We start from the raw sequence: 56700 nt of genomic DNA on the forward strand, positions 1-56700 counted from the left end.
ACAAATAATTACTTAAATTTATAATTGTCTTATAAAATAAATAAATAATAAATTAAACCACACAAGAACTTGTATATAGAAAAATAATAAATTATGGAAAAAAAAATACAAAGAGTAAATGAATTAAAATACTAACAATTTAGAACTAGAAAAAAAAAGAGAAAAGTTTTTAGAGTTTCAAAAGTATAAAAAACCTGTTAGAATTGTCAACTTAGAAGAATAAAATAAAAGTTATATGCCATGCATTATTTAAAAAAAAAAGCCCAACAAGTTGGTTCTGGGCCACTGAGTCGAGCTAGTCCCGGGTATTGATTCCTAGGACTAGCCCACCCGGTCCCAAATGGGTTTCGGCCAAACCAACTCATTTTTATATTAGTTCAATTCAATCTTAAGTTAGATTAGCCCAATCCTACTCACTGTGTATCTTGAACATCGTTCAAACTCGTGGTTCGTCGAGCGACATCCCACACACATACTTAGCTGAAGACACAATGGCATTGATTGAAACATGAACACTTGACATGGCATTGCTATGGCTGACAATGTTACAAGATTTAGTCACAGACAATGAACAATACAACATGAAAATGGATAGCCCTTGAAAGCTTTCCCGTTGCTACTTCCACTAAATCTCCTTGGCCAAACTCCGGGCGAAGAAACTTTAGTGGAAGCAGCAAAAAGAAGCTTGGGCTATCCAAGTTACATACATTATTTCAACATAAAAACAAAAAAAAATGCAGAATAATTCGATCTGTGGTCCGGTAGGGTCTTTTTTCTTGTTAGGTCCCCAAGCAGCCAAATTTATTTAGCTTTACGGACATAAAAACTATCCCACCTCAACTTCAGGGTTACGGTTTAAGTTTTCCTTTCTGGATAGGTAAGCTTTTGCTTTCTCGGGTGCGACTATCTGAAGAGCATTATGAATGCATTTGTTGTATGAGAAGTCCTCCTCTGTTCCATCTGTTCTTATGAGGACAAAGCAGCTTTCTTTGTGGTCTGGATGACGGCCAACCTGAACGTTGCAAGAGAGCAAGGCAAAGAATTAGAAAATGCAGAGTAAGAGCTAAGAGATCAGACAGTTCCTATAGAACATTTTTTGTAACTTCTATCAAGAATCAAGAATACAACAGAGCAATGATCTAAAATAAGAACGGATAATCTGATACATTGAATATAGTATTCCTAACACAAAAACCCGTGCTTTCATTTTTCCGAGTCAAAGGAGTTTCTGGCCCCAATATAAGACCACTTTGGACCAACGCTTCAAGCAATTTACTTTTATATGACCTGAGAAGTCTGGTTGATTCGTGCAGTATATAGTCTCCCACTAGATAAGTATGTATTTATGATATGCTTATTACTCGTCCAACATTAACATATTGGGTGGTCAAAATCGATGAATGGTTTCCTATGAGTACATATCCCTAGTATACCTTTATATCCATAACACCAGTTCCAATCTTCTCTTCCCAACGAGGATGAAACTGCAGAGCCCTCATTGCAGTAGACTTATCTTCTCCATTCAACTGGCTGTTCATAGGATACCTACATCGTTGTAGAAGCATAATTAAACAAATGACTCCAAAGGAAACAGCATAACAGATGCATATAGTTTCACTTGACAAGAGAATGAATCTTGGTACGGGGAGTGAGAAAAATTGATTTTAGTTCCATGCCTCAGGAGATTACGAAATACTAACACATTTTCAATAAAGTCATTCAACTGGTGAGAACAACAATAAGTACACAATATGGATGTTTAAGAACAGAAAATGAATCGTGCAGGAACAGTCAAACATATTACAGCGAACTTGGATCTGAAACTGGAAAACTGCAAAGATTAACATAAAGAAAGTTTTAACAGTAAAATAATAGGTAGAAAGGATTCACTTACTCTTTTAGCATTCGCTTTAATCTCTGTGAAATTTTTTGTATCCCTACCACCGAGAAATGTTGTGAAACCATTCTTTTAACCAAAGTTTGACGCTGCTTTATGTTGGGAGACAGACCATTCGGTCTTACAGAAAGGTGCTTTGCCACATCATTTGGTTTAGCACACCTAACATGGTTGCTCAGCAGAGTGTAGACATCTGTAGGTTTCTCAGGTTCGTGTCCCTAATGCATGGCAATGTAGAAACAATTAAATCAAGAGAGTGGTGCATCCTTCAACAACAACATGTGATCTGAAATCTATAACACACCCACAAATAGACAAAAATATACAATCACAACTTATCCATAACTGAGGAATAAACTTCGGCCAAATCTGCATACACATTCATCGCAATGGCAGAGAAATTAGCACGGCATTTCATAAGGAAACAATCAGATTTTCTAAAATCCAAATCCCACTCTAATGTAAATTTCATTCCAGTAAAGATGATACAATATAAGATTTGCTATACATAGATGATTAAAGAGATATATCTAATCTTTTCAAATAATTATGAAGTATCCTCACCTTCCCGTTATACATAATATCAAACTGACAACCAGTTCCAATTGATGGAGTTTGGCCCCATGATAAAGCCTCAAGACTGCCTTGAAGAGCATCCAATTGTCCCATCTTGGCTGCTTTTACCAAGCAATCACTAGGATTCTGGTGATTTGCAAAGCATGAGAAATATGTTATTTCACTCAAAGAATAGATACGGTGGCAGTAAAGCAAAAGGAGAAATGATTACAAACCAAAAAGCAGGCTTGGCTGAAGGGAGCTTGGATATTGGCTTCCTTTCTTTGAAGTGAGAGGCCTTTCGCATTTAATGGCAGAAATTCTCCTGTCGTTGACAGGCAATTGGCTGTGACAACTAAATGTTCAGGAAGTATGGTCTTGCCCGTGTCACTGATGGCTGAATGCAGACTCTGCATTTGAAGATCGAATATTAGCTTTTTATAACTGTCAGCCAGAATCACAGAGGGTGGTTCCAAATGTATCTGCCCCCAGTTGCCAGAATCCAGGCTTATAGGGATAATTTATTGCTGAAAAATTTGCTGCAGTTAAAGGTAAAATGTGCAATTATTACAACTTACATTTACAAAACACTGCCAGGCAGTGTCAATTCCATATGCTTCACTATAATCATGGATATCATCTGGATGACTCCGCTCCCAGTCAATTATATTTCTTATTCTGAGGCACTTATCTTTGAGGATGCTCCAGAATTTAGTCCTGTCACAGTATTCCGACATGACAACCCGCAAAAAGAGTTCCCCTGAAGGGCGCTTGGAGAATCTTTTATGATTTGCTTCATCTTTCCACAAGATATCAACCTTCTTAAATTCCGGAAATCCTAAAGAACAAACTATCACTATTAACACAGACGAGAAAACACATTGACATTGCAGAGTTGAAACACAAGGGGGAAGAGGGGGTGTTGTTCCAGCAATACACTGATTGAATATTATATTTCTGTTCATCAAGCATTTTATTCTGCTATTACATCTTTTCTCAAAGGCAAAGAAACAATTAACTGTCACATCAGATACATTTTCTCATTGATATATATTAAAAAAGAATGCAGACCATGTTCAGTCAAGACAGTTGGTTTTATTGGGTGGAAAATGGATGTTTCAGGAAAATATTAGTGTAAGTGGGAGCATAAGGAAGTTTTGTTATTGGTTTAAAGAATCAGTGGAGCAGAAGTAAAATACGAAGTAATTACAACCCCCCAAGAGTGCGCTTTTGTTTCCATCCAAAGTTGGCATAAAGTGGTATAAGGCTCAAAAGATAGAAACAAAATCCTTATATTGATTTACCACATTATACATTAATTATAATTTTTCTCCAACTTCTCATTTTATTTATTACCCACTTTCATATACCCCTTGCCCACTATACTGGTGCCTAAACTATAACATGCTGTCATCCCTGGCCAAAAAGTACGAACATTTCTTTTTTATTCTTACTCTTTGCTTACTATTGTTGAAAATAATTTACAAGTTTAATATAAGTGCTCTAATTCAACTAAAATTTAACCAATATTTAACATAAAATAAGAAAGGGCTGATTGGTGACGCTGCCGAAATTATTGCCAATCCCACTCTATTTTTATTGTATCAAATAATGGGAAGTACTTGAGGTTTCTTCCATTTGAATCATACCAAACATCTTAGGGGAAATGAACTATACTTCTTTATGTAAAATTCCAGTAGTCCTCTCCCTTTCACTTCCCCTTTTCTCCCATCAAACAAATGAAGCATTAGTATGAATTCTATGCCTTTAATACTTGAACAATAATAGAATCCACAACAAACCAGAGATGAAGATCCTATCATGCTCAAGATTGTGTAGTTTTTTATAAAGTGTTTCTCTAGCATCGTGATTTAAAGGGTTTCTCATATCCACGTGACAAACAAGTTCAATCTTGAAGCTCCAGAATGAGCAAAGGGCAACTGAGTTCATTAACAGAAGCAGTCTATGGTGTAACTATGTCAACTATAATCGAAGCTTCTTGATAAAATATCACCCGAACTCCATAACTTTGTGGGATCACGTGTTTCATGCCCTTTTGTTTGTAGTCATCACAAATTTATTCCAACTTTATCCTTAGAATATAAAAAAGACACAACAAGAGATGCCTAAACTCTGTAATACTAGTTTTCTGGTCTTTCCAGTCTGGTAGAATCTAATAACAGAGTTCTCTAAAACGATACCAAAGAATTTACGATGATTCAACAAAAAGGCTACAGAAACACTAAGCTAATTTTAAGTTAGATAATTCAATGCAGGAAACGGTGGAAATTAACTACTCTTAACCTTGTGGCTCCACCCTGCTGATAAAAATTATATTTCTGATTAGTCGAAACACTATAAATATTACATTATCCAATTACGGTACATGATGAATCAGCAGCAAACTGCAAGAAACCAAAATACGCGGTTGGACAAAAAAGTAAATTAGTTTGAATCCCACCATCAAGTCATTAAAATTTAGCGTGTTCTCTTGGAGATACACAAAGATGCTTCAATTTACAGCCGAAGCCAACAGTGGCTAATACCCTTTTGTTTAGTCAGCCAAATGGCAGATAACAATCATGATTATATTAATTGAATTTGAAACAAAAGAAGATTATAGAATGCAGTAGTACAACAGTATATGGTTTAAGCGTCCAAGATTAGGATCCTGTCTTCGCTATAAGTAATAATGATATTTTGGAGTAAACTATTATGCTAAAGAAATTACCTCATGCTCTAAGACTTGCATCAATATAAAACATGCCTTTATCTGTGCTGTTGGGTTTGCTATTCAAAGACAGCAGCATTTCCCAGGGTACGAATAATTTGTCTCATTACATTGATTTTAACATAGATTATGACAATACTGCAGCAAGAGCTTCAGACACAAAAGGACTAGTTCAACAAAAACTGTTAGTATATGATGATGCCTAATCTAAACCTCAGAATGAAGTCACAGATCTTAGGAACAAGAACAAACAAAGCTGCATGCTGTTTCAGATAGTGCGCATGTATAGCATCTCTGAATTCATGTTTCAATTATTTTCCTAAAGCAATGCATACTAGTTATTTTGGTTTGTTCATAGATTATTCTTCAGTTGCTTTTGCCTTTTAGATCGTAAGATATATAAGGTGGGGTCTTCCAAAAGCCCCAGTTCTAGCAAAACCAGGAGATGGTTAGCCAACAGCTACAATGCAAAATAGAAGTCACAATGAGATGGGTACAACAAGAAGGTCAATCTTTTCCGACCCTTATGGAGTATACATATCCACACAATTCAATTACAGATCAACATCACATTAATGTTGTTCAAGAAAAATCTAGAAAGTAATCACATGATAGGAGGAATAAACATATAAGCAAAAGGAAATATAAAGTGCCACACACCTTTTATTACAGTTCGAAGAAGGACCGGTATCACCATATCACGAAGAATATCCAGGTCGGAAAACTCTTTGAGGCTTTCAGTTAATGCTGCTGAGATGTAAATTATGTTGTGAGATGTCTTGTTGATGTCTGCTTCAGAACAAACCCTGCCCATCAGAAGCAAGATCAGGAGGATACAAGATTCTTTGAGTTCAGACAGTTCTCTCTCTCTCTTTTTTAAAGTTGACATAGCTAAGGGACTATTTTCTCAAGAGAAGCAGAACTGTTAATGCAAGATTTGACCCTTGGGATTAATGACATTGGACCTGACACTATTATCACTTATTGCTTTTTTCCCCTAAAACAAATTAGAGCCCACCATCAGAGGTCTGCCAGAGATTCTAGCCCATGAGATACTGTGCCCAAGCTTCTGCTGAGACTTAGGACCAATCATGTATTGGTTTCTCCTTCATATCTAAACCACTTTATAGATTAGCAACACCAAGTGTAGCATAAAACTATGGCCAAAAAAATTATGTAAAGGAAGTACGTGTGATGGACTCGAGACCTCCCATGAAGCAGATGAGAACTCCTAAAGAAAACATAGTCCACCAATAAGCAAAGCAAATGACATTGACATAGGTCTTGTAGTAAATGAAGGTATTATTACTAAAATGAATATGCTTCACATCAGCACAGCTCCTTCGGCATTATCCCTACTCTTAATCCTCCCCTAACCAATGGAGCATCTCCAAGATTCATATTGGATATAAACTTGAAACTCCCGCAATTTTCTTAGAGGATTAGCTATGCCCTGTAACTTCTATACTATTGACCTTTCTGAAAATTAGGTGAACTACAACAGTAACTAGACTATTAGAGGTGATGCACACAGATACACGATCAAATAAAGGATTCACTTTTAGCATATATTGTAGACATATGTTCTCCATCTTTCTTTTCATACTCAAATCTTCAGTAATCATGTGAACAGATGGACAGCCTTATCAGAGAAGAGTCTTACTGGCTTGTTATCTGCAACTTGGGAAGAGTTATTTTAAATTTTAGTCCAGTGCATCCATTATTCATGGAAAGAGTTCTGATCACAGATTTCAATTTGATCCTTCGCTTCTTGGCAACTTCCTGAAAGGTCAAAAATAGTCCTAAATCAAAATACTCAGACATTGAGAAAAGCAACATGCAAATTTTAATGTATTACCTTGTTTATATGAAAAATACAGGCCCATGGACTAATGCTGGCGTTGCTCTTTGTCTGCCTGGAGAAACTAATATCGGCAGAAGGTTATATTCAGATATGTAAAAATCAAAATTACTAACAGAAAATAAAAAATAAGGAGGAACCTGTGCGAAAAGGATGTACAAAAGCTTACCATATTCTCACTTCTGAAACTATGTCTGAGAAAAATACGCTTTCCAAATGATCCTTGACTTCTAAAGCTCCGTACTCCAAACCATTTGCCCATCTTCGAAGTCTTGTTGACAAGAATAGTGACGCACTCTTAAAGCCAGTACTCCTTTTCACTCCACATTCCAGGACTTTCTGCATGGTCAAATTGTAAGAGAAGTATCTGTCAGGCACTACTAGTCACTATGAGTTCTATAAGCATTGGATATGATTCAGCAGATAAGCAACACCTTGAACAAACTTACACATGCAAAGGAAATGGGAACACAACATTGAAAGCTTAAGATGCAATATGATGCAAACTGCAGAATACTGTTCTCAGGAGACAGTCAATTAGAAGACTAAATTTCAGGTTCGTGTTAAAGGTGCTGAAGTCACATAGCGGGAAGTAGCATATAGGTCATTCAGCCAAAATCACCATTAGCACTCATAACACGTGAAAATTGTATAGACTGGAAATGCCCCTCGGTATCCTGGCAATATCTATCTATGTCTTCTTTTCTTTGTGATGCATGGATTAGATGGGAGTTGGTGTTGACCTCAAAGTTCATCTGAAGTGATTGGGTTCATATAAGTTCAAAAAGAGATTGGTCTTTCATAGAAGTGAAACAAAATGTCTCAGTTATTTGATACTCCTGCATATATGGTTGGGCTTGATAAGAGTTGAAATTTATGGTAAACAGAGCTTCTCCCATTCCACTGTTATGCTTATGATCTTAACTACATCAAGCAAAATTGAACCCATTTCTTCAATGCATCACATGGTTTCAAATGCAAGAATTAAATTCCTGTTTCTATATTGACTTTCTTTCTAATTGTAATACCATGTCCAACCTCCAGACTTATTCATTTCAGACTTTCAAACACTTTGCTAATAGTCTATCTCATCATACAGATCTTGGTTACATAAGGCAGGAGCAAAGGTGAGAGGAAGGATAGGAGCAGGGCGCAGAGCAGCAAAATTAAAATATTTTGTGGGCAAGAGCAACTTAGAGCACGCTTATTACTATATTTTTAGATATTAGATTTGACAATATATTGTGGCCTGTTGGATTATTGGATTCTGGACAAGTTTTCTATTGGATACAGAGGTTCTAGATCCCAGGAAAAATCGTTTTTGCTTTCATGTTATCGACATTAAAATAAAGGGTAAATTACATAAATTACACAAACACCCCCTGTCTTTTGTAAAATTATACGCCCCCAGGGGGTGTTTCACGGGATGTCTGTAAGCTTTGCCTTTGAATAGGGATGCAATTGTAATTACATTTATAACCTCATGGTGTACCTGATATTACAAAAACAGGGTGTTTGTGTAATTTGACCTAACGTGAGGAGTGTCAATGTAATTTTCCCTAAAATAAAAGAAACAACATAACTGAAACAAAAGAATAAAGTAACAAAAGACCCTTGTACTAGTGCATCAGCTTAACCAAACCCATCCCTACTTTTTCTCACCATGGCCAGCACCTCTCTGTCTTTTTCCTTTTTCTGTTTCTTCTTTTCATTCATTCTCTTGTCAGTTCTTCACAGCTTATCTATTAGCTTTACTCCTCTCCCCACTATCTTTATCCTCTCACCATCCATGTATGACCATTGTCAATGTTGGCATCTAACATCTCCACCATCAGAGCCCATGGTTTCATCCCAATTTTACCTTCAAATTTCAGAGTGCTTGAAGTCATGATTTAAAAGTTTTAAGTGTGCACTTTGGTGTACCTTAGAGTACCATAAGAATCCACTTCACCCCCAAGTCCCCGGAGCATGATTCGGAGTGACCAATGACCTAGGTATAGATATTAGAATGGTACAAAAATGTTTGCTAATAGTGACATCCTCTTGATTAAACATCTATCCCATATACCAAGTAAACCTAGTTTTCAACCATTTGTCGATTTGCTCTAGAAGACAATCTGAGGTGATATTTTTGGTCCTTCAATTAAATCTAATGTTGCTGTGGATAAGAATACTTGAACATATTTAGCCACAAATAATCAGGCAGCAGAGAGCTGAGTCAGAATTACTGCAGCCACCCATACACATGCACCCTGATACACAGAGGGTGGCAGGGGGCGGGGGAACGTACCTTTAGAGCTAACAAAGGTGATGGTTCTAGTGCGCTGACTGGCTGATCCAAAGCACTGTATGCAGCTTCTGAAATCGCACAAGCAGCCAATGAGCCAACAGGGTGTCCAGCCATAAGAGCATCACTATGTGTGGCAGATGTGTCTTCAGTGCAATAATCAAATTGAACAACTTGATTTCCATAACAACTTCTAACTGTTCCATCATATCCAATTATTAGATCTCGCATGAAAAACATTAGCCTTCTGGTTAGAGTCCCAGAAACATCAGCATGGCCACTAAAAGAACTGTCACGGGTTGTCAGCGAAAGCACAAAACTCTCCAGAGGATTTAGACCTGCTAAGTAGGAGTTAGCGACAATTGAACATGGAATGTATGAATCTGTGGTTTCCTGATTATGCAACTTGTGGACAGTGAAATTGTTCTTCTGATTGTTCCACGAAGCACAAGAAAGGTAACGGGGAACTGAAAAAGACAAGGGAGCTAATGAATGCTGCAAGCCCAGACACATGCTATGCTGTACTAACTTTTGCAGGTTTCCTTTGCTCCCAGCCTTTAGCATAGCTATAAATGAATTGTTTTTGTCAGAGTACTTGTAAACAAGATTCTGCATATCCCAGAAAACTGACTTGGAAGCAGAAATGGAAGCTTGAAAAAGTTCTGCTTTAGTCTGTTGGGCAATCGACATGTGTTCCTTCAGAAAATTTTTCATGTTTTCATGCTCTTCAGAGCTTTCTACAAGAAAATCTTGGTTGCAATCTACCATCAATAAGCTGATATCTGATAATTTTTCAGCTTGAAGCAGACCATAGTATATTTCATCCAGAATATTCTTCCGAGACTGTGAATCAGGAGAAAGGTAAAGGTCTGACAATGAAACACTTAGTCCCCTCCTTGACAGCCACTCACAAAGAACTTCCTGAGCAGCATGCAGGAAGTCAAGAACTTTGTCTCGCCAATGTCTGAGCAGACATTGAAAGAGGTTATCGCAGCTATCCCTTAACCATGCTGATCCATGGGAAGATGATACAAGCTCTCCTTGCCTAATACATACATCATTAGATGCATAAGCAAATTCAAAGTCAGGCGGTAAAAGCAGGCCAAATAGTTGTTTTCCTGTCCAAGCAGCCCCTGAAGTAGATTTGATGATAGCAGGCAATATTGGCATAAAGGAACAGAACATCTGCAGCTGCTGCATCTCAGGCTTATTCAGGAGAACACCATCTTCAAGGAACAGATAGGCAGCAGTCAGACTATCTTGACTTAGTGACAAAAGGTTCCGACCATTCTGCCCATTGTGCAACTGTTCGTTTAAAGAAACAAGCTCATTAAGCTCAACCCTAGAGGTTACAGATTGTGGAACATAACCATGGAGACAATCTCCATCAAAGTCCCCTCGGAGTGGGGAACAGACAAGAGGATTAATGGAGACAACAGATTTGATAGGAAGAATTCTGACAGATAAAGCAATGAGTGAATGCTGATGTATGGAGGGAGGCCTATTAATCAAAACAATATCTCCATCAATGAGAGGCCTGCAAATAGAATCTCCTGTCCGCAACATGTCCTTAGACCAAATACAAATCCTCTGACCATTCCTTAGAACAGAAAAGTATCCCCTGCGGTAAAGCATAAAGTCACAGCATGGTTCTAGCCTATCCCAATTCCATAGATTTATATGGTCTGAGATTAGCACATTCTCTGCAATTTGAAATGGCAAGCCAATTTCATCAACCTTTATTCTAGGATCACCAACAACAACCATGCGGAAAGAATGATCTGTCCGCTTTCCAAGTAGCAATTCTTTTATGTTTTTCAGCCCTGATGCACTGGAAGCAGAATCATTCGTTGATTGCTTCTCATATATTTTTTCTAAACTTGACAACTTTTCAGAGCGTATCTGCAACACGAAAGAAGCAAAAAGAAGTAATTTCTCTCAGAAATTATCCACACACATAAGAAAAAGAAATACAAAGGTTGGTTCTTTATGCTTGCCTTGGAAACTTTATATCGATCAAGAACTCGGGCACTCAATTCATTTGGTGTACCTCTAAAATCAATAAGCTTTCTGTACATCTTTGTAGTTTCATCCTAGATGTTAATCAAGTAAAAACAGCATGCAATTGTATGTTCAGGAAGATATGTAAATCCCAAATCATGTATCTCATAAAGTATACAGGCAAATCAAGGGTACAATAGAAGTAAAAATCACTTACAACAGTTATACGCTGCCCAAATTCTCTTACTCGATGACTATTTGGAGTCACGAGCAAAGAGTTTAGAAAGATTGAGTTTTTCCTTTTGAGAAGTGCTTCCAGAACCCTTGGGCATACATGTTTCAAAATGCTATAGACCTGAACAATAAATGATAGCATGAGCATGCACCATCTTGTCTGGAGGAGGGGTAAACAATATAATACAACAATAGAACTCTCAGAAAATATGGACATGCAGGAAGTTGTTCATCAATTAAATAACATGTACGATTGGCTTTTCTTCTTGCACAAAATGCAAAATGTAAGCTCTACTCCCTACTTGTCTTGCAGTAAAAGTTATAGTTCTAAAAGTAAGTTTCATGAGTTAACCATAATTACATCAAAATTAGGCGCAATGTGAATGTAACTTGTTGCTCTAACTATCGGCTTTTCCTACTTCAGTTTTTCCAATCCAAACAAGTTAAGAATGGATAATTTCTTTTTTTGGACAATTGATATGAACAACAGCTCAAAGATCAACCAACCTTGGGGAAAACTCTCCAAGACAAAAGCATGGGACTAGGAGTAAATGGGGATGACTATTATTATTATTTGGATCAATCAACCCATGGACCATTTTCTCTAGAAAAAATTAAAATAATAGAAATAAAAATATTAATAATAAGAAAAAATGCTTTTAAACTTAAACTGCAAAAAGTGTTCAACAATCACCACATTATGATACATCACTTATTCACTTTTCACAAAACAAAATAATGGAATTTGATAACAGACATACTGGACATCACATAATTATCATGTCAATACAGCTCATGCTTGAAGATTGCAAGTGTATCTAAAGAAAATAAAGAACTCCAATTTAGGCTTCAGGCAAGTAAATTCCAGCCAACATTTTCCATTTCAAGCTCATATGATACAGAAAAAGGAAAAGAAGAGGCTGCGGAGGGTGACAAATGAGCCTCAAATGATAATAAATCTCAAAATTGACCAATAGATATGTGGACCTAAGGTCATGGGTGGCAAAAGAAAATAGAAAGCAACACCAGCATGTATCTAATAAAACAGAAATGAAGCATGGGAAATGTTACTTGAGCAGGCAATAGCACTCTTTTGTTTGCCGGCAAGCCACTGAATTCTTGAGCTGAATCTTTCGGGATTACATCCCAATAATCAGGAGCCAGACCTCTAACAGAGTTCTTGTTCAGCAATGTTTCGTTGACTTCTGCAATAATTGCTGTTTTCGCGAAAACATCTTTTGAGGACACTTTAAATTTCATCTTCGGATAACCATCTTTTGGTCTTCCCTGTTATTTGAACAGAAACAGGTTGGTAACGGTCATGTAGAAAGATGCAGGGTAGCAGCCAAATGAACTCACCGCACAATATCTGCAACTTCTGGGTGGATGATGCCTTGATGTGGAATCCACTTTCTAACACATGCAAAAATGCCAAAAGAAACCATTAGCACTCTGCAAATAATTAGGTATTCACTTGATAGCTCAGTAAACAAATGTTTCAAGAAGCTCCAATTAATGGAAGAACAGCCCTTTAAAAAAAACAAAAAGAAAAGAAAGACCTGAACACTGTTAATGCAAGTATTGGTTGGAGTACGGCTATCTCAACTAGCATAGACATTATTCAAATGAATATACAGGCAGTTAAGCAATGACAACGAATTAACTCATGTTCATTGATGATACTTCCAAGATTAGGGTGCCATTCTCATATTGACCTCCAATTTTGTTTGCGAAGTGTAAAGCTGAAAGTTCTGTGCCATGCCACTTCAAGAATACTGTTTATCAATCTCTACATGTCTTTTGAAAGCCCCACATTGCCTATGGAATTTTCTTAAACTCAATTTAGTTTCAATATCACCTAATATCTATTGAAAAACATAGGTGCACTTGATTGCATTTGCTTACATAATCATGATACTGATATCGATTATGATGCAGGAGTCAATGAGAAGAGGATGGTGATCGAAGTAACAAAAACTTACACTACTATGTGTGTGCATGTAAACATAAACTAGAATCAACAGAAAAAATATCATCACATCAGCAACACTAGATTTCAGCACATCAGAGTGTAATACCTAACCTTGACCTTAGCATGCCGAACTGATTTACATCCTGGGCAGATTTTATTAAGAATTTGTGCAACTTCTGACATGAAATAAGGATTGAGAATTGTAAACGGGAAATTGATCAAACCAAAATGCCCTGCAAAATATAAAACCATTATATAATACCCGAAGAAAGGATAGTATGGAAAGGATATTATGGAGAGGGAAAGACAGAGACCACAAAGTGGCATGACAACTCTAACTTCCCCAAGTTACCTTCACAATCCTTTGAACTTCTGGCACCACATGTAAGGCATTCTGAGGCATTTGAAGTAGGTAATCCAAATGCAGCATCTGAAACTTCATTGACTGTAGTGATTACCATTGCTGATATCTTTCCCTATAAATGCAATGCTATAAAAGTGAGCAAATTTCTGCACATACCTTAAACTATCTTAGATTAATTGCAAGATGAGAAAACGGAATCTGTAAATTTCAGAACACTTACAGCATCTTCATCAGATAAAATATTGAGATGAATTCCCTTCAGGCGAGCTGATCTGACTTGCTGAACTATATTCAAGTCATTATCCATAGCTCGTATATTTTTCCTGGGAAGGAACAACCGCATTCATCAACTGATCTGAAAATTGATTTTGATTTATTTCATGAGCCAATAAAAGCCCAATGGACAAGGTAAAAGTTGGTTTGGAAAAACTTTCCTATGAGAATTAGGCTTCTTTTTTAAAGACAATCCAGAAAAAAAGCAACAGAAGTAATAAAAATGCTTCAAATACATACCACAAACACCAATATAATTTTCTAAGAGTTGTACATATCAGTTTCAAACTAATCATATAATTTGATAAAGCATTATTGAGCAATAGGATTAGTTCATCATGGAACTTTACATTAAATGGATGAAAAATCAAACAAACAAGAGAAGAGCCACAAAAGTACGATGGTCACTTTTCATGTTTTGGGTATCGTCTACATGAATCTAATGAGACCAATGGCTGCAACTTGTGAAGGCTTAGAACGGGTGAGGGAAGAACCCAGACTGAAGCCTTGATTTGTGTGGAAAATCTCTTTTGTGAAGACTTGAAAGACAAATCTCTCCTGAAAGACTGGAAAATTCCTTTTTATTTAACTTTTATCCTCATTAAGTTTATCTAATTGTTAAGTTAATTTATATGACCCTTAGTAGCTTAATCAAACAGAGGCTCTTTAGAATTTCAAATTACTTTTAAATCGCAAGTTAGGGGTCTTCCTCTACGTATAAATGTTTTAAAGAATTGCAGGGTTCTACGTTGAGTCTAACTAGGATAATTCTATGTTTCTTTGATAAAATTCAACGCCTGTTGCGATTGGAGATATCCTCTATCCTATACATAGCCCCATAATATGAGACTGTAATATGCTAACTCACTAAGCTTCCAACACATGTTAAGCTTATGATGTAACCTAAACACTACAGAAGCGATTTACAGAGACCATGACTCATATCTGACAGACACCAGCACACCTTACCATGCCACCTCAGCACCAACAAATGGAAGTAAATAAGCTTTTCCTGTATTATGGCTGTTGCACCATTTTCTTGCCCCTGACAACGGAAATTTTCAGCATCTACGATACCGAAAAGACATTATCTGAATTAATTTGCAAGTTAACAAAAACTTTAATGGCTCATTTAATTCGACTTGTATCTGGTCATTGGCAAGTCGTTCGTCGTTATCCTTAGACGAATTAGGAAAAAACCAATAAAATTTAAAACCTGAGCCACTTGTTACTAAATAGATAAAGGCAAAATAATCCATACAAGTCTACAAAGCCAAAACAATTCCTTCAGAAATGAAGTCTTATTTCAATCAACCCCAATTACATATGGTTATTGCACAGGATAACACAATAACTGACATAATCCTGAGAAGAAGTAAGAGTATCATCCCACATTGCAGAATCACATAGATTCTAAATTGCATGCAAAAATCATGACATACCAAATCAAGATTCTGTGCTCCACCTCCATCTAAACTGAACATTAACGTGGGGGGAAACAAGCACATTACCTCTAGACACACAAAACAATCAGCTACGGAGTACAATCCTCCACCAGATAAAGCATCAAAAGCCACTGCCAATCAAAAGATCATCCATCACATGATCACGTACCATTCACACTCGCATTAACAATCAAGCAAAATTCAATCTCAAACAAAAAGGAAACACCACCTTAGATTCCACTCATATAAACCAAAACAAGCGGGGAAAAAAATAAAAAAAAAAAACAAACACGATTTCCACTCACCTCTGTTGAATTCACCAGCAAGCTTTTCACTTCCCTCTCCCCCCTCTCTATATAAATTCCACCTCTTCTTATATGAAGAGAGAGAGAGAGAGACTCTGCGTCACTCTGTGTATGAGAGAGAGACAGAGAGAGAGAGAGTGACTGAGTGTTTGTGGATTAATGGAGCAGCAGGTTTTTCTTTTGCCACTGCACACAGAGAGAGAGAGAGTGTGAAGAGAGAATCAATTGGGAGGTTTAAGGCAAAAACAGGGTATAAATATGTGAAGACAAAACCGTAATAATTGAGAAAAGTGGTGGCAAGAAACGAGGGGGACTCTCTACCCGAGGGACATCGGGGCCATTCCCATCTAACCGTCAAAACGCCAACTTGGCAATGCAGAGGCGACAGGCATTACCCTCTCGTCTCTTACCCTTTCTTCCCTCCTTAATTACCGTACTGCCCCACCCCCCAGTAAAAGTGGGCCTTTTTTCATGAATTTCGCATAAAGTGGCGGGGTGCGGTCAGGTGCGGGTCAGTCTATGGTGGACCCGCTCTATCCAAGAATTTATGCCATCATCTCCTCTTCTTTTGCTTATGGTCATATGATTGGCCATCATTTATATTCAATGGTGATGATGTTAGAATTACAAATTATATCTGCTTATATTATGTTTGCTTGGTTTTAAGATATCAAAATTTTGAAATAAATTAATTCACAACTGAATTTTAAATTAAATTCTTATCATAAATTTCATACTTACATATTTTAAGAATAACAAATTAACAATAAAGCACGTGCAAAATTTAGGTCTAATGATTCTTGAGGTGTCTATTCAAGATAAACACAAAAAAAAAATTTGAATTAATTAATAATTGACCAATGCATGTTTAAACACAGTCCCTTAAGAGGATGATCCATGTCAAAGTCCCATGGGTGACGATGTTTAAGTGCAATAGAAGTGAGTCCACGCTATAAGCTTTACTCGTACATATAAAAGATTGGTTTCCACCACATATTGCATACATACAGCAAATTCAAAGGATTCAAATCCAAAACTCTCTATCGAGATAGCTCTGCAACCGCAAAGGTTCCATGTCTTCATTGGCATTGAACCCTCAAGGTCTGGATATTATATTCTAAGGTGACATCAAAATTTGCTCCATAAAATCAAAGGAGATTATACATCACCATCAAATGACACACTTCAAGCCACTGAATCAAAAATTGAAAAGAAGAATCAGCGGACAATTGTCACTTCAAATATCGTAACTCTTTTTTGTTCAAATTTATAGTTTTTCTCGTATCGTAATTATCTATATTTTCCTCCTCTGGTAATTAGTTTTAATAGGTTCAAAATTCGTGTGAACATTTTTACATTGGAATATAACATTAATTTATGTAATATGTGTAGGTTTATTCGGGTGAATTGTCGGGGGTCTGAACCCGATCAAATCCATAAAATTAAAGTATGTATATGACCGTAATCAACTCCGAAACCCACCTCAAATGTATACGGGTCAAGTTGAGTCCCCTTCACCTAACCAACGGGACCAATAAAATCTTCGAGCAAGCCCCGCCAGATTTTCTCTCCCACTCCATCTCTTGTGCCAGCTCCTACGACAATTAACACGTACGTCAAAAGTCCTAAGATTGCAAGCAACCATTGACAAACATACTCTATTTTGTTGGAACCTAATGCTTCGTCTACTTTTTGTGGCAGACAATAAAGCCTTTTTTTTGCTTTTTCCACAATAATTCGCAGTCGCTGCGGTGAATAAACGTGATGTTGATCATATGAATTCGTACAGATATAAATTATTAAATATTTAATGTAAATATAAACTCACGTGAGCAGCATTATTATATCTACCGTCCGTCCGTCAGTGTCACCTTAAGAGCACCGAAGATGACCCGTGTGCGGACGAAAGTGGTGAAGAGCAACAATTTTCCTTACTTGATGGGATAGGACATGAGTCCATGTTTGATTGTAAAAACAACAAAACCTCTTTGATTCTTTTATAGTTAATTTCCATGTGGAAATCAATGATTAATTGGCATGTCGACTTGTAGTTTTATTACGTGGAATTATTAATGATGACAGTCGTGGTTTTTTTTAATTTTATTTTTTATAAAACTCGATTCATTACATTATTTAATATATTTTATAATTTTTTTATACAAAATAACTGCAAATATTTTATTTAATGAAATAAATTCCTGAATTCTTTTCTAACGTAATTGGATGAGCTCGAAAATTTGGGTCCCACACAATATTTTTCAATAAAATTCCTGATAATTTTAATTTTTTATTCTTACTTTCCTCACATATTAAATACATTTTCATCGTATTTTTAATGTACATGTGTGAGGGACAGAAAAAAATAAATCTACCTTTTAAATCAATTGTTACGTATAATAATTATTGGTGATGTTGATATTTTGTAATTTTCCTATTTGAGATGAAGCAAATTTAAAGTTGAGAACACGATTCGATTCGTCACTCGATGAGTATCCCTACCCTTTTGCTAATATTCAATCTTATTGGAATCATTTAAAGTTTTAGATGTCAAAATGATACCATATATAGCACCCAACTAAATTCATACCCTAAACTATTAAGGTATTATTCTACAACAGGGGAAATTATATTTATATCCTTTGAGTTCATTTCAGAATACGCAAATATTTTTTGTTTTTTATAAAATTAAAAATATATTTATTGAGGTTATTTTTATAATTATAACTACATTTTTTGTTCAGAAACAAAATTTATATAAATATTTCTTGAAAAATATGGCACTAACATGCCTCAAGGGGTGCAATTGTAATTTTACATAAGACGGGAGTGCGAGAGAAATTTAGATAAATTCATTTTAATAGAATTGATCTATTCAAATTTAATGAATTAAGGGGAGAGGTCACACCATCTCGTGGAATCTATTTTAGATTGGATTCGATTTATTTTCAATTATTAAAAGAAGTATGACTTTTTATTATGATTAGTTACCTCAATAACAGTAAAAAATAGCAACCAGTGCTAATTAATCACATCTGCACAATAATTATTAATCGTTGTTTTGCAATCGATGACAAAACATTAGCCATAGCAACACGTAATTACAAGTATTTTGGTCAATGCTAAAATTATTGTAAATATCGATTAGCTATTTAAGACTTAAATTTTTTTTATGTATTTTGTTTTGACAACGGTGATTAGTACTAATTTATTATGATTTTTAAATCATACTCCACATGAAATCAAGATCCAATATTAAATGATAAAATGGCTAAATTGACCCTTTCATCCATAAAACATTCAATACAAGAAATCTTTTACCAACAACTTTTGGCTTAGCAAAGAACCGTGTGAATGTTTGACTTTTTCGTAATTAATCCAACTCTTTTTTTACTACTTTACCCTCATTACCCTTTTTAATTTATTTTTACAAATAATTTGAATTCACATATTTAGTATTTTATTGTTTTTATATTTTATTTTCTATATTATCTAATACTTCAATATTATAGAAAAATATAAATTAAATTGCTATTATTAATTAATAAACAAAATATACTTTTTGACAATCATGCAAATTTGTTTATTGTGCATAAATGGACAAGTATATTACTTATTGGGAGCATTACTGAAGTAAACAATCAAACCTTTTAATAATATTTAATATTTTAATAATATAAAAAAAATTATTTGTACAAAAACTAAATACGAGATATACTAAATGAAATAAAATTTATTATTTTTTGACAAAAAATAATTATTATTGACATAAAACCAATGCAAATATTAAGTGAAAATAGTACATGAAACGAAATGATCTTTATTTTTTAATCAATTAAATTTATTTTAAAAGTAATTTTTCTCGCTCACAATTTAGTTTTTACTTATTTTTAACTTTTCCTTTTACAAATATATTTTTAATTCTGCTGTAATTTTTAAGTTTTTCAATAAAAATCACTTTTGCAAGTTTTTGCAAAAAGCTCCGACTGACCTAAAAGTGATCGCAAGGCATGAAAGAAGGAAAGTGATGATAGAAAAGGGGGACGGATTGATGGAGAATGGAGGGCCCCATTCTCAATTTGAGTGCTGTGATTGCGAGTAGAGTAGAGTAGCCTACGCGCAGGTACCCGCCTTAATAATTGACACTGTCCAATTGCATTGGATTGAATTTTTTATTTTAAATTATTTTTATTTTATTAATTATATATATATACATCATGTATATATATTTTTAAAATAATTAATATAACTTTTTGTACATAATAAGTATATATTACATAGAATAAATAAAATTAAAAAAATGAATTCGGCAAACGCATTATTGATTGTGGGATGAGGTCCGAAAACATGAATCAGATATTTGCAAATTCTAATACATTTAAATTGAAGGTATCGCATTGATTTGGACAAATTTGTTGGATGATGTGAGAATATGATCATATTTTTTTTTCAAAAAGAACATTCATTATCATATTATTTTTAATATATGTAAATATAATATATCAGTATTACTAAATCAACAATATATTCAAAGTAAATAATGAGACAAGATATTATTATAAAAATAAATAAATACATTCATATATGTGGGACTTGCCGTACTCACCACCTCGTGAATATGAAACCTCCACGCAATCACTTAAACAACACTTCGTTGATAATACGATCATTGTTCAATTTGTTGAAAGGAATTATAAATAAATATTTTTTATAGTTTTTATACTAAAAAACATACTAGAATGAAATATGTCTAGGTTATAATATTTTATATGAAAAGATGTAATATATTATAATAATCATCTGTATGAAAATACATGGTATAATTGACTTCTTATAAATTATGTCTAATCCCATATAAACGTACAAATTTTGAAAAATTCAAATTCAAATTGATAAAATAAGATCCTGATGACTTACAAAGGTAGTCCAATCCAAATAAGGGTTAGAATATGATAAAACGAGCAAGTGTTGGGCATATTGTGAGGTCTACAACTAAGATATTTTGATACTGGGTGCGAGATCGAGGGAATAAGACGAAAAATAATCTCTTAATGAATAATTTACATTCGTCCAAAAAGACTTTAGAATATTTACAGAGTCAAGTGTTCGTACTTGTATGGATCCGCGTGCCGCGAACTTAGCCTTCCAAGTGTTGAGTGGTCGATGGTGGTGATTGCGAACCATCGAGTCAAGTCAGCTCAATTGCATCATAACCTCAATCGAAAAATGCATAAATCTCAGTCTTGTTTGGACATTTTAAATCCTATAAGAGATAATTTTATCTTTTTAAAAAACTCTTTTTGTCAAACACCCGTCACATAATCACATAACTTTCAATTCTTTAATTAAATATATATTCATCCTCAAAAATTCCTCCACTAATTTCTGATACAAAAATTAATTACATTTACCTCACTGACTCGTGATTTGTCTACACTAAATCATCCATAATAGCCAAAAAAAATAGGACTAAATTATATAGTGATATTGATGTTTTCGAAAAGAAGTTACACATATAAAAACCATTAGCAATTTATAAAAATAAGATTAACTTTTTCTAATAAATACATATTTAATTATTCAATAAATAAAAATAATTTAGATAAAATAATAAATAATAGTAGACTAGTCAAAGACAAGACCGTGGCCGCTCTACCCTCGACAACATTACCTATATTCATCACGTGAATCCTCTTTTTCCACACCTTTCACCCCATATATGTTTTTAAATTACATTATATTATTACAATCTTGGTGGGGTATCTTAGCCCCCTGCACCCAACTTCAGCCGATCACCTTTATTTATTTAAATACTGATCATCATACCACCTAATATTTATGTATATATAATCATATAAATATAATATAAATTTGAAAATAAAAAATATTATATAATTAAAAACAGTACAATCAATTAAAACGAGTAAGAGATTATAAATATACAATAATAATATATTGATAGTTGAAAGACGATGCAAGTCATTCAGAATAAATAAATAATAATATTGTTTATAAATATTCAAGGGTATAATTAGAGGTGTAATTTTTTTTTATGAACTAGATATTCTTGCGTTCATATAATAAATAATTTTTATTTTTATTTTTTATTTATAAATAAAAATATTATATATAAACAAGTTATCTTTTTAAAAATTATAATATAATAATATTATAAATAATCGTTTGTGAATAAAAAATTTTTTTAATTTAATTTGAATATAAATAAGAGTAATTATTATTGAAGGGGTGTCAGTATCACGAAGATTCTGAAAAGAACCAGTCGTGGAGATGCTGGGGTGGCGATATTTTGATGGTAAAGTGGGAGCAGTGCGCCAGGACCAATCCTTTTACTTGCTTTGGAAATGTCAGAGATGAAAAGTTTTGTTGCACTGTTGTTCATGAAGTGCGTGCTTTTCTTTCTACTTCCTTACGCTCTAAATTATGATCCCCAACAAAATTGTATGTAATCTATGTTGCATTATCAATTAATATTTTTTTTTCTAGGGATTAAATACCGTTTGTACCCTTTAATTACGTCGCGTGTATCAAACATATCCCTCGCTTATAAAAGGTCTCTAAAAAATTAACGATTGAAAAGTAAGCATCGTTTATAATTTGATACGTTTTATAATTCAAATGAGGAATTAAACACATTTGGCAAAATCCAGGGATGTAAATTGTATCTATCCGTATTTTTGCTATAAGTAAAAGTTCATGTACAAGTTTTACTAAGACGTATCAAATATATTTTTTTGAATTCATATAAGGTCTGATTGAACTTAATTAATTGTATACTGAATAAGTATAATACAGTTGTCATACAATTGTTATTTATACCTAAATTGTGCATCGACTACAGTACATCCGTCATGGATTATTTAAAACGTGGAAGTTGATGAAAGAGAGAAAAATGAGAAGTCTACGAAACATTTTAAAAACAAAACAACAGCAAACCAAAAATTAAGACACAAAAAAATAATAATTTTCAATGATAAAAAAGATATAAATATTAACATAATAATGTAATTATCGTGTCTATAAAATAAAAATTGCTGATGGATCATTTAAGTGTGTATTAATATGAGTCATTTGGATCAAATTATACAATTGTTCTTCCCATTCCTTAAACAAACCATTGCAAATTTGTGAATTAGGTCATGTTGAATGCATCCTGCCCAAGAATCCTCCAATTCTAACTGACATTTGGGCTGTTTGTTTTGATATTGTAGCCAGGCCCAATATGGTATATGGGCTAAGAAAACAAGCTTCAATTTACTAGTAACCCAAATGTAGAGGCCCAACTGGATGACTTTACATGACCCAAGTCATTGTTAAAGTTATGAAATAATTAACTACTAATTGCTCATCATAACAAACTATTACATTTATTTAAAAAATCATACAATAATTATGCTTGTAATAAGATACTATCACAATTATCTAAAATTTGTAAATAAAGGCCTAAAGATCTCAAGTCGAGCTATATATATATATTTATTTATTCGTTGTTGATTATATGTATAGAACTAATTTAATAAAATTATGGAATAATGGGCCACGAGGCCCACAAAAATCAGGATCTGCACATGCTTAGTTCTTGAAAAAGTTTTTTTTTTTTTTTTTAATTTGGATTGTGTGGGAATTTGCAAAGTGCGCTTTCTGGGATATATCCACTTGAATATTTTTATTAGAAATTTATAATCACACGTAATAATAATCTGTATTTGTACAGCTAAGTAGAACATGAAGTACAGCTGGTTTGTCTTCCAATCACCTATTCCCTTTTGGGGCGAAATTTATATTTAAAATAAAATTTAATTTAATTGGATGGTAGAGTGCCACCTCAACATCCATCCATTTTAGTCACTAAAAGCATTCCACATTACGATTAGAGTTTTCAATCTGATTTGTGAAAATTTTGATATTGTTCATGTCGATACTGTGAGTCATCGAATTAATATGTATTATTATGCAGTTTAATATTTAATAGTGTTAAACAAACCATGCACTATAGGATGATCTGTATTGGGCCCGTGTGGCCATACGACTGAGCATATCAAATCTGCATTTTGAGTGCAAATGCCATTTTTTGTGGTGTTTGCCTCCCTTTTATCAATCAATTTCAGCCACTAAAAGCGTTTTACTTTTGTGACTAGGGTTCTTATGTCTTAATTATAAAAATCTTGATACTAGCCATGTGAATATTGTGAGTCATTAAATTAATACGTGGTCATATTATTATGTGTAATTTAACGATCGATAGTGAAGATAAGTCAGTCACTGCAAGATGAACTGCACAGTACTCGCACGATTAAACATATAAAACCTAGATTTTGAATGCAAATGCAATTTTTTCTGTTGTTTGCCCCCCTTTTGTAATGATCATTTTTTGAATTTTATTTACATTGCAAAACAAAATAATTTCAAATGATATTTATGTTTTCATAAATGCAGTTTATTACATTATATTTAACACTCAAACTAATTAGTATATTAATAATATTAAAATTAAAAATATATCTAAAAGGAAAAAAAAAAAATAAATAAGAAACTACCCTTAAAACAAATGTATATCCGAATTCACAGTTTTTCGATAACAAGCTCTTAATTTTAGTATCGGAGTAAAAAATCATTGATTTAAAATGAAAAATGATAAATAAATTATAAAATATATATTATTATATATTTACTTATATTGTGTGTATTATAATAATTAAATAGATAAAATGTGGAATATATAAGAAATTGTGGTTTGTGTTGAATTGCTATATTGCCCCTCATAGCGTAACATGAAGCAATTGAAATGTGCATAAAAAAGTAAGAGAAATACAAGTTGCCGGTTGCTACTTGCTACCAATGAAGCCATTTTGAAATGCTGAGTAGAGTAGAGTTTGAAACAGCTGAGTTGTGGAGTTGGGCTTTGAGCCCTTTTGCTGTAACGGACATCTTTTTCTTCTTCTTCTTCCTCCTCTGCTGCTTTGATTCTTCTCTCTTCAGGTACTTTCTCTCTCATAAGTGTATGTTTTGTGTATGTATATATGGGTTATTGGTGTAAAAATGTGGGTTTATTTTTGTGTATTTCCGTTTACTTTTTCTGTGTTTTTGTTCTGAATGGACGATGAATCTGTTTGGTGTTGGTGTGACTCTTTTGGGATGAGTTGTTTTGTTCATGGATTGAAGGTTTAGTGTTTTCTTGGGGTGGTTCTTGGATGGAAAGTGATGGGTTGTCTGGAAATGAAGCAAAGTTTTGATCTTTAATATGTTATGCGGTTCGACTTTGTTTTTGTTTGCTCTGGGGGCTTCTGTGTTTGGCCCTTCTGGTTTCTTTGTATTTGACTCGATTTTGGATCTAGCATGTTATTTTCAAAGATGGGTTGTCCTTGATTTTCTAGAAATTTCCAATTTGAAAAGTCTGCTTGTGTCTTCCCTCAAACCCTGAGAAGAGAATGGAGTGGGGAAAGAAAGTGTGTTTCTGTGTGTTGGATGCAACGGTATAAGCAAGTGACTGGAATTTGAGCATATATTGTTCTTAATTTATCAGGGACTAGCAAAAGATTGTCTTTATTTGCTGGGGAAGTGGAGATATTACTTAGGTGAGGAACAGTGACTGGACCGCAAAGTGTTTGGAGAACAGTGTAGCTTTTTGATTGCCTTAAGTACGCAGTTGACTGATGAGTTCCTGTCATGTCGGATGAAATATTCAGGGCTTGCTTGAGAAGTTTGGGGAGCATGGCAGGCGGAAAGTTCTGATTGGTGATCTTGGTTCAAGTTGTTATATCGTGTTATGGACTTAACCTATACGGATTTTATTCGTCCTTGTAATTGTTATAAATCTTCAGAGTTGAGTGAAACAATCTTGCACTCAACTCAGACCGCTAATTTTAGGGAGCGCTATGCTCTTGGAGATCAGTTAGGATGGGGAAGATTTGGCATTATAAGGGAATGCTCTGATAAGTTGACTGGGGAAGTTTTGGCTTGCAAGTCTATTGCCAAAGAGAGATTGGTTACAGAGGATGATGTCCGCAGTGTGAAGCTTGAGATTGAAATATTGACCAAGTTGTCTGGGCATGAGAACATTGTGGATCTCAAGGCTGTGTATGAGGAGGAGGATTATGTTCATCTCCTCATGGAGCTTTGTGCTGGTGGAGAGCTTTTTCATCGGATCGAGAAGCAGGGCAGATTATCGGAGCATGAGGCACGGATTATATTTAAGCAATTTGTGGAAGTAGTAATGTATTGTCACGATAAAGGCATTATGCATAGAGATCTCAAACCAGAAAATATTCTGTTGGTCTCAAGGTCTTCCTCGTCACCTATCAAATTGGCTGACTTTGGTCTTGCGACATACATCAAACCTGGTAATGTCTTTCTTCTGTCTACATCACAAGTTTGAAACCGTCAGCTTTACTGCATACACCATTAAGCATGGAGCGTGAGATGAATCATTCACCACATGCATCGCTAACTGTATAACTATCTTGCACATGAATATAGGTGCAACAGTAACTAGAGACACATGTAAATTCACTGAGCGCATATAGGTATTTTGTTAATAAAGAATGTGAAGTTATCTTGGTTTAAAGTACTTCATTTACTGAGAATCTTATGTTTCTTTAACAGGACAGACATTGCATGGGACTGTTGGTAGTCCATTTTACATAGCTCCTGAGGTTTTGGTGGGAGGTTATAATCAGGCAGCTGACGTGTGGAGTGCTGGAGTTATTCTTTACATTCTACTGAGTGGAATGCCTCCCTTTTGGGGAAAAACTAAATCGGCAATATTCGACGCTGTACGGGCTGCGAACCTTTGTTTCCATTCTGATCCTTGGGATAACATTTCAATGGCGGCTAAGGACTTGATCTCCAGGATGTTGTGTTTTGATCCTTCAAAAAGGATAACTGCTGCTCAAGTCCTTGGTATGTCGATATTATGATGCTCATTGTTTGTAATATTGTTCTTCATTAGTTTGTACTTCCTATAAGGAAATAATTGAATAATTTAAGAACAAGGACTGAATATCATAACTTACTAAACCAAACTAATAATGCTAGAAAAAGATTTTGTCTTCAAGTTGCCTGCAATTGTAAATCTCTGGATTCTGCTAGATCTTTCTTATTGGCTTTTTCTTCCCTACTTTGGTTTAACTCTCATCATATAGTATGTCCGTTATGAGCATTTATCTTTTTAGCAAAACTTTCGTTATGATATCCCTCTTAACTGAATTTGGCACTTTCCTTACCTGAAATGGAATATTATATACCAAACATTATTGGTTGTGGTGACGATGTCACCTGATATGATTGGCTGGAACTTGTAATCTTAGTCAATGCTCGAGTTTGTGAAATTTCTTAAAGATTTTGGGGTAATGATTCCAATATTTCTTTGCAGCTCACTCCTGGACAAAGGATACCTCACGGTCGCAGGTTACTCAGGAATTGTACAGACAAGATAACCTCAGTTGTCAGCAACTAGAAGTGGGCAGCTATTCTTTTTCTAATCTAAATGCTTACAGAGACCATGATTTCAGTTTCCATGATGGGTCGCCTGTAATTGTAAATAGCGAGCAGGAGGATTCTCCCGTTTTCTCATGCAGATCATCTTTCTCTTCAACCCTCATAAACCAGGGCACGCCTTCCTCAGCGTCGGGAGCTGTGTACCCTGGTAGCTGCTGTAAAACAAATGCTGCAGAGTTCTCATCTCCAATTCATTCAATTCCAAGTTTCACCTTTTTCAGCCCTATCCCTACATTTGAAGAAAGCACCGAGTCCTTGTGTGTCAAGACCAAAATGCTCTCAATTGATGGAGGTACATTTTTTCTGCTAGATTCTGAAAGTATTTCTTGAAATCTAATTTATAACAGAGTAGGCACAAGTACAACCTTTTCTATTTATTACCAAAATTGATGAACTTGTAGTCCATGTACATGTATGCAATAAATTACATAGTGCAATTCTACTTACCGAGTGAGAGCGTGATTTCCATGACTAAAATGGCGACTATTAAATACAAGAAGAAGCACTTATCATTGAGTGATTAGTATGAACTTAGCTTCACAGCTAAAGGGAGTTATCCGCATATTCATCCACACTTTGTAAACATTGGAGGAACGAGCAAGTGGAATTGGCATCTGGGCTAATGTTGTTGGATGTTATTTGAGCTTACCAAACGGTTCAATGCTCGTCTGGTTGCTCAAGTGCTTATGCTGTAAATAGAAAGAAGACGATGGGATATCTTAAATGAGCAGTAACACATTTATTACTTGCTATGATGACCATTTAAACACACAAGTCTTTTGAAGCAGATGAGATGTTGATTGATGGGATTTCTGCTTGTGCTTGCAGATCCAGCTATACAAAAGCTGATCTTATTTCCAGGTATGGAATGCGCCACAGAGCAAAAGTCGGTTGAAATGGAGGAGAGGTGCAGCATCCACCCAAGAGGAGTATCAAGTGCTTCAAAGGCTACAAGCTTGCAGAACAAGAGGAACCACACAATCAGTCTTGGCGAGCTTGATCATCTGGATCTCATAGCCACTGCATCAGTCAGTCGCTGGGCGTCGTGCACGAGGATTCCAAGTGCAGCCTCATTGAGATCATCACTCGTCTGCTAGAGAAACAAAGGCAAGAAACATTTAATCCTAATTTGTACCAACTGCTGCAATATGTAATCTTGGATTCTTGTTTCTTGCTGCAAATAGAGGATTTTAGACTTTTTTCCATTCAAGATAGGAATCATGGATGGCTGATATAGCATTGTAATGTTGTTAAAGTATGCAATATTTGCAGCTTAGACTCGGAATCTCAACATATGATAGTAAAGTCGAAAATAGTGATGAGGGTCTCTTTGAAGGTTGGGTTTCACTTTTACCCCCTCAACTTTGATAAAATCTCAGTTTATATCCTTATATTTTTCATTTGAATCACTTTTGTCTTTTTGTATTACTAAAAATACTTCTGGTTCAAAGATATTATTTTGTAGGTTAAATTACAATGGGCTTCGCTTATGTTTTTATAAATACCCTTAGTTAGTAAAGTTACAAATACCATTCTGAAATCAATAGCTGTATAACAAAAATCTTCTCGTAGATAGCCCATTATTTGGGGTATTTGTTAGACGGTTATTGATGCTAAGGGTATTTATAATTTTTCAAATAATGAGAAATATTTATAATTATTATAAACTTCATGATCCGTTTGTAATTTACTCTGTTTTGATGGTCTAGCAAATTGTGATTGGTTAAAATAAATACTAATGATAGATTGCAAGATATATATAATTTTTTCAGACTCCAGGCGTCTCTTAGTTATTAGAGTAAATGTTTGCTTTAAAATATAATTAGTTAAGAATAGTAAAATAATTCAAAAAACTTGAACTGTTTAGATTAACTATACAGTCTAGAAATTTTGCCCTTTTAAAAAATCAAACTAATAAGTCCATGATTAACAGTTATGAATTGTGATGCAACACAAAAAAATTTAAAAAATTAGGATGGGACACTCCACAATACGGTTATATATATTATATTTTTTTATTATATATTTTTAATTTTTTATAAAATTAAATGAAATATAAAGTATCAAAATAATTTTTATAAAATGTCCTTGCATTTAAATTTTTAATCAAGATACATGCTTTTGGTGGGTACGATAGTACACCTCCTGATTTTTTTTAATTGTCTGTACGGTATAGGTTATAAATAACCAAAAGGATTGAAAGTAAAGATTGCGTTTGCCGGGAGTCGAACCCGGGTCTATTGCTTGGAAGGCAATTATCCTAACCGTTGGACTACAAACGCAAGACAACAGATGCATGAGGAGGATAAATAAATTTAAGAAAACAATTGTGTTCCGGGCGTTATTATACTGTGTCTTATAAATGCCACATTCTGTAAAAGAGTAGAAGCTATTTCCTGCATACATGTAAATCATACAGACATCTGCATGTGGACTGATCAAATTGGTACATTGATTCAGAATTCTATGTCATACACATCGGAAACTTGGGAAAAAGTTAAGTGAGAACACATCAGCATTGCAGCATTTACGCACACACTAGTGACCTAGTAAATCCATCTCAACCAAGTGCAGCATTTTCAATCACAACTTGCAGGTAACTTGGCTCGTTGGGCATTTGATATCCACTTTCAGTATCAAATGTGATGTTCGATGCATGATAAGTAGTACAAATTCATCGTCTCCCTGAATGTTCTGTTATCAGAACTCACATTGACACACTTGACATGCATGCTTGAGTTTTCAAGAGTAGATCATAAGAAAACTATTGGAGATTTTGTGCTGTAATTTAAGTTTTTCCTTACTAATATTGCAATATATTTACTTAATTTTACATTGAGTGAATGGAAGAATAATTGAAAATAAGATAAAATGATATAATTAAAAAGAAAAGGAACAGAAAAGACAAAAAGTATTAATCTCCATTAATGCAGTAAAGCTGATAAAGTATATATCATTCAGGACTACCCAGCTCCAAAAGTGAAGAAACAAATCGTTCGATGCAAACAAGAACGTCTAGGCAACCAACGTACTCGGAGAATGGTGGTTTCTGCAGTACATATCCTTGATCTCCGTAAAATACAGGTTTACAAAGTAATTTGTACATCTTCGGACTTCCACAGAGTTTTAAGTTATGGCTCCTGAAATCTTTGACTTACTGGTGATGTTTCCTGAAAATTTGAGAAGAAACTTGTCTGACCAGTGGAAAATCCCAAGTGTGCATGCGTGGTGGAGCTCTTGGACTAGCCGTACAACAAAATGGTTTACTCTGTACGCTACCGAGTATCAGCCTGCAGGAGCATATTCTTGAATAACAGCTGCGAGTTTATCCCGGTCCTCCTGAGTCTTGGTTCTCATCAGGAAAGTCCGAGCAACAACCGCATCGTTGTTGTCACCATCAGCCTTCAAAAGCATTGAGAAATCAACCATCAGATAATGGTCAGGTAGATCACTGGTGTTTTGCTAGGAGTGAACAACAATCATAGCTAGGGATGACAGATGAGTCGAGCCGGCTTGCGAAGCTTTTGAGCTTGAATCGAGCCAGCTCGAGCTTAATGCCTTCTATTCATAAGCTTGCGAGCCGGCTTGCAAACTTTTTCTTTTTTTTTTTAATCTTTTCTATATATTTTTATTTTTAAATTTTTATATGATTAATTTCATGTTCAATACCTTATCAATTTTATACTCAAAATTGACCATATATTATAATTATTAATCAATATCATACATTTTGTTTCGGATAATAATAAAAACTATGGTACTTTTATTTATACATTTAATCTTTATACAAAAACAAGCTTAATCAACAATTTAGTGAATTCTAATATTTTTTTTAAATAATTATTTAATTTATGTTGTATTTTAATATCTATTTGTAGTCTCTTATACTTTTTTGACAAGTCCTAACAATTAACTTATGATTCTTTATATCTATTTGTGAGTTTTATATTTATATCAAGATATATAATATGCATAATGCAATCTACTTTATTACTTATAAATTTATGTCAAAATTTGGTTATTTCTATGAATTAATCTAATTAAAGGTCATAATAATAATAATAACAACAACAAAAACAACAACAACAATAATAATAATGATTATGTTGATAGTTGAACAGTTTTAATTATTTTTATTTTTATTTTATTATATATATACATAATGAGATCAACAAGCTTAATAAACAATTTAGTAAGTTTTAATAATTTTTTATAAAATAATTATTTAATAAAAAACATAAATTTTATGTTATATTTTAATATCTATTTATAATCTCTTATACTTTTTTAAATTGACAAGTCCTAATAATTAATTTATAGTTTTTTTTATATCCATTTGTGAATTTTATATTTATATCAAGGTACATAGTATGCAATCTATTTTATTAATTTTAAATTGTTAAATGGATGTGTTTAGATTTACAATAACTAAAGCAGGGTGAGCTCGAGCTCGCAAATTGTTTAGAGGGCTTGCTGAGCTCGAGCTCATTACATATGAATCGAGCTCGAACAATAAGAGCTTGTCGAGCTTGAGCTCGAGCTCGAGCCAGGAAAAAAGGAATCGAGCTTGAGCCAGCTCATTTACACCCCTAATTATAGCTATCTCATTTTCCTGTCATTAACTTGAATGTAGAAGATCGTGCATTTTCATGTAATTGGTTCACTCCTTATTAATGAACTCTGGTGCATAAACAATTCATGATTGGAAGGTTTATGGTCTAGAACCTTTTTACGAACAAATATTATAGTCACATGACTGAAACTCATAACTATGGAGTGGAATATTAATCTTTTCCAGGTGTTGATAGATCAAACAAATTCTAAGAAGTAATCTTGTCGATCATGTTGCATGAGCTGGGCCAAGATTGGCCTGATTAGACTAACAAGAAAATACTCGGCAACCTATTTAAAGGAGCTTTAGGCTAAAATTATGGCTTCCAAATGAAACTAAGTTTCTAATTATATTAAAAACATAGGATACGGGGAATCCATCAGTATAACAATAATAGTTTTTATTTCAACAAAATATTAAAGCGATCACATTCCAATCTATGAATTACCTTCTTAGATGTCATCTTTTGCCTTTCTTGGAACAAAACAGAAAAAATTACTAATTTCAGTACTACTAATTAGCGACAGGACCAATTCAAACAGGGCCACACATGGTTGCGGATAATTCAGAGCAGTTTTGGAATTTGCTTGGTCTTCACATAATCTACCATCCTAGTTATGTGATGGACATAAAATCACAGTCGAACCAAAACATAAGATGCAGAAAATGTTATGCCGATAGTGACTACTTGCATCCTAATAGTATAAATTTGGATCATGCAACTGAACTGGTGGTTAATCCATGAACTCACGATCAAAGAAAGAGAAGAGAGGTAAAGATATAGTTGCAGTGCATTACCGTAGTATGAAATATTGCTACTACAGAATTCTTTTGCATGTTTGTTTTGATCCCTGGGTATAACAAAGCATTGAGCAGCACTTTTCCCACCTGCAATTGAAGGATATGCAGTAAAGCATAGGATCAGATGAATTAGATCTCAAGCTTTGTAGTTAGGGCTTGAAGTGCAATACCTCCAACAAGTCAAGTCACAATGTATCAATTATCAAAAAGAAAAAGAAAAGGTTACATTGCATCAAAATAAAAATAAAAATCATATATATCCTCTTACTTCAAGAAATAAATTCATACTAAACCCCTCCTAACATTTACTTATTATGTAATGCAATCCATTTGAAATGCATTAAATGTGAGCAGCGAAAAATACAGAAGTACACAATATAGAGTTGAGGGGTTAACAATATCCCAGTAGGGAACTTACATCATTACGTATAACAATGGTTGGTTTAGATTCCTTGGTTCCCTTATTAACACCTTCCTTGCATTTGATGCTAAGTTGACCCATGCCTTTATCTTTCCAAGCATCTTTGTCGGCCGGATCAGTTGACTGGAAACAAGGGAACTAAGAACATCAGATTAAAGTACAGCAAGATTAAACGCGATAAAATTATTGCGCAATTTTGTGATTATAACACCTATAGAGTATGCAAAATGCAACAACATCGCAGTCAATCTTCATATAGTTGGCCCATTACATTAAACACATCTCACGATAACTTGTCACATGCCATTAAAAGAAGTAAAGTTTACTCGAGTGGAGCAAGACACTCCACAAACTACTAAAAGCTTTTACTTCATAGATCAAATATGATACACCAGTAAAGGGATTTCAGACAAGCATAAAGGTATTCTTGTTGACTAAGTCGATATATAGCTAAATGTTTGATTTCTTCCGCCAAAAGAAGAGGGAAATGAAATTTGTTATGATAATCACGACTCATTTCGTCAACCCTGCATGTTCATCAGCTTGACGTGATTGGATGCAGCTATAGACAAGCATTGTGTGTTCATACAGAATACCGCCACAAAAGCTACAGCAGATTACAAGAGGCATAAAAGCCTGAAGAATATTTCTATAGACACTCTAGCACTCTATTTGTGAGATTGGCTTCTGAGACACCTTGGTAACTGGTTGGCTAGAAACAACTGAGCGTTGAAGTAGAGATTGAGTTTGAGGCTTTTCAATGTCACTAGCAGGTCTTTAGTTGGCAAATATTCGAAGTGAAAAGAAATGACTCAAGAATGTTACAAGGTAGTCTGGATATCGAGATAAATGGTGAAGTAGAATATTATATCCTTCACAGTGGAAGAAGTTTGGCACAAATTTAGGTAGAAGAATTCCATCCAAGATTTAAAAGTTAGTACATTCTTGCTCCGAATCAGGTCCATGTCACTGCAATAGAATGCATGTACGAAATCATGAATTTCTCATTAAGAGTGACATGTCGCATCTGCTTTCGAGTTTCATTAGCTTTTCTCCGATCTCCTGGATTGGTGCATTTAGGGAACTAAACTGTAAACCAGTTGTACTCATCTTGAGGTTTGCTATTTTAAGGCTCTAAATGTAATTTTAGACCACATAAAACTAAAATTTGCCAAGATCAGGGAAAATGAATATTCAAGAATCCTATGCGTCAGCAATCAGTTCTTACCAAAAGGACGGATGCTACAAGCATGTGAAAGTAACTTTAATACACACTCACCTTTACATAAAGTTTGCATTTGACTTCATGTACGGTGATAATTCCCTTCTCTTCACTCTTTTTCACAGATGGACTGCTGGGTTGTTCTATATCATCTTCTGCATTCCAAGATATTTACAAAAGAAAACAAATTAATTCAGCTGAACAATCAAAATATAAATGTTGCAAATCAAACTCATCAATTATACATGTATTAGCAACAATGTGATGCTGTTATGTCCATGATAAAGAACAAATATGTTTCCAGGACATGGGGTGCTGCTGCTGATGTTTTTGGGAAGGGATGGACTGGTTATTTCTAGTAAGGTCATACCCAAGTATAATGCATGCAGTGATGACAATAAATGACAGAAACTGAAACAAAAGCCTGCATGTGAATCTTGAACCTGCTGATGACATTTCAACAGGACGGAAATGCCACAGGAAAACCAAAAATATAATTCTGATGGTCCATCAAGAAAAATGAAACTAATTTGTATGACGGGTTGGATTTGAGATGGAAAAAGTTCTATCAGCAACCGCTTAAAATAAAGAACTTTTGACCTCTTACCTCCATCCGCCTCATTTGAACCGCCCTGATCAGAGAGAACTGAATTGGCGTTTCCAGGAACAGAAACCTGGGTTCCTGGAAGACAAGGAACTACAATCAAAGTCTGAATAACTAACTGAGATTAACATTAATCTACAAATACATTTCCAAATTAAAAAGAAGTCCAGAGTACCAAAGAAGATTCAACTATTCTTCTAGGTAAAGTAACTTCATTTGTCGACTCAAAGAAACTTCAGAGGAAGCCTTTTATTCATGTGCAAAAATTTCATTATATCCCACGTAAAGAGAAATAAATGCATTTATTCGTGCGCAAAATTTCATTATATCCCAGATACAACAAAACTAAACAAAGTGCAACTAAACAATATGAAAAGAGACTACGAAACCACATAGATTAGAGGAGAAACTCCTCTCCATATATTCTTAATCTCCCATAATATATGACAGTTTTATGAACTGTTCATTTAAGATTGTCCTTCAAGAGTCAGTTAAGAATCATTTTTTATTCATTAGAAATTGAGAACGGCTTCGTTTGCTTTTACTTCACATCTTATTTGGCAAGTAAGCAAACAAAAAAGTCAGAGTCTTTATTTTACTTTTTCGGTTTAACTGAGAATATTGACATACAAAATAAAAATGCCTCATCATATTCAGTTGCAAAAGGAGTTGCCCAGTTACATGCATCCTCCACTTACGTGTTTGAAGAGAATGGATACCACATTGAGCTTCTAAGATTACATACAGATACCAAAGGAGCTACAAAAACTGAAATGTTATTGTGTCCAGTAAGAAAAGAAGGTTCTGAACAGTTCACTAGTTTTCATGGAGACTGAGATGTAAACATATACTTAAATAATACTGCCTTTAGAGAATAAAGCTCAAGTGCTAATTCTGCTACACTCTCCATACTTTCACATAAATTGATTTGTCAGGCACCATTCCTTGCACTCATGACATGCTACAGTTTGCATGATACAAACAGTACTACCATTTGATCCAATATTCAAAGTTTCACATATTCAAATTTTCAACCGCTAGTTTTCCATTCATGTGAGCAACATGCATGTCACAATACGCAACTAAATTAATACTAAAACAAACCCCAAGGCACCGGCGGAATAGGTACCAAACAGACATAATTCAGCTACAGTGAGTTACATACAAAGAAAAGGAGCAATTGTGTTATCCAGAAGAATACCTCCAAATGTGAAAGGAGCAGTATTGTTAAAGAGACTTCCCGGATTCCATGAAGACCCAAAGCTTGCAGTTGTAACTGCAGGAAATGCAGGTTTGTCTAAAAATAATTTAGGACTGTTTTTCTCTATTTCTGATGTGGGTTTCGTTTGAGCATCATTAGAACGGGACCCCCCTAAACTCTCTCCTTTTGAGGCATTTGCTTTCAGCCAGTTAACAACATCACTAAATTTCTCCTGCAATTGGAGGCAACAGAAGAAAAAAACCACCAAAATTGCATTAAGAAAAAGCTATTTATATTTCTCAAGTTTCTCCATCCCAAATGCAGTATCTGTGCTGATTCTGATGAACCAGGAGAAAATGTAAGAAATATTCTATTTATTAGTGCCAAAATGTGTTGCAAGAAGGATGTTGGGTTGGGTGGTGTCAGGAGCTAGATTAAATTCTTTCAGGGTCTTCTGTTAAAAAATGTGGCATGACAAATTGGCACGTCTAGGCTAAAACCCCGAATGACACTTCAGCTCTTACTCTGAAATATTCCAAGAAGAATGCTGGGTTGGGGGGGGGGTGGCGTTCACTTGTTTGAGCAGCAAAAGCTACATCAAGCATGCGGCTTTTGCATGCAAAACCGTGCTTTCAAAGCATGGTTCTTAACAGCCCTTTTTTTTTAAAAAAATAATTTTTATGAAAACACAATTCTATCTTTTTATTTTAAAAAAAAATGAAGGTGCAAGATTTCGTTAATTTTTCTTTTTCTTCTTTTTCTTTTTTTTCTTTGGGTTATTTTTAAATAATTTTGCCTTCTTTTGGCTATAATATACAGGAAAATTTCTTCCACTATCTGGAAGATCTCTCTCTACTCTGGCACATAAATGAAGTGATGTACAAATTGTAGGGATCAAGTGTTTGCAGGACACAACAAACTCCAATAATGCATAGTGCGTTTCGGATTTCAATACTGTTGAGCAGCTTTTTTCATTAATGAATTTAATGTGTGTATGTATATTCCAGCTTGATATGACTTACACCTTTGTACACATTGAGTACGAATACCATTTGTTGCTGGCAATATTATAGTCAAGATTTCTTCATGATATGCTAATTTCATCAAACAAGATGACAAGAAGAAAACTAATATTGCCATATACTTAGATTAAAACAAGAGGCCTGATTAAACAACTCATATCCATATCCACATAATTGCTTTTAGACATTTCCATATATTTGATGTTTATAAAGTATCAAGAACTATAAGGATCACATCCTAAAAGATCTGTTCATTACAAGACACAGGTGGATTAATGGGGCAAGAATTACACAAGAGGACAACCACATTTAGGAGTTTCTGACAAATTACCATGATGCTTTTAGTATGATTTAAGTAGTCCTGCACTCCGTCTTCCCAAAGCTCATCTGGATGTTTCTCTAATTGTGCTTGTACCCAACTGATCAACAAAGAGTTACTAATGTTAGCATGCACATCATAAAACTTTTCAGAGAAAAAAGGACATTTGGACACATGACATTTCGGTCACAGATATAATCAAAGAAACAAAGGAAACAAAGAAGACTGTGGATATTCATCAAATAACAATGTCCAAGAAATTTGATCCCGTCACTCTCAGTGCAGAAAGATGCAAGCAGCAAAAAAAGGAGAAAAATAAACAATCCCGAGCTTTACAGTTCGAAACCTTTTATTTTCAAGTTGTCTAGCTCAAGATAGGTTATAGCAATCAAAAATTTCTTCAATTAAGCATAACAAGGTACAACGATCGCCGCACACAAATACTCAATCTAGTAAAAGTTTAGACATCTCTTCAGTTCCACTCACAAACAAAAGCCATTACATGAAAACTGATGGAAGAATTCTACTTTCCGCTGCAAAGTTGGAAGCTTATTCCAAATAAACTAAAGAAGCATTACTTGAGAAACGATAGCAATAAGTTAGAAAAAGTAAGGACCTTGCGAATTGGGTGTTGAGAGCTCTCACATGCTGTTTCGATGATTCAGCCCTCTGCATATCCAACGGCGGCTGCTGCACTGATGGTTCTACCTTCTGCGCATCAAAGGGCGATCCCATTATTACTCTCTTGCTCTGCATCTGCACGGTATCACAACCAAAAGCACATTCCGTACATCAAAATCTCGAAATTGATGGAAAAACTCATCAATTGCACAAGCACAAAAATCAGAAACCCACACTTACGAAGGAGTCGTTGGAATTGAAAATCGGAGTAGAGCCGGAGATTGCGGAACGCTTTGTTCCTCTCATCATTGCTGCTCACTTATTATTTCAACTTATGCCGGGGAAAAGAGATTTGGAATTTCCTGACAGTGGTTTCTGAATTTGAAAAATTAGCCCATTAGGGTTTTAACAGAAGATGAAGACGAGAATTGTCATTATTGTTTTTTAAATTTTATTTTACTTCTCAGTGGAAGTGAGCGGGTGGGTAATACTTAATAGCCGTTTGATTGCTGCTGTTAAGAAAAAACGACGACGTTACACATGTAAAAAAAATCTCAAATGGGCCATGCGTTGGACTGTGTGCAGCCCATTGTGGGCTCATGTTGGGCTTTACTTCTGGGAAATAAATGGGCTACAGTGAGATGGGTTGGGGAGTTGGGCCATTGTTATGGTGGGTGGCTTTGATGAAATCACGAGATTAGGCTGCCATTGAGTTGGATTGGAACTAGGAATGGTAATAAGGTGGGTTCAAAGCGGATCCAACGCTTAACTTAGTTCGAACCCACCTCAGTCGACGATAGTTGGACCCGGAACTCGCCTTGAGGGGATCCATAAAATTAAATTTGTCCCAGATTCGAGCTTGATCATTTAGATTAGATGGAACCCTGATCTGCCCACCCTTATGCCATATTGATGTGTTTTTGGAATTTTGGATTCTTTTGATAGAATATGATTATTACATATATATTCAAATGAAAATGCCCCTTTTTCAGGAAATTAATTTGCAAAAACACGTTGAATAATTTTTTGTTATATGATCAAATATATAGTCACTAGGAAGGTCGCATTTTTGGAATATATCAGTGTTAAGCCCTACCAAATTATACAGGGGAACTGAAGCAAATTGGCTATGAATTCACATGGAATGTGAAGGAATCAATCAATCAGTTTGCTGCACATCACTTGCTATTGCTACTTGTAAATCTGTAGGGTGGCTATGTCCACAATGGGATTGAATCAAGAAAACGCAAATGCATTTACCTCTTAACTAATCCAATAAAGTGAATTCAGACTAGTGACCTTTTCTCTTCATCTTCTTCCCCATCTACATTTTCCTCTGCCCTGTTCACTTCTTTCAAATGAGAATTTGCCTGTGTGCTGCTGGTGGAATCGGCCCGAGCAATCCGATTAGGAGGTTTCCTTTCAAGAACGAGCTTCAGTATGATTCCCATGGCTATGAGGAGCAGTCCTGAACCGTGTTGTCCGGTGAGTGGTTTTGTAAAGATTAAGTATGACAGCAACAAGGTGACGGCCTTTCTTGCTGTTGTTACCTGCAATAAATTTGGAAGGAAAGTTGTGCTTGTTTCTTTAATGTGTGAGCTTTCCAGTAACCAATGGAATTTTTTTAAAGCATGGAAGATGAAGCAAAGTAGCAATGTGGATACCATAGCTGTGGTTGCAGCCCCAAAAAGGGCTATGAGGGATAAAACAGAGACTTGCCCAACAAATGTAGCCATTGCTTCAAAGACTAGCACGCCGTAGACATAAGGATGCTGCAAATGAGGAATGATAATTAAGCACGTAGAATTTCGGGCAAAACAAGTAAATGCAAGCAGGTTCAGTTTAACATTCAAGTTAACATTACAGGTCGGCGTGCTGCAAACATCACCATGTTATGCTAGCTGATACAGATTACTGATAACACGGCCAACTGATGCCAAGTTTCCATACAACACAAAGTTGCATTCTGGTCATGCATACTGCATTTTAAAATACCAAATGGTGTGGATGATGTCATACTAGCAGTGGTTCCTGCATTGTGTTTACTGTCGTAATCCACAATGTTTGATGTTTCAGAGCAGTGCATATGAGAATTTTCCTTCATGGTAGTACTACAGAAAAGAAGGGTAGTGGGCTGCAATTTCACATGGATATTGACGAAGCATAAATGTTGATGCAGCTGGGTAGTCCTGGAAACATGGAACAACTAACTGTTTCTTGGAATGTAAACTCTAATATTACATTCTCTGAGATTGACAGTCAACTACTGATCAATTCACATTCAATTAGAGAAGTCATATGCAATCTGTAGAGTTACAACTTAACACTACCTAAACCTTTCTCAGTTCACTTATTCGCATGAAATTTTCTCCATCCCCGTTTCTCCTCTTTGGGTAAAATGCAAGGAGCAAGTTGAGACTAATTAGTGAATATTTACCTCAGAACAAGAACTCCATGCCCTGAACAATTCTCCTGTCAGAATCATTGGCATCAATAGAAAAGGCAAACCGACCACAGTTGAGCAAAATAGCATCTCCATCTGTGTGAACATAACCCTCATAAACAGCAGACATATGCAACTCCAACTTCATAGTTCTAATAACATGAGAAACTATGTACCTGAGTAGTCTCAGGATTCATGGTAAAAATTGCTTCCTGCAAGTTACCAAGAAAAGAATCCATGACAAGAGCGCCCACAATCATCACAACACCAATGACATTGAAATTCGGAGACGTGTTTGCATCTGCTAAGGTGAAAAGAATCAGGCCAACAACTAGGAGCATCGCGGATATATACTCGTGAAGGGGATATTTTCTTCTCAAACCAGGGATAAACGCCCCCATCACCATCACCGGTAGTACCTTTAATTCCGCCAACAAACAAACATAGTCGGTACAGTCAACCAAAAAAGCGGCTAAGATTCAACAGTCTTCACATACAAATTACTCAAAAACACGTAACTAAATTGTGTACCTTGGTGGACTTAAACATGATCTGTGCAGGATAATTAAGATAAGCCAAGGAACCCTTTGTTAATCCGTGAGAACCCATAAGAACAGCCGAGAGCTTGACGTATGTTTTCCATGGGTTCACCATTTGCTTCGTGGTGAAGCCCTGTAAGTATATCAGTCCCAAATATACGAACCCCTGTACAAAAGTAAAATACCAGCCATAGCTGCAAAACACCATAAATTTCAGAGACAATCGTTTCTAATTCAACAGCCACAACTTGAGCATGTTAAAGCCAACCCATTTTGATCATGTCAAAATTAGTACAACATGGACGGACCTGAAACTTAGGCGATTATATACGTACTCCTGCAGAGAGAAAACATGAGAATTTCATCACTAATCAGCTTTGAAACTTCATTATTCACATTTGAGTAACAGAACTTGAATTAGATCTGTGCTTCATTAGAAATCTTGAAATCAATGGAACAGTAATCAGTTAGACCAACCAGTCCACCATAAGAGCTAATAAGAAACATATATACAACAAGAATCATTACAACTCCAATGAAAACCAAAAACCCTTATTATCCACCTTGTCGGAGAAATGGTTGACTAATAAGTAAATTGAAGTCCAACTCACCAATTCAAAACCTGACCTTTTCACCAAATCCCATCACTCCAAAAACCCCTCTTTTTTTTCTACAATTTATTTCTATATGCCCAATAACAGAACAAGCCAAGAATCCACTTCACTCAATTGAACAAGATCAAAAGAACCCAACCCCCTCCCCAAGGAAGAAGATATGCAGAAATACCTCACAAATTCCATTGATAAGATAGCCAAAGAAGAACCCAGAAGAGCAAATCAAGAACTGCTGCCAAGTGGGCCTATCACTTAAAGATATCCCCAAGAGGGACCGCGCTTGATCTTCCTTCTTCATCTCTCTTTCTCTCTCTCTCTCTCTCCTCTTTTTTCTCTCTGATCAATCAACAGAGAATATCAGAAACTGAAAACGTGTGCATACTAATAAATAGAAGCATTGAGAAGAAAATCTCTCTCCCACTTTGGGAGGCGTTGCATGGCTTTAACTGCAGCTGCAGCGAAAGTAGACCAAAAGGCCAAGAAAAGGAACTCTTTAGTGCCCAAGAAAAGTACTTAAAACTTCTTACATATATTCATGTACTGCTGCTGCTACTACTACTAGTAGTGTGAACTTCGTGTTCTTTAAGGATTTATCAAATTTGTACCTTCTGTATTTTCGTACTAATTTATATCATTCTTCTCTTGATAAATTACATTCATTTTAAATTAAAATTCTTTTTAATATTTGGATCTTTTTGTTATAATTTTTTTTGAATGATTTTAAAAACAATTGAATAAATCCGCATAGTAAAAAATAAATTTTTTATTTTTAAATATTTTTACACACACATCAAATATACCATATAGTCATATACTGCTAATACGTCATCAATATAAGGGACACTTTGTGCATATATATAGCATTTAAATTGTCTCATCTTTTGTCAATACGTCCTTGCTCGATTAGTAAAGTTGGGATTTCGCAACCATTCACCAAATCTACTTCAATATTAATTTTTTTTTGGTATCATTTTAGCATATTTGTTAATTTGAGTTATTGATATCTTGAATTAATTTTTGAATTTAAATATATTGAATGATACAATGAATTGCATGCTATAAAAAAAATTATACAAAATTGTCTTCTCTTTTGACTATATGTTTTATACATACATTTATTACCAAGATAAATAATATAATTAATGAGTGATAATTTCCCCAATTTGCAGGCCAAAACCCTGTCCAGTCAATTCTTGTTAAACGATATAATTGTATAAATAAGGGCAAATTATAAAGATTCATTTTGAGTTTTGACATAATTACAAATATCTTTTTTATTATTTGAAATATTATAAATACTCTTGATATTTGATAAAAATATGTAATCCTTAAATGGAGGTATGAAATTGTCAATTTTTTTCCTTACTGTTTTTTTCTTTTTTTAACAAAAATAAAATTCATTAAAAAGAATCAGACAGAGTGAATGAAAAATTATAAAAAAATAAAAATATCCACTTAGTTCATTAAAAAAATATAAAAAAATTATAATTCTTAGTTTATAAGAACATTTTGATCAGTACACTACAAAAAATAGAAGAAAACCTATCACATACTAACAGATTGGCTAAATTATTAAATGACTGTTAAAATCAAGGGATATTAATAATTTTTGAAACAACGAAAAGATATCATAATCATACCAAACTTTAAAGAAAATCATTATAATTTACCCTATAAATAACGAAGGCTTTCTTGTTTTATATGCCCATATTTTATAAACAATTTCTTTGACTTAAACAAGAATAAACAAGAACTCCTTATCGGAATAAACCCACACCCTCCAAGTCCAAACGATAATTATATAATTGCCTTAGTATTTTAATAAATTAAGTAATATATTAATCCAATTAATATATTAATATAACAAAAAAAATTAAAACAAAATTATAATAAAATTACATCAACGAGATAAATACTTACACATTTGATAGGTTAATTAAATTTATTTATAAAATCGTAATCTTAACCACTAAAATTAAGCCATAATTTATTTATAGGTATAAAAAATTCAAATTAAAATAGGCTAATTTTGTGTAATTAATGTCGTAATAGACTAACAACCTTTGTACAATTAAGACTTTAATGAGATGAATATAAAATATTACTAGCGTGCTCTCCATACCACACCTAATACATTAAACATATGTCGTTATGACATTTATAATTAAAATATTAATTATGATATATACTAATAAATACTATTTTTCGTATGTTAGTGCAACCACTTTCATAAAGAAGTTAAGCCACATAATTAGGAATTGGTAAAATTCCAGTTTTCGTTTTATAGGATAAGGGGTTCAATATATTCAGTTTTATGATTTATGAAAAATTTTACACTGGTTCCAAGATTAGAAAAATTCAATATATTTAGTTCTCTATTTTATGAAATTTTTAAAATACTCCTAAAATTGAGAAAACTCGTCATATTTAGTTATTTGCTTTACAGAATTTTATGGGACTAAATGTGTCGAGTTATCCCATTTGGAACTATTTTGAAAATCCTGTAAAGCATACGACTACATGTGTTGGATCTTTCAATTTTGAAACTATTTTAAAATTTTCACAAAATAGAGAACTAAAAGTGTAATTTTATCTTAAAAATTTGACCAGATTCAAGAAGATATTATAATTTAAATCCAAACTCGATTTCCAATGTTCATTCCATTCTCATATTATGATCGTCTCATTTTGGATTGAATCTCACTTGTATATAAGTATTGGTCTGTTTTAATAATAATTATTGATTCATCGTATGTTTAATATTGACAATTACTATATTTATTATTGATGATTAAAATTTAAAATATAGTTGTAATGGATTCACTAAAAATAAAAGAGTTAATTACATTTAGCTTCCATACGAAAATATGAAATTATACTTTCTTCAGGAAAAAAAAAAAAAATCCAAACTTCACTTACTCTCCTTTTGAAAATTCACGTTACCTGACCCAGCCCCATGTTGCTGTTTGGACAAACGGTATTGACGTTAGCAAAAAAATTACACAAGTTCTTAATTTTATTCCTTCATATCTCTTGTAATAATTTTGTACTTATAAAAAAAATTATAATAATATTAATCTCACTCCATACATATATTATATTTATCCTTTTATAAGTACAAAAATATACATAATAATATTAAATAAGGGGCAAAATTGAAAATTGATATAATTGTTTCTGCCGATGTCAGCGTTTTTAATTAAATCCTAATGAAAGAGGGTCGAATGTAAATGAAAAATCTTCAAAAAAAAATACTAAATGTAATTTTTTTAAAAATAAAAAAATATAATTGTATATTTTTAAAGAATAAATGTAATTAACCAAAATTATATGGCAGCCTTGAGAGATACTGATTAGACAAAATGACTACCGAAATGATCCAAATACCTTTTGGAGTGGGCTAAGAGATTGCCCGTTGCACTTGGCAAGTGGGTATAGGAATATCCCCACCATGCATTAGGTGGGGCCTTTCATGGGGAGGATTTTTCAAACTTACCATACAATTAAAAATAAAAATATATATTATATCGATTCAATTAATAAATTAATATAATTATAATTAAATTACACTATTTTTTAATAAAGTGAGATAAATATCCACATATTTGATGGGATTCAAATCTATGGCCTTGAGTTTAATAATGAGATTTCAACTTTAGCATCAACTGCTTAGGTTGAGACATTTTTACTAAACTGGGACACAATTTTTTATAATAATATGATTAGTTGGGTCAGTCTGATTGTCAGTATGTTTGATACAATAATTTTGTCGATGAGACTTAGCTTAATTGGTGAAACTGGTGCTTCATCATATTATATATATATATATATATGGGGGTTAGCTTCTCACCTATGTGTATGAATTGATTTATTTTAATAGCAGTTGTTGATATATTAAATAATAATTAGAGGTTAATTTTACGCACATGTAATTGATTTATACTGATTATTGATTATTGAAATTCATTGTATAATTGTATTTGATTTATTACTATTATTTATTTAAAAGAAAAAAAGGAACATAATGATCTTGCACACTTCTAGTGGTGAGGGACTCTATACAGTACAAGAATTTATTGTCTTGGGGGTGTATTGACTGTCTTGTCCTTGTTCCTTCTTCTTTAGCCATGCACTTTGAGGGATACTTTGGGAATTTCATCCTCACATGAATAACCCTCTTGATTACGCCACGTAACTGTCAATTTGGACCACCAGTCGTAACTTATATTTTGAGGTGATGTGATTTTTATTTACGAAAATAGAATCTGCCATATCACCAATCAATTAAATATTGGGGTAAATGTATTTTTTGTCCTTAAATACAGTTATTTATGTGATTTTAATTTTCAAATAATTTAAAATTATAATTTTGGCCCTTAAATTCTAATTTTTTTTGACATTTTTTGTCATTCCGTTAACTTTTCCGTTAAACTTAACGAAAATTTCTTTTAAAGTGGAAAAATTTGGTATTTTCCTCCAATTTTGTGGTGTTTTTTAATGTGGAATCCGATGCACTCATTTTTTCTATTTTTTTAAATTTCAAAAGAGAATAAATAAAATAAATAAATTTAAGCAACAAATTTTTTTAAATAATCTTCAAAAAATTATCAATAAATTTTAGAAAATTTGTTGTTTAAAATTATTTTTTTTGGTTTTTTCACTTTCGAAGTTTGAAGGAAAATAGAAAAAGAATATCTTGAAAAACACCACAAAAATAGGATAAAAATACATTTTAAATGAGATTTTCGTTAAGTTTAACGGAAAAGTTAACGGAAGGACTAAAACTGTCAAAAAGGCTAAAGTTTGAGGACCAAAATGCAACCTTAAATTATTTGAGAACCAAAAAATCATATTAATGACTACTTTTTAGGATAAAAAATACATTTGTCCCATTAAATATTTCTCAAAGAAATATGCATGGAATTTAAGACTTATAGTATGTTTGGTTGGGGTGAGAAGTGGAAATATGAGAGAAGTAAAAAAGAATGTATGAGAGACATTTTGGTGTTAGGTTAGGGAAAGAGATGTAGGGAAGTAAAACTCAATGTATATGAAACCCCTATAAAGTTCAATTTTGTTTCTGTCCAAAATTGAATGAAAAAGTAAAAATATAAGACCAAAAAGATAAAAGAATATATATTTTATTTTTATTTAGTCGATTACCCACATATATTTATATATAGTTTTACTATTATATATATTAGAAATATATAAATTCAAGATATTATAAAGGGATAATTACACTCCTCTCCCTTCAAATTTGGTGTAATAATACATAGACTCCCCGTGCTCTGAGAATTCGTATTTAGCACTCCTGAGATTTACTTTTGTCTAACAAACAAGTCTGTTAGTTAAATCAAAATTCACAGAATTAGCCGATATTAACAAAAGAATAAAAATAAATTACCATTGGGTGACTTATAGTAGATTTATTGCAGGTCAAATAAATCTTTTCATGACCAAATTTTCCTTATATATTTTCACGCGTTAATGCATGTGAGGAGGTATATTTTTACCATTATAAGGATAGTTTAGTCCGAAAAAAATTATTTGACCTACAATAAGTCATTAATAAGTCAATCAAAGATAAATATCAATTTTTTTTTAGTTTTTTTTGTTGTTAATATCAGTAAATTCAGTTAATTTTGACCAACAGATGGACTTATTTGTTATATAGAAGCAAACCTCAGGGGTATTAGATGTAATTTTCCAAACCACATGGAGTCTACATATAATTACACCAAATCTCAGCATAGGAGAGTGTAATTATCCCTATTATAAATTATATGATTAAAAATAGTCATTGATAAAAAAAATATCAATTATATATCTATGTTAATATTCGACTAGCAAAAATTTAAGTAATAATTCAATATTTTTTTTATTCTTTTTAAAATTATCTATTAAAATTTTATTTATGAAAATATTTTTAAATGCAAAATATGTCAAGAAATAATAATTTATTTGATTTTAATAGTATCATGTCCTTTTTGATCATTTTACCGATAAAGACCTTATAATGCCAAACATCTTAACATTTTATAAGATGTAAAAATATTTTATAAATTTTAACATCTTATTCTATCCAAACAGTAAAGTTTATTTTTAAAATAAAATCCAACATTTTATAAATTTCTAAAACATCATATAAAATGTAGAAATTTTAAGATATTTTAAAAAGAATTAGGCAAAACCACCTTATTTAAGTTTTGGACCTGAATAAGAATAAAAAAGTCAAATAATCAGATTTAATTGAGTCCAAAAGGACCTTTACCCAAATATTGGCTAGCTCATTTGATCCAACATAATCAACTACTTCCTGCTACCAGTAAGCTTGTCAACTGGGGGTTGAAACCAAGTTTACAGTGCCAAATAGCTTCACAGCAATAAAGCGAGAAAGCAACTACCTAACTCTCCTACAAAATTCTCAAAACCCCACCACTCCTCCTACCAGAAAGCAAGAATGCATATAGTGGTTCATGGAAAATTCTAATTCAGATCGATTTTGGTTAAACCTGATCTAATTATATGACAAGTTTAAGATACTTATCATGTGATTGGTGTACAGTTCAAAAAAATGACCAATCACATGAAAAGTATTTCATACTTGCTATATAATCTGTGTGGTTTGGCGAAACCCAATTTAGATGGAATTTTCCATCATTCGAAGTTTCGAACCATCTTCACCCAGTTACAAAGTGACTTAATCAATCTCAAGTTATCCCATATTAACACATCAATTTCCAATCCAAGTCACTCAAGTTTTCAATTTAGAGCGAGGCTTTTTTTTTTTTGTGGACTAAAGTCGTCTGTACTTAGGCGAGAGGTGGGATATCAAGCAACAGCTCATGCAACAGGGCAGCAAAAACCTCGGATTCCAACTCAAACACCACCTCCTGGTTTTCTTGATCTAATGCTTTCCATTTCCCTCCTTTCTCCATGTCTCTAAGATAAACTTGTCTATTCTTCTCCACCTCCCATGCCACAAACAGCCCCCGGGGCTCTCGACCATTAATCCAGTCTTCTGCTTCTTGCAAAAGCTCTTTATGGACTGAGGAACGCTTATCGGAATTTTGATTGTCAGTTCTTTCTTTGAAGAAGTCCAGTAGCAACCTGTTTGTCTTTAGTTTGAGGGTGTAAGATTGTAGGGTGGCTTGCATTTGGTGAAGCAATTCCAATGCCTTTCGCTCTGCTCCATTCTCTAAGTCCTCGTATTGTTCTTCTTCTATGTCAGATGCGAATTTGTTGTTCATGGGAGCGGAGGAGTGTGGTACAGGGGATCCAGAGGATTCATTATCGGAGTCTTGGTGAGGTGCAAATCTTTTGGCTAGGTTCGTTGGCTCAATCTTGGCAAGGCACTCGAACCTTTGAATCTTCTTCATGAGTTTTTTCTTGGTTCCTGTTCATGAAATACAGTGTTTTCCATTAATCAGTGATCACTGCATTAATGAAAAACAGTATAAGACCTATGTTTTGTTCATAGTATCGTACTGTCAAATGTGTTAAAAGAGAGACCTGATATATATAGTTCATTGGGAGTGATAAACTTTAGAAGAATGGTTACTTGTTATCAACCTAACGAGATGGAAATTTCAAGAGAAATTAACAAGATCTCTTTTCAAGACATGGAAATATGACTTGGTCAGCAAATACAGAGTCTTTTCTTGTCAAACAATGAGAATCATGTCGTTCCACCAGTGGGAATTGTATTATACTGACGTGATATGATTCTGATCGTTATCCATATTGAACATCGACTTTGGGAAAACATTGCATGACTAAACTAAAATGGTGTGGAAAATCTCACCTTCCATACGAGCGAGTCTTTGCTGGAAAGGAGAGGAGACCTCATCCTCATCATCAAACGGACAATCCAGCACCGACACCGGACTGAACTGTTCCTTCTCCTCACTTGACCATTGCTTCTGCTATCCATTCATTCATCAAACATTTACACTCAAGTAACAGAAGCATAGAATCACAATAAACTCATACAACACCGGAGAAACAAAAAACAGTCAACAAATCATTTATTTGACACAAAAAAACCACCATATAGTTCATGTAATCAAGCTAAAATTTGAGTTGAATTGGCATGTAGTACGGTTGACACATGATAATTTTTATCCAAATTAAATTTGCTGGAATTATACCAATCAAAACAAGTGTATTACATTTATCATGTTATTGGTAACTCGCTTAAATTTTAGACTAATCACATAGTAAATGTATTGCAATTTTCATATAATTTATTCAAATTTCCACCCACTCAATTTGAATTAAAATATCCCCTAAATGAGATGTAGATCCAACTCCCATGTAGGTGGAGCACATGATCCAAAAGTTCAAGAACAAACAAAGAGGGAGTTGGGGTGGAGCCCCTGAAAGTTTGTTCAATAAAGTCTCATAAATGGAAAGCTCATGATCAAGAATTGAATGGGTTTGGGAGGACCATCTGAGTGAGGCAGGAATTCAGATGCAGAGGATGGCAGGGGCCTCCCTTTTTGCCAAATGTTCCTTTAATGCCAAATTCAACCTTATCCCACCATTCTTCATTAATATTTGGACCTATTTCTACTTTTAGCCCCACATGTCCTAATTTTGATACGTAGTTTGGATTGGTAAGTTTTCCTTTTGTTTATATATTAATTTTAAAACTAATTACAACCAACTCTCTTAAAATTTATTATAACAATAAATATTTATTCATTATTTAAAAAATTATAAATATTCTTTATAATTAACGGCTCTTCAATAAATACCCCATTTAGAAGAGTATTTATTAGACGGCCGTTAATTCAAAAGAGTATTTGTAATTTTCAAACCAATAAATCTTTTTTATAATTATAACAAATTATAGAAGAACTCATTTAATTTATCCTTACTTCTCATACAAGTAATATCTTAATTAATTTCTTAATATAATGTATTGCTAATATTTTAGAATTGTTTAAATTTATAATATGAAGGAAACTGCTCACTATTTGATCAGCTTAATAAAGTATGAGGTCAAAATTCACGATTTTCATGAGAAGTAGTAAATAAAATACAGAGAGAGAGAGAGAGTTTAAGACTATTTTCATGAGAAGTAGTAAATCCCAAGGTATCAAAAGAGTCAAAAAGTCAACTGCACTACTTGACAAAAGTTGATGACATATGTCTAGCTGTTTTAATATTAGATTTTTTTTTTTTTTGAATCAAGTTTAGTTCAATCGAATCAATTATAAAATAATTATAATTGATTATTTTTTTTAAATTATATATCAATCACATAATAAATATATTGCATTTGCTATATAATTTTTTTAGATTTGACCAAAACGAATCTTAATACTACTATCATTCCAAATCTCATATAATTTAATTTCCTAAGCAAACTCTTAATTAACTATTGTTAGTAGGGTGTATGATAAGCAAATGGCCACCAATTAGCAGCATCCAGAGGGAATAATAATAATAATGTATGTACCAAATGTGACCAAACCTTAACCAGCCATATTAATGGTTACATTAATGTTAAGGCATAAACCTAATTTTCCTCAATCAAAGTATGCTAACTTACATCCCCTTATGCCTAGTTCAGTTGGCGAAGTTGAGGCCCCATAATCTTAGAGATTATGGGTTCAAATTTTATTAGGTGCGTGGAATGTTGCCTGCTGCATTGTATGAGTTATTGTCTGCTGTAATAGTAGGTGTTATTGAGCGTAATATGATTAATATAATAGTCTTTGTTAAATATTATTGTCAACAGGAATGGTTGTATTTGTAATCGATTTTTTTCAATTAATAATGATTCATCGCTCTTACCTCAAAAAAAGGTATGCTAACTCACCATTACCAACAAAAATAAATCAAACTACTCGATATTTGATTAGTGCAAGAATAATAATAAAATATAATAAAAATATTAAATTATTTGAACTTGACTTATATTTATTTCAACTAAACCTCGTTGTAACTTGACGAGGTCAATAATTCAAATATAATTTTCAAACTCAAAATTAATTCAAATAAACTTGAATTGTGATTTGTTGAACTCAATTCCAATTATTTGCATCACTAATTACCATTTGGTTACGTATTAAATTATGATCCTAACTACCCATATGCCGAATATATTACTTAAATTGTTAGGTAATTACAGAACGAAGCAAGTTTCTTCTTAATAAGTGCAATATTCGTTTAGATTATAAATAATAATAAAATATTTAATTATAATAAATTCATATAAAATAAGATGAATATTATCATATATACTATTTCATTTAAACTTATAATTTTATTTTTATTTATAAAATTTCAAAGTCAACTATTAGATTAAGATTTTTTAAAATGAAATGAGACGTCAAAAACTACATTTAGGCTCTTTTTTATTTTAAATATATATATATATATATATATATACACTTGCACATTTATACTGTACATTCATAAAATTTGGTATAATTATATGTTAAATTTACTATAATTTAAGAGATTATATCTAGTACTGTTAATATTTATTTTATCTAACGAATAAATTCCTAAATTACTTAAAATTCATCAAATTGATTAATATTATAAAAAATAATTAAATAAAAATCTATATCTACTCCTAATTGATTTATTTATTAAAATTATTAAAATGTTAGACATAAACATGAAAATTTATGTGTCAGACAAAATCAATATCAAACGTATTATATAATTTTTGAAATTACTGAAGATCTAAGTACACCAAACAACATAAGAGGGTAATATAATTATCTGTATATATTTACGGAAATTCGTAAGCGAGTTTCCTCACGGTGGATTCCGCGTATAGACAACACGTAGCGGGATCCTCGCCGTGAGAACACCACAGTGTAGTTTATTATCATGGAATCGAGCGTATTCTATCTTTTCCCGATACAAAAACCCGCACGTGTATCTGCAGCTACTTTTGCTCCATCTTTACCGCTGTGAATTTTCACCAATATCGAAATTCCTAATTCAAAATCCCCTTACCAATTTTGTTTTTTTACTGTTTTTCAAAATTTTGAACTAACATTTTTTAATCATTCGCCCATCCCCAAAAAATTCCCTTAATCTCTTTGTGAAATTCAAATAATAGGTAAATATTTAATCCCTTATGACCGCCAAAATTTCTATAATCTTTTTACCTTTTATGATCGGTAAAAATCAATTATTCGTTTTACCTTAATGGTGAGATCGAGTCTCCAAGATTTTCTGTTTAATCGGATTTATATTTGAATTTATGAATTTTAAATTTTTAAAAATAAATTACTCAAACTAAACCAGTTACAAAATAAGTATGATATATTTGTCATATGATTGATTACTTTCGCTAAATCATAGATTAATGACACCTCAAATGTGTTGAACTTATCATATGATTAATTCATATCCTGTCAAATTCAATTTGAGTTGAAATTTTTCTTTATTGGGCTAATATTTTGTTAAACATTGAGGATTTCAAATTTTTCCATACGGAGTATTTTCTAAAAATTTTAGCTCAAATGCAAATTTATCAATCCAAATAAAAATCTTTCACCTGTATATTAAATTTTATATTTTTTATGCATTTACTATTATTTGTTAGATTTTAATTTATTTTTGAACTTATTGACGTATTTATCAGCCTTTAAATCTGATTGTACTGGAGGACATTATTAATTGTTTCATATAAAAATGAAATTTGTTAAATATTTTTTTTTGATAAATTAAAATTTGAAATCTTAATATATATATTATATATGTAATATTATTTTATAATTCAAATTACATATTTATTCTATACTTTCATTATTATTTTGTTAAATTCAAATAGAGAAGCATAAAAATTTACTGTCCACAGTAAAATATTTCACTGAAAAATAATTAGAAATCTAACCTTTGTGTTAGTAGAAGAGTTGGTACTAGCGCAGCCGTCGATGCTCGTGGTTGACTCCGAAGGAACGTCGTCGTTACCACCTGCTCTATTGCCACTAGCCACCTCCTTTGGTTCCTGCACGACATCGTTTCCCGCCTCGGGTAAATTTAAATTTACCTCTGAAGAAGAGTTACCGCTCGAATTACACTCCTCCGACGCAGTAAAATCGCTGTTACTTTTGCTCTCCCGCGTTGGAAGCGAACTGTAGTAGCGATCCGACGGCTCTGGATCCTCCTTCAGCAGCTGGTCGAACGATTTCCACCGCGCGATCTCTTTCCTGCCCGACTTCCTCTTCCAGAAACTAGTTTTCTTGAGGATTTTGTTAGAGAAACTCCGCGGGAGAAACGAGTTCTTCGTTTTCTTCTTTTCCGGCGACTTGGCGACTGCGGCGAAGGGCAGACGTTTGACGGCGGCGATGACGACGCTCTGAAACGCGGAAAGCGCCGATTTCGGAGGGGTTTGGTTGAAGTTGAAGTAGTTTTTCTGGCGCTGATTGTTCTTTAGGTCAAATTCGTTGAGGAATGGGACGTTGGTGCAGCATTGTCTCCTGGGGAATGACTTGAATCCGTTGGAGGAACAGGAGCTCATGTCATCCAACAAATAATCCTTCAGCAACAAGGGCTTCGGCAATGCCCTTGATCTAACAACCAATCTGGAATCCATCAACACAAATTACAGAAACAAGACAAACAAAAAACCCCCAAAATAGTGAAAACCAGGGTTTTCAGTAGTCCAGCAGTATTTCTATTCAGAAGGAAGCAAAAAGAAGGAAAATGGCAGGGGCCCGAACCGCTGAGGCCGAAAAAGCTGGTAAGATTTCAGAAAAACAAACACCAGAAATCAGAACACATTTATTGAAAAAGTTGATACATTCAAACGCTATAAATCAACACTTGACATCTGTGAGCAGAGAGAGAGAGAGAGAGAGAGAGAGGAAGCAGTACTATCAACTGTGTGGAGCCAGCTTCACTTATTACGCAGAGAGAGAGAGAGAGGGACTCCTTTAAATGGTGAAAATCAAAGGAGCTGCAGATTCTTAATTAGGGTGAAGATCTCAAGGTAAATTACAAAAATGAGAGATGGTTCAAGAAAGTTCAAGCTGGAAGCATATATATATATATATATATATATGGATGGAGCAGTGAAGAGAAGAAGAAGAAGAAGAAGAAGGGATGCTTCTTGCTTGCTGTTGGTTTTTTTGAATCTCAAGTCTGATTAAAGAAAGGGTTTCCGTCTTGTTTGGTTTCAGGGTTGGGATTAGTTTAATCCGGAACTGCTTTTGTTAATAATTTGTTGGGATTGGTTGTGAAAACGAATCATATATTATCGTCACTGTCTGTGTGTGTGTATCTGTTGTGCGATTTGAGTGCAAAATCTTAGACTAAGTACTGACCACAAATTGACTTTCTTCATTATTTTAATTAATCATGTTTTGTTTTTTCTTAATACTCACACACAATCCAACCTACCAATATATATATATTTGCTGAATTTCTTGTAATTGAATGGTTATTCAAAAAGGATAATCAGTTTCATTATTATTAAACCAAGATCGAATTGAATGAGAATTTGTTACGTACTGAATATCGAATTAATTATTTTTTCAATATTTGGTAATTGAATTTTGGCAAATTTAGTATTTGATACTATTTCAATTTTTTGTGTTTGTATATCAATCGCATTGAATATTAAAATTTTTTGAAAAATATATTTGTATATTATACATTGTAAGTATATATAATATAATAAATAAAAATGATATATATAAATATTAAATATCCTAAAAATATAGATAATTATTAGTCTATAATATTTATATTGTAATATGTTTTAGATGTAATATATATTTTAAATTTCGGTTAATTCAGTAAAAAAATAAAAAAATAGAGGTAGTTTTAGATACGATCACCGCTACATGTTAGGGCTGTGTTTGGGACCATAAATGTAGTCATGGATTAACTACACTGTTATTACTAAAAGAATTGAACCTACAATCATTTAACTAAAAATGATGTTATTATTGACTGAGCTAACGAATATTGGTACGTGCCACATTTGTTGTGTGTGTGTGTGTGAATGCTTAGCATTAAAAATCATTACATTTCTTAATCAATTTTTTATAATCAATAATAATAATAATAATAATAATAAGACAATTAATTGAAATATAGTTATTAACAGATTAAACAATGAAAATCGGAAAGAAACAGATTAGACGTGAAAATTTTCGTTCATTTTCTAAAGGAAATTGGTGGAATGATTGAAAATGAAAGTTAAGGTACTATTTTTTAAAATTTCTAAACTAATATGACTAAAAATGTATAAAATCATATATGAGACGAGAAATATTATTCTTTCTTTATATATTTAATAAGTTCATTCATTCTTGTCTAAATTATTTACAAATTTGCTATTAATAGCATATAGTAATCTTTTTAGTTTTATTTTATTCAAATACTTTAATAGCTTCTTGGTCTTATAATTTATTCAAAATCATTTCGGGTGTATTTAAAACACTGTTTTGAGGGACATTAGAGTTTCAGATGCGCACTTGACGGGACTTGGAGCACAGTTTGCTACACAACATTTGAAAGAGTTGTGAATAGAGTACAGAATGCATGTACAGTCTTACAACCCGTGTTATCCGTGTTGAATCGAATGTATTGAGACATTATCCATGGGAGGCAAACAATCAGTGAGCAACATTTGGGAAAGAGTGTAGAAGCGTACACAGACTCCAACATCAGTTGAGCAAGAGTTGTGAACAGAGTGTATAAATTTATAAGATTTTATAATCAATCACCCTGATCTCAGTCTTGTAATCATAAGATTTTTTTTGAGCTTGTAAGATATTTAATTTTTGTTTCAAATTAAATTACTAAAGTGTTTGGATAAAATAAGATTTTTGATCTTGTTATATAATACTAATGATAG

The 56700-nt window shown here is 33.5% G+C and overlaps 4 protein-coding genes, 2 long non-coding RNA genes and 1 other non-coding gene across 21 annotated transcripts; 1 reads left to right on the forward strand and 6 right to left on the reverse strand.

Moving 5' to 3' along the window:
* Positions 1 to 497: 497 nt before the first annotated feature.
* On the reverse strand, positions 498 to 16136 carry LOC105164152 (DNA-directed RNA polymerase IV subunit 1). Of its 8 annotated transcripts, none has more exons than XR_016065969.1 (21): positions 15926 to 16136; positions 15687 to 15751; positions 15145 to 15220; positions 14123 to 14225; positions 13891 to 14014; positions 13650 to 13771; positions 12926 to 12979; positions 12638 to 12853; positions 11550 to 11687; positions 11329 to 11424; positions 9335 to 11233; positions 7214 to 7383; positions 7042 to 7108; positions 6847 to 6965; positions 5844 to 5989; positions 3031 to 3290; positions 2689 to 2862; positions 2462 to 2599; positions 1895 to 2115; positions 1434 to 1545; positions 498 to 1012 (listed from the first exon to the last, which is right to left on the reverse strand). It is a non-coding gene; the product is annotated as a DNA-directed RNA polymerase IV subunit 1 (long non-coding RNA). The 8 variants fall into 8 exon arrangements; XR_016065970.1 differs by having other exon boundaries at positions 15145 to 15243; XR_016065968.1 differs by lacking the exon at positions 15145 to 15220.
* Positions 16137 to 16842: 706 nt separating this feature from the next.
* On the reverse strand, positions 16843 to 17880 carry LOC148787885 (uncharacterized). The gene is made up of 3 exons (XR_016065685.1): positions 17754 to 17880; positions 17408 to 17520; positions 16843 to 17118 (listed from the first exon to the last, which is right to left on the reverse strand). It is a non-coding gene; the product is annotated as an uncharacterized LOC148787885 (long non-coding RNA).
* Positions 17881 to 24734: 6854 nt separating this feature from the next.
* LOC105164151 (calcium-dependent protein kinase 26) lies at positions 24735 to 28845 on the forward strand. Of its 2 annotated transcripts, XM_011082739.3 has the most exons (6): positions 24735 to 24919; positions 25464 to 25515; positions 25627 to 26280; positions 26543 to 26839; positions 27312 to 27728; positions 28265 to 28845. In XM_011082739.3, exons 3-6 carry the CDS (start codon positions 25707 to 25709, stop codon positions 28531 to 28533), a joined length of 1557 nt encoding a protein of 518 aa, XP_011081041.1. In that variant the 5' UTR covers positions 24735 to 24919; positions 25464 to 25515; positions 25627 to 25706; the 3' UTR covers positions 28534 to 28845. The 2 variants fall into 2 exon arrangements, with proteins under 2 accessions (XP_011081041.1, XP_020550315.1); XM_020694656.2 differs by lacking the exon at positions 25464 to 25515.
* Positions 28846 to 29646: 801 nt separating this feature from the next.
* Positions 29647 to 29718, reverse strand: TRNAG-UCC (transfer RNA glycine (anticodon UCC)). Its single transcript has one exon. It is a non-coding gene; the product is annotated as a tRNA-Gly (tRNA).
* A 621-nt stretch (positions 29719 to 30339) lies between these two features.
* LOC105164150 (Pleckstrin homology (PH) domain superfamily protein) lies at positions 30340 to 38733 on the reverse strand. 4 transcript variants are annotated; one of them, XM_020694657.2, is made up of 9 exons: positions 38494 to 38733; positions 38255 to 38394; positions 37651 to 37738; positions 36298 to 36529; positions 35100 to 35174; positions 34550 to 34644; positions 33268 to 33393; positions 32847 to 32936; positions 30340 to 30838 (listed from the first exon to the last, which is right to left on the reverse strand). In XM_020694657.2, the coding sequence occupies exons 1-9, from the start codon at positions 38566 to 38568 to the stop codon at positions 30722 to 30724; spliced, it is 1038 nt and encodes a 345-aa protein (XP_020550316.1). In that variant the 5' UTR covers positions 38569 to 38733; the 3' UTR covers positions 30340 to 30721. The 4 variants fall into 4 exon arrangements, with proteins under 4 accessions (XP_020550316.1, XP_088737394.1, XP_011081039.1 ...); XM_088881268.1 differs by having other exon boundaries at positions 38500 to 38732; XM_011082737.3 differs by having other exon boundaries at positions 34550 to 34647; positions 38500 to 38732.
* A 640-nt stretch (positions 38734 to 39373) lies between these two features.
* LOC105164149 (UDP-galactose/UDP-glucose transporter 2) lies at positions 39374 to 42399 on the reverse strand. Of its 2 annotated transcripts, none has more exons than XM_011082735.3 (7): positions 42028 to 42393; positions 41550 to 41578; positions 41234 to 41435; positions 40879 to 41121; positions 40697 to 40798; positions 39924 to 40031; positions 39374 to 39809 (listed from the first exon to the last, which is right to left on the reverse strand). In XM_011082735.3, exons 1-7 carry the CDS (start codon positions 42151 to 42153, stop codon positions 39546 to 39548), a joined length of 1074 nt encoding a protein of 357 aa, XP_011081037.1. In that variant the 5' UTR covers positions 42154 to 42393; the 3' UTR covers positions 39374 to 39545. The 2 variants fall into 2 exon arrangements, with proteins under 2 accessions (XP_011081037.1, XP_088737393.1); XM_088881267.1 differs by having other exon boundaries at positions 39549 to 39837; positions 42028 to 42399.
* A 5676-nt stretch (positions 42400 to 48075) lies between these two features.
* On the reverse strand, positions 48076 to 55102 carry LOC105164242 (uncharacterized). Of its 3 annotated transcripts, XM_088881026.1 has the most exons (4): positions 54711 to 55102; positions 53728 to 54573; positions 49663 to 49783; positions 48076 to 49254 (listed from the first exon to the last, which is right to left on the reverse strand). In XM_088881026.1, exons 2-4 carry the CDS (start codon positions 54427 to 54429, stop codon positions 48671 to 48673), a joined length of 1407 nt encoding a protein of 468 aa, XP_088737152.1. In that variant the 5' UTR covers positions 54430 to 54573; positions 54711 to 55102; the 3' UTR covers positions 48076 to 48670. The 3 variants fall into 3 exon arrangements, with proteins under 3 accessions (XP_088737152.1, XP_088737151.1, XP_020550199.2); XM_088881025.1 differs by having other exon boundaries at positions 53728 to 55102; XM_020694540.2 differs by having other exon boundaries at positions 49663 to 49780; positions 53728 to 55098.
* Between the last annotated feature and the right edge of the window lie 1598 nt (positions 55103 to 56700).

This window comes from Sesamum indicum, linkage group LG6, assembly GCF_026168435.1.
Source record: "Sesamum indicum cultivar Baizhima isolate 11 linkage group LG6, ASM2616843v1, whole genome shotgun sequence".
In the NCBI taxonomy this organism is placed as follows: Eukaryota; Viridiplantae; Streptophyta; class Magnoliopsida; order Lamiales; family Pedaliaceae; genus Sesamum; species Sesamum indicum.

Excerpts from the sequence above, each read along its gene's own strand:
- LOC105164151 (XM_011082739.3), top strand. The coding sequence starts at position 25,707 with ATGGACTTAACCTATACGGATTTTATTCGTCCTTGTAATTGTTATAAA. Across the intron at positions 26,281-26,542 it reads TGCGACATACATCAAACCTG|GACAGACATTGCATGGGACT; the intron begins GTAATGTCTTTC and ends TTTCTTTAACAG. Across the intron at positions 27,729-28,264 it reads AATGCTCTCAATTGATGGAG|ATCCAGCTATACAAAAGCTG; the intron begins GTACATTTTTTC and ends TTGTGCTTGCAG.
- LOC105164149 (XM_011082735.3), bottom strand. The coding sequence starts at position 42,153 with ATGAAGAAGGAAGATCAAGCGCGGTCCCTCTTGGGGATATCTTTAAGT. Across the intron at positions 41,436-41,549 it reads TATAATCGCCTAAGTTTCAG|CTATGGCTGGTATTTTACTT; the intron begins GTCCGTCCATGT and ends GGTGTTTTGCAG. Across the intron at positions 39,810-39,923 it reads GGGCTGCAACCACAGCTATG|GTAACAACAGCAAGAAAGGC; the intron begins GTATCCACATTG and ends AATTTATTGCAG.
- LOC105164150 (XM_011082736.3), bottom strand. The coding sequence starts at position 38,568 with ATGATGAGAGGAACAAAGCGTTCCGCAATCTCCGGCTCTACTCCGATT. Across the intron at positions 37,739-38,254 it reads CTCAACACCCAATTCGCAAG|TTGGGTACAAGCACAATTAG; the intron begins GTCCTTACTTTT and ends TTTGTTGATCAG. Across the intron at positions 33,394-34,549 it reads AATGCAAACTTTATGTAAAG|TCAACTGATCCGGCCGACAA; the intron begins GTGAGTGTGTAT and ends CCTTGTTTCCAG.
- LOC105164242 (XM_088881026.1), bottom strand. The coding sequence starts at position 54,429 with ATGGATTCCAGATTGGTTGTTAGATCAAGGGCATTGCCGAAGCCCTTG. Across the intron at positions 49,784-53,727 it reads ACTCTTCTACTAACACAAAG|CAGAAGCAATGGTCAAGTGA; the intron begins GTTAGATTTCTA and ends ATGAATGGATAG. Across the intron at positions 49,255-49,662 it reads AAGACTCGCTCGTATGGAAG|GAACCAAGAAAAAACTCATG; the intron begins GTGAGATTTTCC and ends TTTCATGAACAG.